The sequence below is a fragment of the Schistocerca piceifrons genome, chromosome X (genome assembly GCF_021461385.2).
Source record: "Schistocerca piceifrons isolate TAMUIC-IGC-003096 chromosome X, iqSchPice1.1, whole genome shotgun sequence".
In the NCBI taxonomy this organism is placed as follows: Eukaryota; Metazoa; Arthropoda; class Insecta; order Orthoptera; family Acrididae; genus Schistocerca; species Schistocerca piceifrons.
Genome location: NC_060149.1, coordinates 9,434,190 through 9,506,278, shown reverse-complemented (window position 1 = coordinate 9,506,278; position 72,089 = coordinate 9,434,190).

Sequence of the window (72,089 nt, the reverse complement as noted above, 5' to 3'; positions counted from 1 at the left end):
TAGACAAAAGTGTATCTAGCAACACCTAGTCCCACCAGTTGGTTTAATAGAAATGAGAGTTTAAAAAAAAACAAGGCTATGGCAACACTGTAACTGCATACAGCATGGTCAAAAACAGATAGCACGAGCTCCATGCTGTGCTAGAGCTGTGCCATTAGCTCAGTGAGGTGAGGCAATGTCATGGGCAACAGATATGCAGACGGGCCAAAGTTTGTGTTGTGTTTGCGCCAAACTTTTTTTTTCAGTTAAAACATCAAATTGTATCTCATTTACACCTCCAAAATACAGTATCATGTATATTTCTTTCTGTTACTGCTAGATTTATTTAAGAATGAAGACATAACATGAACTTATTACAGACATAAATGACCACTTTGTTTCGTTCGTGACACGCATAATGCCAGCAGAAATAATAGTCAATATAGTAGCATCATCTATGTCCAATGATGTACAAAAAATACAATACATAGGATACACTAGACTGCATATTATGCTACATACAATAATTCCAGTCTGTACATTTGACATCTGGTTTTATCTTCACAGAGCACTGTACAAGCAACATTCCAAAGTGTGGCAGTGCACCATCATGCTAAAATCATAGCTGTTGCTGAACAACAAGTGGAAGGTTTTCTAGTGCATCAGACAAAGTATTGCAAAGAAACAAATGAGCTGCTCCGGGGAACACAATGGTAAGCCCCATCGCCGTGTATTTTGCGGTAGATGGCTAATGATACCACCTGTGGGATGCACAATGCAGTAAACTTACTAGTAGTTCCAAATTCACTCAACAGATGTCAGGGCAGAGCTTAATGGTAAGTGCCACTGTCCGTTTGTTGCGGAAACATAATGGTAAGTGACAGAGAGAATGGTGGCAAGTAAAAACATCTCCGAGATTATGGCAACAGTGAAAATGGCAGAAGACGAGGAATATACTTCCAATGATACTAATATCTTCAAGAGGGATCCAGAATACATTCCTAATGATTCAGATGACTCAGTGGTATGTTATTTTGTAAATATACTGTCTTTAGTACGTTTCACAAACATAATGGTAAGTGCATGTACATACCATTATGTTCCTGAAGTGCATTAATTTTGAGGTTATTTTAGAATGGCTACAATTTTTTGGCTAAGTGGTGTGTGAATGCGCATTTCTCATATATATTGTTACATGTAATAATAATGATGGTAATGGTAATAGTAGTTTTTGTTGTTATACAGGTTAATAGCGAATCAGATCATATTGCCCAAAACAATGAACAGTGTATCGCTCCTGCAGAAACCATTCAGGAAGGGGCCCTCGAACAGACAATGAGGTCATCTCGGAAAAGGCTGAGAGTTGATTCTGAATGCAAAATTAAACAGAAGAGGCTTAATTTGGGTGAAGAGTGTGTTTCTTGTACAGGAGCAACTGTAAGTAAAACAACTGTGGGACCTAATTGCCAGTGCCCTCGTAAATGTTTCGAAAAAGTAGGAGATTTGAATGTGATGAAACTATTCAAAACATTTTGGGAAGTAGGTGATTTTAACATTCAAAATGCATACTTATTTGGTGCAATGAAATCTAATACCGTTGCATGTCGCCGAAAAGCAGCTGGAGAAAATTCCTGGAGAAACTGTACCATTTCCTACACTGTAAAAGTTAGTGGCAGTGATATAAAAGTATGCAAGAAAGCTTTTCTTGCCATTCATGGTCTACATAAGAATTGTGGTCGTGTCAAAAATATACAGAAGAAAATCGCATCCGGATCGACCACGCCACCCCAGGACAAATGGTGCAAGCATACCGTACGTCCGTATGCTTACTCTGAAACTAGTGTTAACCATATCAGGGAACACATCGACAAAATACCGAAATACGAGAGTCATTACAGACGCTCAAACAGTCGTGCCAGATTGTACCTGGGCACAGATGCAACAATCACCTCCTGTTATGAGCACTATAAGAATGTTTTCTGCAAGGAGATGTCCTATGAGCCTGTATCTGCAGACAAGTACAGGCGAATTTTCACTGAAGAGTATAACATAGGAGTAAAATCACCAAAGAATGATATGTGTAAGACTTGTGACATGCTCATAGTGCAAATTGAGAGCACTGATGCCCCCAACTGAAAGTACGTCTGGAGCATCAGTTGGAATTACACCAATGTCGGGCAGAAGCAGGGCAAGCTATTTCCATCCACACAAGATGAGCAGAAGCAGACAGTAATGTACATGTTGTGACTTTTGACTTGCAGCAGACTCTCCCAGTTCCTAAGTTAAGTTGTGTTCCAGCTTTTTACAAAAGGAAGATTTGGTTGTATAATCTCAATGTTCATGATTGTGTCAAGAAGAAAGGGCGCTGCTTTTTGTGAAATGAGACTACTACTGCCCGTGGATCAGAGGAAATTTTGAGCTGCCTTTTACGTTACTTTGCAAAATCTGATAACTGCTGTGGCCAAAATAAGAACTGGAGCATGGTACTGTTTTGGAAATGTCTAATTTCAACTGGTAGAGTTCATGTGATTGAACACCACTTCCCCGTGAGCGGGCACACAACGTTGCCGTTCGATAGAGATTTCGCGACAATTGAAAATTACGTTCGCCGACAAGGACAACATGTGTACAGTCCAGATCAGTGGTGCAAGATCATCAAGACATCAGCTAAGAAGAATCCATTGCTTGTATATAATATGAAAAGAGAGGATTTCTATCAAATATGACACTCTAAAGAAGCATTTGTCCTCAGAAAGAAGACAGTTGATGGTTGAGATGTCAACCTAAGGAAAGTATGTAGGTGGAAGGTGACCTCCGAATATCCATCATCTTTATTCATCAGTGAGACATTTTTCCATGACATTTGGCATGAAATAAGCTTCAGGAAACGTGGAAGGCAAGGACCAGTTCCTACGCGTCGGCTTAAATACAATGGGCCAAGGCTTATTGAAAAGAAGAAAGTTGCTGACGTCCTGTCGCTCCTAAATTACATACCTCCTGTCCACCGTGGATTTTTCCTGTCACTAAAGCCAACAGTTTTGGATGAAAAAGACATTAGTAATGAGAGTGAGGAATGATTTTGCAGTTTCAGTAAAGTGTTGAAGACTTACTGTAAAATTTAATATGTAATGTTCTATCACTATGTGTTGTTAATGGTGTATGGTAATGTAATAATTTTTGTATATTTCATTTGTTTTAGTCAGTTCTGAGTTTCATTTATGTCTGTATAGTAGAAGATATATGTTAGAATCACTACAGAATAAAAGGATTGTTCAAAAAAAAAAATTATTTAGATTTGCAGATCAATCGAAACTTTAGATGCACTGTATCTTGAAACTGTGATTTTGGTGCTTACCATTTTGTTCCCCCAAGCAGTTCAGATGATATTGGGGCACATTCAACTTGTCCAGCAATAGATAAGGGACCAAAAGCACCCCTCCCACGATTCCAGCCCACAGGTTTATGCCAAAGCTTGCCTGAAAGTCACATTCATGGGAGACATGTGGGTTGTGTTCTGGCCAACAATGGCTGTTGTGGAGGTTGAAAATACCTTCACAAGTGAAGCTGGATTTATCAGTCTATATCATATTATTTATAAAATGTTCATGATCTTCCACTTGGTGCAAAACACTGTAGTCATCAAATGCAATCTTCTGGCCATTAGTATTGAGTTAACATGTAATGACACGGATGCAGTTCTTCATCGTACAACTCTTCTACAGCCAGTATTTGAGGCATTTGGAACTGTCTTGCTGTATCATAGGTACTTTGCTGAGGTGATTGGTGATCAGTTCCAAAAATCACATCTTCTGTTTGTTGAGTATATATAGTCCTTGGATGATCTCTGCCCATTGCTTGTGCATGAACATTACTAGTTTCCCAAAGGCATTGCTCCATGTGACAAAGAAGATTCTCGTTGGGATGGCACCTTTGAGGGTACCGTGCAGCATGCACATGAGCAGCAGCAGTAGAATTGTTATCAGATGCACCCAGCTCCAAATGAGTATCAATGTATTCACAATTGTGCACTCATCTGGGAAGCTGCCCCACATGAACTTAACAGGCCCAGTTATAGTTGTGCACTGCACGGTTAGTTGACACACAGATGCAGTTTAATGAATCCCAATGTCGTGTTGTAGGTTTTTGTCATGTGACAAAATGACTTCCCACTTGTAGACAAAGAGAACTAGGGAACAGACACGACAATAGTAAAAAGGGAACCTAATGAGGATTCAAACCACAACTCAATGGTGGATGGGGGTTGGAGAAAATCACCAAGATCATGGAATGTGTCAGCACATGAAATTACAACATAAAAAGTAATAACAGATAAAATAAAATATTTATGAACCCAAAATAAGGCAAGTCATAAGTTTACGTAAACGCAATCAACTTAATTTTTCAAGGAACTCCTTGGCAGAATAGAAGGAATGACCCATGAGGAAGCAACCGTTGGTTGTGAAAGCTTGAATTTTGTGTGTATGTTTGTGTTTGTTTGTGTGTCTATCGACCTGCCAGCACTTTCATTTGGTAAGTCACATCATCTTTGTTTTTAGATGTATTTTTCCCACGTGGAATGTTATATATATATATATATATATATATATATATATATATATATATATATATATATAATATTCTTGAAGGATATTTTTGGTTCAGAAATGGGCAGTTTGGGCAATAAGTGGTGTAAGTGTGTGTGTGTGTGTGTGTGGTGTGTGTGTGTGTGTGTGTGTGTGTGTGTGTGTGTGTGTGTCTAGTGTGTGTGTGTGTATATATATATATATATATATATATATATATATATATATATATATATATATATATATATATATATACCTTAGGGGGTAAGTCTTTCCGCTCCCGGGATTGGAATGACTCCTTACCCTCTCCCTTAAAACCCACATCCTTTCGTCTTTCCCTCTCCTTCCCTCTTTCCTGATGAGGCAACAGTTTGTTGCGAAAGCTCGAATTTTGTGTGTATGTTTGTGTTTGTTTGTGTGTCTATCGACCTGCCAGCGCTTTCGTATATATATATATATATATATATATATATATATATATATATACACACACACACACCACTTATTGCCCAAACTGCCCATTTCTGAACCAAAAATATCCTTCAAGAATGGGAAGAGCTACTCCAAAATATAATAGCATACAACATAAGCAAATGAAAATAAGCAAAGTAAACTACTTTTCATGTCAAAATATCAGTTACTTCAAATACTGTTTCAATAGTAAAAATGATGGCAGTAAGACTCTGAAGACGATCCTGAACATGGGATTTCCACGACAGTTTACCATCTATCTGAACCACGGAAGCAGACCATAGAGGAAAACAAGTTCACACCAGCACCAATGATATATAAATCGCCCTATGCTTTTTAGATCATATAAAAATGATAATTTTACTGTTTTTTAATATTGACAAGTACATATTTTAATTAAGTATTTTTAATATGAAAGAAGATCTACTGAATACAGTATGTGCAAATGGAATGTAACAAATGTACCAGATGCCACCTGTCGGTAATAGTATTATAATTAATATAAATGATGCGCACTCTGCCAACCAATTTTATGTGACGTAGCATGTGAAAGTTGCTGGAATTGGACGGGTTACTCCTGTAACTGAAATATCAGTACGTTCTGGTACATTTGATGTTGATTAGATGGGATGAAAAAGATTTGCTTCCGAAAAATTTGCAATCAAGACGGATTTTAAGTAACATTATAAAATCACTGATTGCTGTTATCCCATAAGACAATATGTCTGTTTTTGCAAAATCTGTCTGAACACCTAGAAATTTGAATTGTTCAGTTTCACTAATCATATGCCCATTCTGTGAAATTAAAAGATCGGGTTTTGTTGAATTGTGTGTTAGAAACTGTAAAAACTGAGTCTTATTGTGATTTAGCTTTACTTTATTTTCTACAAGCCATGAACTTATGTCATGAACTGCACTATTTGAAACAAAGCCAATGTTGCATATAACAGCCTTTACTACCAAGCTAGTTTTTATATTCATATATATAAGACAAGGGATCATCAACATCCAGAAAAAAAAGAAAAGAAAACACTGAATCGAGGCTATAGAGTGCAAACTAAATTTTGGCAACATATGGATTTTTAGAAGACATTGTATGTGAATCGAGCCATTCTGCTCCAGGATGACTTAACTGTTGCCCACAGCTATGGAAATAGGAATTGGGTCCAAGGCACATGTACAGGGCATTACAGATGCCCTGATATGACTGAGGTCAAGTGGGCTGGGCATCGCAACAGTATCTTCATGTATACGAATTTTTCTTCAAATAACTCTACAATAACTTGCAAGAAATGGAGTGGTGCATAGCCTTGCTGAATGCACAAGTTAGCTGTAGAATACTGAAGTACAGATTAGTACAAATGGAAGTACATAACTATGCAGTAGGTTTCCCTATCACTGACTGGTGAGACACAATGGCAGACTTATGAGGGCTCATGTAAATGTATGTGCTTTTCAATATAAACCTACCCTGCAGCCAGCATTTATTACAACTCATTTGCCCTGGTAACCTCTTTCCATGTTTTGAGCAACCTATGGGTACTCCATAGAGAGGAGATATTTCTGGATGTTTTGGCTGGCCAATCAATCTACAATAGTCTTACATAAACACTGGTCAAACACACCAATCGAGCTCTTCAGTGGTTGTGGCACCAAAACAGAGAATAATACAGAGAAGGTAACGTTAGTGAATTCTGTTACCTTCCATTATTTCAATCATTGTACAAACACCAAATTGACAGATAAATAAAGGGATACACTATCAAAAGTCATCTAAAATCATTCAACAGAAAAAGGCATGTGGACTTAATGGGACACCTGTACAATTCTATGTCAGATATGCACAAGAAATTATTTCACTTTCAGCAGCTGTTTATCATAGGCCATTGGAGTAATGAACTGTTCCAAATTATTACGAAAATGTGCAGATCATTCATATTATACAGCAGGGTCATCAGACATATGTACATGGCTATAGGCCTGTATCACTGACCTCAGTCTGTTGTAAAAATATGGAGCAAGTTCCGGCATGATGTGAAATTTTAAATATTAAAATGCATTACATGACCGATCAGGGAAAACAACTTGCTTGTAAATGCCAATAAGACAATGTACATACAGTTACAAACAACTAAAACTACCAAGACTGACAATGTCTCCCTTGAGCTAGTTAATTCAGTTCTCGGCAAAGTAGGGAATTACAAATTCTTTCATATCATTGTTAATAAACTAGTCATACACATATTTATAATTACATAATATTTTGGTGATAATGTCATATGTTGCTAATAATCTACATCTATGTTAAATATTCTTTTACAGTATAACAACTTTTACTTACTAAAAAGGTTTTAAGCTTTTGCCTGAAAGTGAGGGGCTCATTTATTTCTTTAATTTCTTGTGGTAATTGTTGTACAGTTTTATCCCATTGTAAAATACACTTTTTTGCGTCTTTGCCTTGTTCTATCTAGATGGAGGTGGTGACAAGCTCTTGTTTCGTGGTCATGTATTAGGCTGTTTGTGTTGTACATGTTGAGAGTTTTCTTAATGAACAATATGTTCTGAAAGATATACTCACAAGAAACAGTTAGAATTCCTAGCTTTCTAAATAATTCTAGACAGTGGGCCCTGTTGTTGCTATTTGTTATTATCCTTATGGCTCTTTTTTGTACTTTGAACACAGTTTGTATGTTACTGGCACTTGTTCCCCAAAACATGATCCCATAGCTGAGGACTGAGTGTAGATATCTGTAATATGTCATTTTAAGACAGGTATTATTGCATACCGGTGCAAGGATTCTAAGAGCATAGCATGCTGTGGATAATTTCTTTGCCAAAATGTTGACATGGTTTGTCCATTTCAGTTGGCTGTCTACATTCATCCCTAAGAATTTGGTACTTGTTACACATTCTAATTCATTATTGTTAACTTTTATTCTAGTGGCATTGTGTTTTTTGTTCAATTGGAAGTTAATATAGTTAGTTTTCTTTACATTTAGGGTTACTTTATTTTTGAATGACCAGTTATGGACATCATTGAGAGCCTCGTTTGCTCTTTCTGACAGTTGTGTTGGATTTTCACCTGTTATTACTATGTTGCTGTCATCAGCAAAAAGTATTTTTTCGCCATGTCTGATACTTTGTGGGAAGTCGTTAATGTATATAAGAAACAATATTGGGCCTAATGCACTTCCCTGTGGGACGCCTATATTCACATTTTCTGGGTCAGACAGGTGTTTTATAAGGGAATTGTTTGAAACTTGTGATATCTCAACTCGTTGAACTCTGTTTTCCAAGTATGATTTGAACCACTTCTTTGTCACACCTCTCATTCCTATTTGCCCCAATTTATGAAGTAAGATTTTGTGGTCAACTGTATCAAAGGCCTTGGACAAGTCTAAAAAGATACCACTTACATTTTCACCTTTGTCCAGTGCTTCTATAATTACTTTAGTAAACTGTGCTATAGCATATTGTGTGCCTTTTCCGGGCCTAAAACCAAATTGGTCATTGGAAAGAAGATTATATTTACTCAGGTAATTTAGCAGTCTCTTTTTGACTAGTATTTCTATTATTTTAGAAATGATAGACAGTATAGAGATCGGCCTGTAGTTCTCTACATTTTCCACATCTCCGTTTTTAAGGATAGGTATAACTTTTGCTTGTTTTAGGTACTCCGGAAAGTATCCAGATTCGAAAGATTCATTAATTATGTCTGTTAATGGTCCCTTTATGGAGTCTATACAATCTTCAATTACGCAGACTGGAATTTCATCAAGTCCTACTGAAGTTTTATTTTTTAGTTGGTGTACTACTAGTGCCACTTCCCTTTCTGTAGTTGGCAAGAGCACCATTGAGTTTGTTGGCTGGTTCTGAGTAGGTAGATCATACGTATCTGGAAATTTCTGCTGTAATTTTTTTGTAATACTACTGAAATATGAGTTTACAAAATCAGCTAATTTTTTAGGGTTACCTACTGGTACATCTTTTTTTTAATATGTGAATTGAGGTCCTTATAGCAGAGTTAGATGTTTCCTGTTTGACGATGTTCCAGGCTGCTTTGCTCTTGTCTTCAGCTTCAAGTAATATTTTGTTGTTTGAAAGTTTTTTTGCAGCTAGCAACACCTTTCTGTAAATTTTACTGTACTTTTTGTAGGATTGCAGAACTTCTGGGTTAGATTGATTATTTTTTATGGAGTTGAGATATCTAAGAGTTTCTGAGGATTTTTTGTTACCTGTAGTCACCCACTGATTTCTCTTTGTAGTTTTAATTTGATAACGAGATTTGGGAAACATCTCTTCAAATCTGAGTTTAAAAATTGACATGAACTTGATAAATTTCTGATTTGCGTTGGTTTCTGCATAGACTTCCCTCCAATCTACATATTCTAGCTGGGAATTAAACTGATGCAGGGCTGATTTGGAAAACATTCTTTTGTATGTACAAAGTTTAGGAGGAGTTTCTACATGAATGTTAGTTTTTAAGATCTGGCAGAGGTGGTCTGCTAGGCCCAGGTTTTGGACAACAATATGACATTTTTTACTATCAATATCTGTAGTTACATGATCTATAGATGAGGAGGAGTCTTTCATTATTCTAGTTGGACAATTAACAAGGGAGGATATTCCATAACAGCTTAGAATATTCACATATATGTTGCTAGCCTTATCAGGTTTCATCATATTAATGTTTAAGTCACCACAGATAATTACATTTGCTTTTGGTCCAGAAACCTTGTCTAAGCTATGATTCAGTTTTGAGAAGAATACATCAATGTCTCCACTGGGAGAGCGGTACACACAAAATATGACTAATTTTTTTGCTATGCCAGGTCCTATTATTTCAGAACTGTTTCCCCAAGAAAGTAGTTAAATCTAATTATAAGAAACCATGAAAAAAACCTTGGCTTACTGAAGGAGTCAAAATATCTTGTAACCACAAAAGCGAACTGTATCTAACAACAAGAAAGGGTAATGACCCAGAAACAGCCAAATATTATAAAAACTACTGTGTTACATTAAGAAAGGTTATTAAAAAGTCTAGAAGCATGTGAATCATGTCTGAGATTAATACCTCTGATAACAAAATCAAAACAATTTGGCATATTATTACAAGGGAGACATGGCAACCGAGAGTACAGGATAACAGCATTACTATCAAAGAGAATGGATACTTGACAAACAACAAGCTGTAAGTCGAAAACATTTTGAATAATCATTTTTTAAATGTTGTAGAGAAAATAGGATCTAAATGTTCATTAGAAGAAGCAACACAGTTAATGGAAGAGGCCTTACCCACACAATTTGATACAATTGAAATTCCCACCCCTGCTTCTGAAATTAGGAAGATAATAAACTCTCTCAAGAATAAAAGCTCACATGGTATTGGTGGCACTTCCAGCAGAATAATAAAAGCTTGTTCCCAAGAAATAAGTGGGACTCTTAGCCACATATGTAATAGCTCTCTGAAGCAGGGTTTTTTTATTGCAGATAAACTGAAGTTGCCACTGTTAAACCATTGTATAAAAAAGAGGATATGTCTGATGTTAACAACTACAGCCCAATCTCTCTTCTGACTGCCTTATCCAAAATTCTTGAAAAAGTAATGTATTGTAGAGTAGCTTCACACCTTTGTAAAAATAAAGTTTTAACAAAATGTCAGTTTGGTTTCCAGAAGGGTTTTTCAATGGAAAATGCTATACATACTTTCAATAATGAAATATTAAATGCTCTGAGGCAAGAAATAATGAACATTTTGTTGGAATCCCGATCAATCCACAGAGCTATGAAAAATAGAAATGTCAACACACAGTGTGTCAATTATAATCTGAGGTGAGCTGAAGAGTCCTAGATCCACTTGGGAGAAACTGCTGTAGTTGATGCCTTATTTAACTGGTGCCAATCCTAGTGATCTATTGTTTGATTCAAACCACGGTTACTGAAATTCATTCAAGTAACTGCGGAGCAAAGTCCTGCAGATGAACTGTGTGTGTGTTGTTGCAGCCATTTTGTATCACATTTCGATATGAGCATCTTTTAAATGCACTTTCATGAGCTGTTGTAGTTCTGAGTGATATTTTTACCAGCGCACATGATCAGCATGGAAACTAAATTGTCAGTGCAGCACAAGATGCTGCCCTGAGAAAGCCATTTCCACCCAGAAATTAATGTGGTCTTTCTCCTCTCCCCACAAACCTCTCAAAGGTGAACTCTTGGATATGGTCTGAACAGGGCTTATTGACACTTGCCACTCTAGTCAGGTTTTTTAGGTGTTAGATAGGTTTGATGGACATTGTCACATCTTACCACTGCAAGTGTTTGTCAATTTGAACTGTTCAACAGGTTTAAATTAATTTCATAGTCATTACTACAAATAAGTAGCAAATCTGAATGTGAGAGTCTTTACAATGTTCTTCCACAAAACCTTGTCACTCCTGTGTGACATTTGTACCATAGCAGATGATTATCATGAAGCGTATGTTATCGGCTATGCTGCTACTGCTTCCTCCCGCAACTGTGGCCACCGAGCAAGACTTTGCAAAGTCCTGGGCTCGCGACCCACAGATTGAAAAGCACTGAGCTAGAGTACAAACAAACATACACGCGTGCGTGTGCACACATGTGCACGCGCACACACACACACACACACACACACACACACACACACACACACACACACACAAGCTTGCAGGCACAGCCACACATACCTATGCACTTACATTGTGCCAACTGGACACACAACCACAGTAACTGCTATCTTTGAATGCTTGCTGCTGACTGATTGCCACTTTGTGTGATGTCTCTTTAAAAATATGTGTAGGACAGATATTACAAAATGTTAAAATATAAAGCTATTACCTTTTAGATATTTATATGAAAGACAAAAAAAGTATACAATATATATTCACTTTAGGTAAAGACATTATTTTGGTTAACAATTACTGTATTTCCTCGAATCTAAGCCACACTTTTTTCCTGGTTTTTGTGAGTGAGTGCAACGTAAGCAGAAGTTCTGAAAAATGTTGGTAGGTGCCGCCACAACTAACTTCTGCCGTCGAATATGTGTAGCGCTACACAGGCATGCTGTGCAGGCATAAAGATAAATACTGGCGCCAAAACCTCTGCGTCAGTAAATAAATAAAAAACGAAAAAGGTAGAATAATCTAAACATTATGGTATATATTCTTTTGTGTTTGCTGCTATCTCATTTAAATGCTGTCTGCCTAATAAACTACAAAACTAGTGTGAGAGAGCAGCAAATGTGGAAGAACATACATACCATGTCATGTTTATATTAGTTTTACTCTTATGCTGAATAGTGACAGTCAGAAATTAAGAATGACAACTGACTAGATTTTTAAATCTAAGATGACTCTAATTTCTGTGCAGAATACAATGTACTAAAGAGGCATCTGCAAAGATTTTCAAACGGAGAAAAATTTTTGCTTAACTCTCATTCAGAACATCTTCTTTCATACGCAGTCAATTATTTGGTTCCTATTGATCATTGTCAAAGAAAGCAGCAGTGTAAGTAACAGCCAATAGCAGTCCCTTGCCATTGATTCGCTAATGAGACAATTCCTCTCTTCTTTTTATTGTAAGCAGCAGTAGAGTGCACAAAAGCAAGCCATGCCGCGAGCGGCAACAGATCGTATACACTCATTATCTGAATGCAACAAACAGTGCATGACAAGGTATGATCATGCATTTTCAGCTTAGAGTGACATAAACACCTATAACAAAGAGAACGGCACTTATCAGATCAAAGCAAAATAAGCAATCAATTTAAACCAGACGAAGCACGTGAAAAAGAAAGGGAACCCATATAAATACAGACAGAGCTCCTGACGCATAGCGATGGCTACCTGGTAAAGTTTAACTGCTAAGCTTGCGACTTGAACCAAACTACTGTAGCTGTATCTTCATCCATTCAACCTAAACTGTGTCTCATGTTACAATGGACGAACTTTGTTTTGATTTGGAGGTGCAGTCTAAAACTTTCCTCTCCCCTTGAAATTCGAGTCTCAAATTTCAGGTGCAGCTTAGATTTGGGAAAATTTTTTTTCCTTGATTTTGAGTCTCGTTTTTCAGGTGCGGCTTAGATTCGAGTGCGGCTTAGATTCGAGTAAATATGGTAGCTCAATGTCTTTAAACTAGTACCAGCAATTACATGTTGTCAGAAAAGATAACATGTTCTTTAGAAATATAGAAATATGAGCTCTCAGATGAGGTATGTCAGGCTATCTCAATTCTACGTTCCTACTTGATGTCTCACTTGAATTCATCCCATTTTTTCCCTACTGACATTCCTAGTGGCACATAAGACAAGCAGTTTGCACTGTGGGTGGTGGCACAGTTAACACAATATTTTAGGCCATTGCAAAGAGGGGAGACATGAAGAGGAAATACACTACCAGCACCAAAATGCACCAGAGAAATCTACTACCAGCATTGCCAGCACAACCTACAATGTTTAGCTTCACCATGCAGTTATAATACAACTACTGCTAGGTTGTGGCAGGAATGGAAAAAAATGCAAGTTAATGTGACGTGTTCTGGACTGAGCCAATATGTGACAAATAAGCCCAGCTGCCACCTTTTCTTGTGTCATTTACAACTTAGTTTCATCTTTTTGCATGTATTGCTGATGCACTGTATTCAACAACAATACTGATTGCCAATCTTTTAAATGGAAACACCGAGTCTCAAAGAATATGCTTGATCAGAATCAAGGAAACATTGCTTATTTCCAGCTAGTGAGATGTTATTGGTTGGTAACTTGTTACACCACACAACAGCCAGTGCAGCTACCACACCACACTGATACACATAAAATGAGCTTACTTGCTTGATGTGGAAGAGGGAGAGTGGCCCTTCAACAACGGGAGTGCAGGTAGGGGTGAAAGCATTCTGCGAAGTGCTGAAAATATACTTTTTGTGCAGATCATTTGCTATGGCAGGGATGTCACACAGAAATATAACAAGGTTTCCATGATAGCACATTTGAAAGACTTTCATGTTCAAATCTGGCACGATATAGTTGCAAAAACTACATACACTGTTGATCGTAAAAAATAGCATCAGTGATAGAAGGCATGAAGCAAAACTATAGAGCCTGAGCTTTCTTTTAAATTTATATTTTACACATTGTACAGAAATTCACTGAGCCAACTTCTAATAAGCTTCGCAATGATGTGGAATGTGTCAGGTTAATAAAAGGTGTATATACAAAATATTACATTACATGAAATATTACATGACTTTTTTTTGTTTGGGGGTGGGAAATTACCCACTTCCTACATCCAAAAATTAATCTAATTGGTAGGAGGAGTTGTCATTCAGAAATTCTTTTAATTTCCTTTTAAATGCCATATGGCTATCTGTCAGACTTTTGATGCTATTAGGCAAGTGACCAATTTTGCGGCAGCATAATTTACCGCCTTCTGAGCCTTACTTAGATTTAACCTTGAGTAGTGAAGATCATCCTTTCTCCTAGTGTTGTAGCCATGTACACTGATATTACTTTTGAATTGGGGAGCGACGTGTAGACAACCTCCAAGATGGTGCTCCCTGGGCAACGCTGCAGTAAAATGCAACGGCAAAAAGTCTACACAATTCCGGCGACCGGACGCTCAAATGCCTCCCGGCCCACAAGAAGGCAAACGATTCAGAAGCGGAATGACTCCACGAAGATGGTGAGAGTGCGCCACTTCAGTATAGAAGGCTACACAAGGACAAAAGGAGAAATCCTTGAAAAAATTGTAACAAGAGAAAGAGTAAGTGTTGTACTCTTGCAGGAGACACACCTGACGGATGAAAACATCAAACGATTATGCATACCAGGATTCACCAATGTGGGATACTCAGGACATGACAAACATGGTATGGCAACCCTGGTCAAAAATGAGTTTCTAGGAAACCTCGAGAACAATGTGGAATCGGTTCCACATGCAATGGGCATTAAACTGGGAGAGATGACAATCTACAATGTCTACAAACCACCTTCGCAGCAATGGCCTATAGGAATCTTACCACAGGCTAATCATCCAGCAATCTATGCCGGTGACTTTAATTCCCAGCACACCAGATGGGGATATCAGAGAACCACTCCGGAAGGCGTTGGACTAAGTGACTGGGCTGACAACCGGGACCTACACCTCCTGTTTGATCCCAAGGACAGAGCGTCCTTTAATTCAAAAGTATGGGGCACAAAGACGACACCTGACCTGACCTTTGTCACACGCGGCGCAACGGGCGTACCAATGCAAGTTACAAGAAGAGTCCTCGAAGCTTTCCCACTGAGCCAACACCTCCCGATTATTGTGGAGATCGGCCTTTCCATCCCAATCATAAAGAGCCCCCCGATTCCACGGTGGAATCTGAGAAAAGCAGACTGGGGGAAATATAAATCTTTGATTGACAAGACAATAAATCGAATACCACCAAGTCCAGAGAACTACCAAAGGTTTGTAAACCTGATATATAAAGGGGCCCTAAAGGCTATCCCCTGAGGGGCCCGGAGGGAATACATTCCTTGCTGGTCAGAGGAGTGTGAGTCATTGTTAGAGCAGTATGAGAGGAGTGGGGAGGACTAGACTGCAGAACGACTGATCAACACTATGAATGAGGAACGTAGGAACAGGTGGAAGATGGCAATGGAGAATCTGGACTTTACCCATTCTAGCAGGAAGAGCTGGGGTCTACTACGGAAACTGGGTGGTGCCACAACACCACGAAGATCGGCTGCGGGTGTGGGCCCATCCGAAATAGCGACTGCCATGAAACAGACCTCCAAAATACGCCTGAAGACTGAGGAGAAGGAAAGGATCTCCAGGAACCTAACCAAGGAATTAGCCAATAATCCAACTAATCTAGATATTGTCAAAGCAGTAGACGTCGAGGAGATCACCCATGCCCTAACACTAATGAAAACAGGGAAAGCAGCCGGACCCGACGAAATCCTCCCAGAATTTCTGAGGGAACTGGGACCCATTGGGAGGAAATGGATGGCCAAGCTCTTCACGGAATGCATTAAATCAGGTGCACTCCCAAAGTTATGGAAAGAAGCTAAGGTAATAGCGGTACTGAAACCAGTTAAGGATGGAGATAATCCAAAGAACTATAGACTGATCTCACTGCTTTGTACCTCTTACAAACTATTTGAGAGAATATTACTGGCCAGACTAGCACCATACATTGGGGCAAACCTCCCGGACTATCAAGCAGGGTTCCATGTGGGAAGGAACTGCTGTGAACAAGTTTTGTCCCTTACAACATATATAGAGAAATATCTGATATGCCAAGCACCAGGTCACGTAAATTTGCGTATGCGGATGATCTGGCCATTGCATACCAAAGCAAAAATTTCGAAGATCTTGAAAAAACATTGAATGCGGACCTTGAAGCACTGAACACCTACTACCTTAAGTGGCATTTGCATCCCAACCCCAATAAAACGACCAGTACCATAATGCACCTTAATAACAGAGCTTCAAGCAGGAAACTGCAGCTTTCCCTGAATGACTGGCATATCAGACATGAAGATAAGCCCAAATATCTGGGAGTAAAATTAGACCATACACTAACGTTTAGCTCCCATCTGGAAGACACCAAACAGAAATTAAAATCTCGAAATGCCATTATGTCTTAACTGGCTGGAACATCATGGGGGTGCGGAGCTAATACACTAAGGACATCAGCATTAGCCCTCGTGTACAGCGTGGCTGAATATTGTTCGTCAGTCTGGGCGAAAAGTGTGCATGTAAATTCAGACACCCAATTGAAAGAGTCGATGAGAATTATCTCAGGCACACTTAGGGCTACCCCATGTGACTGGCTCCCAGTCCTTGCCAACATAGAACCCCCTGATATAAGGCACTCCATGGCGACCTCAAGAATATATAGGAAGATCGTACACAATCCAGAACTCTCTATACACCAATACTTATCACCCATCAACAGGCTAAAATCTAGGTCCCCCTTTTGGAAGATTGGCAGGGAATTACAGGACTTCGACCCAAAGCTAGCCTGGGGGGAATCATGGTGCAAAGGGACACACAAGAACCAAAAGCTTATCGATGACCCCAGCAAGAAGATAAATGGTTTTGATCTCCCTCGGAAGCTCTGGGTTGCCTTAAATCGCCTTAGAACAAGCGTGGGAAGATGCAAACATCTAATGAATAAGTGGGGACTTGCGGAGAGTCCCGTGTGTGAATGTGGTGAAATCCAGACAATGGATCACCTACTGGTGTGTGAAGTGGTAGGATATAGTGGTGAACTGAAGGACATACATTACTTGCCTGACCTAGCCATAGATTGGCTCAAAACTGTAAGTAGCATTGTGTAGTGTTGTAATTTCCTGGTGGATTGTAATGACACTGTAATATTTGCCTTGTATATGCCGAACGAATAAATAAACTTTTGAATTTGTTCGGATTGTTAATAACAAATTTCATAAGTAAATATATATATTGTTAGGCTACAGTGAAGATCCCTAGCTCTTTAAATAAGTGTCTGCAGGATGATCTTGCATGAACTCCTGCAATTATTCTGATTACACATTTTTGTGCGATAAACACTCTTTTACTCAATGACGAGTTACTCCAGAATATGATGACATACGAAAGCAGGGAATGAAAATAGGCATGGTAGGCTAATTTACTGAGATGTATATCACCAAAATTAGAAATGACCCTAATAGCATAAGTAGCTGAACTCAAACATTTCAGCAGATCCTCAGTGTGATTTTTCCAGTTCAACCCCTCATCAATGAATACACCTAGAAATTTTGAATATTCCACCTTAGCTACTGATTTCTGATCAAAGTCTATGTTTATTAATGGTGTCATTCCATTTACTGTGTGGAACTGTATATACTGTGTTTTGTCAAAGTTTAATGAGAGCACATTTGCAGAGATCCACTTAATGATTTTCTGAAAAACATCCTTTTACAATTTCATCAGTTAATTCTTGTCTTTTGGGTGTGATAGCTATACTTGTATCATCAGCAAAAAGTACCAGCTTTGCATCTTTGTGAATATAGAATGGCAAGTCATTAATATATATTGAGAACAGCAGAGGACCCAAGACAGAACCTTGCGGCACCCCATTCTTGATTGTTTTCCAGTTTGAGAAATCACCAATTTTTTTTCATATTATATGAACTGCTTATTTCAACTTTCTGCGCTCTTCCAGTTAGGTATGATTTAAACCATTTGAGCGCTGTCCCATTCATACCACAGTACTTGAACTTATCTAGAAGTATTCAATGACTAACACAATCAAAAGACTTAGAGAGATCACAAAATATCCCAACGGGTGACTTCCGGTTACTCAGAGCATTTAATATTTCATTAATGAAAGTATATACGGCAGTTTCCGTTGAAAAACTCCTTCTGGAAACCAAACTGACATTTTGTTAAAACTTTATTTTTAGCTACTCTACAATACATTACTTTCTTCAAGAATTTTGGATAAGGCAGTCAGAAGAGAGATTGGGCAATAGTTGTTGACATCAGATGTATCCCCTTTTTTATGCAGTGGTTTAACAATGGGATACTACATTCTATCTGGGAAAATACCCTGCTCAGAGAGCTATTACATAAATGGCTAAGAATCCCACTTATCTCTTGGGAACAAGCTTTTATTATCCTGCTGGAAATGCCATCAATTCCATGTGAGCTTTTATTCTTGAGAGAGTTTATTATCTTCCTAATTTCTAAAGCAGAGGTGAAAATTTCAATTGTATCAAATTGTGTGGGTAAGGCCTCTTCCATTAACTGCGTTGCTTCTTCTAATGAACATTTAGATCCTATTTTCTCTACAACGTTTAAAAAATGACCATTCAAAACGTTTTTGACTTCCGGCTTGTTGTTTGTCAAGTTTCCATTCGCTTTGATGGTAATGCTGTCATCCTGTACTCTCGGTTGCCATGTCTCCCTTGTAATAATATGCCAAATTGTTTTGATTTTGTTATCAGAGGTATTAATCTCAGACATGATTCACATGCTTCTAGACTTTTTAATAACCTTTCTTAATGTAGCACAGTAGTTTTTATAATATTTGGCTGTTTCTGGGTCATTACCCTTTCTTGTTGTTAGATACAGTTCCCTTTTGTGGTTACAAGTTATTTTTACTATTTTAGTAAGCCAAGGTTTTTCGCATGGTTTCTTATAATTAGATTTAACTACTTTCTTGGGGAAACAGTTTTCAAATTATCTTACAAGTGTATCATGAAATAAGTTATATTTTAAATTAGCATTGGGTTCCTTGTACACCTCATCGCAGACTAGCTGCTGAAGATTTTCCCTGAAATTTCTAATTGTTGAGTCTTTAATTGAACGCACAACTTTGCAAGGTAGTTTTGAATTACTGAATGGAGCTATGTCATATACTGTAACTAGCTGAACACCATGATCAGAAGGGCCATTCTCAACACGACATGAATTTACGTTTTTAAACTTATCTCGGTCTACAAAAGTGTTATCTATCCATGTGCTGCTGTCTTTTACTACCCCATCAGGAAAATTAATGACAGATGTCAAATTGAAAGAACTGAGCAAGTCTTCCAGGTCATTCTTCCTATTACACTCTTTCAGTGAATCAACATTGAAGTCCCCACAAATAATAATTTGCTTACCACTATCTGACAGATAGCACAACAAGGCATCCAAGTTTTCCAGGAATAAACGAAAGTTTCCTGAAGAGGACCTATATACTGTTACCATTATAAAAGAGCCCTCCTTCAGTTTAAGTTGACAGGCAGGCGCTTCTATATGTTGCTCTAGACAACACTTTTTTGTATCCAAGCTTTTTACACAGTGACAACTTTTGACATATATGACAACTCCTCCTCTCTCTTTATTCTCTCTACTCATATGTGCAGCTAGTTTATAACCACTGATATTTACCTTTTCCATATCAGATACAATGTGATGCTCAGACAGGCATAGCATATCTATTACATTATCAGATTCAATGTCATCTCAACAAACCAGGAGCTCATCTACTTTATTCTTCAAACCCGGAATATTTTGGTGAAAAATGATAACATCATTTTTTACTTTACATTTGTGAGAATCTACTTTTTTTCTTTATTCGATCAATATTTTGGTTAAATATGGTAACATTATTATTTACTTTCCTGTTGTGAGAATCTTGTTGGTTTGAACCTCTTTAGCACCTGCCTGCCTGAACTTCTCATTGGACACTGATGTTAGTCTAAAAAAGAGGTACATCCATGAGTACTAGTGTCCCCCCTTATGGATTTTGCTAACAACCCTGCCAGTTTACCCTTCCCTTTCCTATTGAGTTGTAGGCCATTCCTTGTGAAATCCCCCGTATCAATAGCCTCGACAGGAACCAATCCAATGTCTGACAGAGTGGCCACCGCACGCAATTGATCCAACTCCATATTTACCCTCCTGACAGAGTGGTGCAACGGGGGCTGATCATGCCACATTAAAGCAGGCACCAGCCCAATGGTGGTATGGGTTGTTGCAAAGGCTATTTTCACCAGGTCACACTCAATACTGTAGCCCTGATCCCTGTCAGTACTGTTTCCCACTCCTCTCACTATCTTCACATGTTCCTGCTTTGAGAAACCCTTGCACAAGGAACCTGTATCCTATAACATGCACTTGGCTTGAAAAAGTTTGTGACCTGGTACCTGTCACCTAATGTTCCATGCCAAATCTGGCCCACACCTCTTCCATGGCTGCTACCTAGCAACAGAACTGTCCTCTTACTTTCTACTTTTTTGAAAGAGTTGGTTTCGTAGTGAGATTCTACTGCATCTTAACTACATCTATTTTATTGGCGCCTCTTGCTTACTTACTGTGGTAGCAAGACAAATCTATTGATTGTGACAACTGGGAAGCTGTCAGACACTGTTTCTGAAAGCTGTTGGGCACCAGAATTTCAAGATTTAAAACTGATACGTGGTTAATGTTTAGTAATTGTACCAGTTAACATTCCACATGAAATATGAATATTCTGTAGTATTATTTATTTTTATTCTGTGCATTGCATAAATTTTTAAATACTATGTCTGCATGCTTCCTTCATGGTTTTCAAATTATATAGTACACAATCAATGTTCATTGTCTGACCTCCTGTTGGTTACATTTTTTGATACTTATTTATGCACGGTATTAGTTGCCAATGTTGTTTTTCTCACCACTACTGGTCCCCATGTGCATTCAGATTGGCATTAAGTTTCATATATGTATGACTTGTTTTTGATACCTTATTTCCCCACTGCTGTGTGGTTAGTTCTTGTATTTATTTCTAAGTATTGATGTAACAGCTGACTATTTTTTGTACATAGTGGTGACAAAAGTTATGGGATACAGATATGCACATACACAGATGGCATTAGTAACACATACACAAGGTATAAAATGGCTGTGAATTGGCAGAGCTGTCATTTATAGTCAGATGATGCACTTGAAAAGGGTTCTGAAATGATTATGGCCACACGACAAGAATTAATGGGCTTTCATCTACATCTACATCTACATGATTACTCTGCAATTCACATTTAAGTGCTTGGCAGAGGATTCATCGAACCACAATCTTACTATCTCTCTACCATTCCACTCCCGAACAGCGTGCGGGAAAAACGAACACCTAAACCTTTCTGTTCGAGCTCTCGTTCCTCTTATTTTATTCCTACCTATGTAGGTTGGGCTCAACAAAATATTTTCACATTAGGAAGAGAAAGTTGGTGACTGAAATTTCGTAAATAGATCTCGCCGCGATGAAAAATGTCTTTGCTTTAATCACTTCCGTCCCAACTCGCGTATCATATCTGCCACATATCTGAACATGGAATGGTAGCTGGGGTAGATGCACTGGACATCCCATTTTGGGAATCATTAGAATACCAAATTTTGGGCATTATTTCTCACCACAGCCTTCACTTAATGAAGGAGACCAGCACTGTTTGTGTAGAGTTGTCAGTGCTACCAGACAAGCAATACTATGTGAGATAACCACAGAAATCGTTGTGGGACATATGATGAAGGTATCCACTAGTACAGTGTGGCAAAATCTGGCATTAATGGGCTATGGTAGCAGACAACTGACACAAGTGCCTTTGCTAACAGTATGACACCACCTGAAACTTCTCTCCTCGTCCATATTGCTTGGACTGTAGATGACTGGAAAACTGTGGCCTGGTCAGATGAGTCCTGCTTTCAGTTGGCAAGAGATGGTAGTAGGGTTCAAGTGTAGCACAGAGCCAAAGAAGCCACATACCCAAGTTGTTGATAGAGCACTGTGCAAGCTGGTGGTGGCTCCATAATAATGTGGGCTGTGTTCAATGGAATGGACTGAGACCTCTGGTCCAAGTGAACCAATCATTGACTGGAAATGGTTCTGTTTGGCTACTTGGAGACCATTTTCAGCCATTCATGGACTTCATGTTCCCAAACAGTGATAGAATTTTTATGGATAATCAAGAGGTCAGTTTGTGCACAAAATCCTGCACCAGCAACACTTTCACAATTATGGACAGCTAAAGAGGCAGCATGTTTCAATATTTCTGCAAGAAACTTCCAACGACTTGTTGGGTCCACGCCACATGGAGCTGCTGCACTAAGCTGGGCAAACGGAGGTGCAACACAGTAATAGGAGGTATTCTATGAATTTTTCACCTCAGAGTATAACTGTTCTGTGGTATTTCATGCCATAATTCCTTCTAACATGGCTATGACTTGATGATGTTGCACGGAATTGTGTCAACAAATTAAATTGTAACCAAGACTTTCCACAGACAATTAAGTGTCAATTCTGAATGATTGCCTACCTCATAGATGGAAGCATATATGTACCAAGTACCAAGTGAAGTACAAATTTTTTCATAGGAACACAGTTTTCTGTTCAGTCAATCTACAAAGATGATACTGCAAGAAACAGTGCAAGCAAGTAAGCAAGCAAATGTATAAAGGGCTATACTTCAGAAGAAAAATAAGTGATCATGGAAGAAAGTTTGATAGAATTGTGCACCAGTATATTGTAGCTCTAGAAAAAATATGCAAGAAATTACCTGTAGTCAACCACAGTTTGGGCAGCAAGTTCTTTGAGAGATGGTGGTTCGTACTTCTGAGGTCTATCTGGTATCACAAAATAGCGTGAAGTGAATGGATTATTTGACAAATCCAAAGCAAATTCATGTAATGGAAACAAATTGTATGGAAAAATTCGCATCATATTGTTGGAGGCCGTTAGAACACTGAAAAATAAGAACAAGAAGATATTATCAGTTAACAAAGTGACTAATTTCATATCATCAACAACAGTTTCTCTCCTGTTCTTATCTAATTAGGTATGATAAGAAATACATATAACAGTAACTTGGTGCCATATTTATGTCACCATCTCATCTGGTGCAACAGACTATGACAGTGAAATTGTAGACTGAAGAAAGGTCTAGTGATGTGGTAAGTACTAGGTTTTATTCTGCTCTGTGGGTAGAGAGTACATTTGCACATATGGTATCACCTCCTAAGTCTGCAAGAAGAGCTATGATCAATCAATCAATCAAATTTTATTGTCGTTCAGCTCATAAAGCAATAGACAACGTCAAGATAACTTACATTTTTAACATTAATTACTAAATACAATTTAGTTTGGATTACATAAGGCCATCCACTAGATACAGTGTTGAAAGACAGTATTTTCAGTTTCAAAAAATTCGTCTACTGTGTAGAAAGGATTATTTACTAGTATTCTGTACAACTTAGCTTTGAAGATATTGACAGGTAACTCTTTTAAATCTATACTTAACTTATTGTACAACTTAAGTCCAAGAACTAAATATGAATTCTGTGACTTGGATAGTCTTTGATATGGTACATCTAAACATGATTTGTTCCTGGTGTTATGGCTATGTACATCCCTTCTTAATGATATATTTGAAATATTGTTCCTAACATGCAATAGAACATTACAGATGTACAAGTTTATTATGGTCAGGCATTACAATTTAACAAACAAGGGTTTACAGTGTTCTAACTTATCTGAGTCGGTTATTATTCTTACTAATTTTTTTTGTAAAAGTAGAATGCTCTTTACGTGACTGCTATTGCCCCACAATAAGATTCCATATGATATGATACTCTGAAAGAAAGCAAAATATGCTGATTTTATATAACTATTAGGGACATGTCTTTTTAAGTTTCTAATTAAATAGATAACTCTTGAGAGTCTGGCAGATATAGGTTTGACGTGTGGTTCCCATGTCAACTTGTTGTCTACTATAACACCTAAAAATTTTATACTTTCTAACTCATGATTCTCTCTTAAGCTAGAGGAAAGTGCCTGGGTCTTACTTTCATTTAGTAGAAAACCGTTCGCTCTAAACCATAATGAAATCTTAGCAAGGGTATCTTTAACTTTATTTTTTAGTGTGTTTAAATCTGAGGTGTTTAAATCTGAGCTGCACACAGTGCAGAGCAGCAGCAGCTGTGTAAGGTAGAGAGAAATGCCTGTCAGCACTGTGATTTCCTTATGGAAATGGCCAAACTGACAATTTTGGACTCCTTTCCAAACAGAAGGGGCCTTTGCTAAGGTGGCTATTGCCAACACTCATATGTATTTCATATTAGAATTGTTAGAATGACACAGTACAGAATTTCATCACTTTGATCAGTCACCAAATTAATAAAATCTCAATTATGTTAAGCATCTCCCTGAAACTGCATGAAATAGCACATCTGAACACTGTAACACATTGCATTAGTCATATGCTGCAGAGAGGTGTCTCTCTGGGTTGTGGAAAGTAATACAGGGCGTATCAAAAAGAATCATCCAATTTGGCATGTCTGTATTTCTGAAACTAATAAACATATACAATGAGTTTTGTTTTATGATGAACAGGAAACTCAACAAGTTTTTTTTCATATCTTCTTATAGGTGTTCAATATGCCCCCTTGAGATGCACAGCATATGTCAATGTGGTATTCAAATTGTTCCCACACTGCAGCAAGCAGGTCTTGAGTTACAGCTTCCACAGGTGCTGTTATGCAATGTCTCAGTTCATTCAGTACTGTTGGTAATGGAGGCAGATAAACAGAGTCTTTTATAATAATCACATACAGTCAGGTCCGGTGACCTTGAAGGCCAGTAATGTAGGGTTGGATCATTCGGTCCAGTGCGATCGATCCATAGTTCAGTACTCTTTTGATTTAGAAATTCCCGCACTTCCAGATGCCAGTGTGGTAGTGCCCTAACCTGCTGGTAAATGAAGTCATTTGAATTAGTATCCAACTCTGGGAAAAGAAAATTGTGAAGCATATCGAGAGACATGCTTTCTGTAACAGTGTTCTCGGCAAATAAAAATGGACCATAAACCTTTTCCTTTGCACGAAACACATTAAATTTTGGAGAGTCCGTCTCATGTTGTACAACTTTGCGTGGTTGTTCTGTACCCCGTGTTCTCACATTATGACAGTTCAAATTTCCATTTAAAAGGAGTTTTGGCTTGTCACTGAACACTAAGCCTGGAAGAAAACTGTCATCCTCCATCTCACCAAGAATGAAATTACAGAACTCCACAAGTTGTTGTTTGTCACCTTCATGAAGAGCCTGCAGTAGCTGAATTTTGTATGATTTGATGGGTAAACATCGATGCAACACACACCAGATGGACATCAGGGGCATGTTGAGTTGTCGAGATGCACGAAGAATGGATTTCTACGGACTCCTTTGTAAACTATGGCACACGCTTTCAACGTCTGTGTCTGACAGTCAGAGATGGCCTGGTGATTTGCCTTTACACAAACAACCTCTTTCTCCACACCATACCTAGTACGAAAGTCACACTGAAGAGTTATTACTGACCTGCACTGTGAAAAACATAGAGCAAAATATGCTTTCTGTTGACCTGAGTCATTTTTACTAGAACTGAAGTGGGCACACACTGCTGCTACCTAGTGGGAGCCATGCAAAACTCCAGAGTTTCCTCTTTCCAACACACGTATAGCAAATAGTGTAACAGTTCTGATTTTTATGAATTGGATGATTCTTTTTTATACACCCTGTACAATGATAGCAATATAATGAAATGACTTGACATAATGACGTATTATTGCAACCAAGTGCTAACAATAATTAAAACTGATTTAAAATAAAAATTTTAAAAGATTCTGTTCAGATATTCTTCAGTTGCTTAGAATGTGTTGATCAAAAGGTACTTCCTTAATTCATGCTTAATCGTCACCAAATTATCCATACAACATCTAATACACTCTAGTTGGTTGTTATACACGTGTGTGCATGAGTCTTTTACGTATTAATGTTAATGTATTGAAGCTTTATAGATACTGGTATCAGATTTGTACTTTGCTCCACTTTCCTGAAACAACAATGGGCATTAATTAATTAATATGAGCTCACTGGAGAAATATTAGTGATGCCTTTAAAGGAGCACACTTGCCACTTTGGGGTGATGTATATGCTGCAGAACTGATACCAGGCAGTCACATGGCCCTCTCCCACTGACATAAGTCATGTCAGTCAAGTGAAGTGTACATGGAAGTCCATTGTATGGAATCAGTAAAGATGGGTCGACATGGTGACATACAGAGCGGAAAAAAGGAGCTATGATGTTTGTTCAGAGGCATCCATGATTACACCATGAATGTATGTGCTCAATTTATTGGTGTATTGACACAGACTGTCCGAGACATCTATAAGATAGGGTACACTCACAACCATGACATAAGAACAGTGGTCATAAAATGATTCTAAATGAAAGGGACCAGCGATGAATGTCACACTCTTTCAATGACAGCCAGTTTCACTAACTAACAGAAACTGATGCTGTCAATGAATGCAGTCCATCTCAACCAGAGTCCAAGTTAATATTATAAAGGTAACTGCATGCAATGGGTACCGGGAGTTGGGTACCTTACAAAACATCACTGAACACAGTGCTACATAAAGCTGTATGTCTTCAGTAGGTCAATCATCACAGTAATTGGACGGTAGTTAACTGGCAGGATTACAGTGCAGTTCACTTAGTCACATTTTTGCCTCTTTTCAAATGATGTGAGGCACTGAGTGCACTGATGGCCCAATGAGGCATTCAACCCACAGTGTGTATAGCTTGGTAAGTGATGTTTTGATGATGTTTTTCATTTCATGACTTGGATCTACTTACACATGAAATACACAATGCATTTCAACATTGTCATTGACCATTTGTTGCTTTGTCTTGCACATCTTCATTATGAGTATGCTGAAGATACTACCCTCTTTTCCAAGATGACAAAGTTCATGTTCACAGACCTGCATGCCTATACTCCCAGTTTAATGAACATTCAGCATTCAACCACGCCTCAGTTTATCCATGGAATCCCCCAATCTTAATTCCATACAAATATCTGGGCCTGTTTGGAACAGTGGATGAAATGCAGCAATAAGATGCATATGGCATAGCTGAAGAAACATCTGGCCTCTCTTCCTCACTCAAATGAGGTCATTATCAAAGCTAATGTGGTGTTAGACAGTATTAGCATGATATATCTTGGGATTAAAAAAAAAAAAAAAATATTTTTTATTTTTTTAATTTTTTTATTTTTATTTTAATTTTTTTTTGCCTAGTGTGCTTATCTAAGTTGTAATAGTTGTCAGGATGCCAGATTTTTTTTAAGATTTCTGCGACTACATGGAAAGATGCAGAATAAAGCACTTTCTTCATTTTTAAATTACTTATAGTACATACCAGGTGTACTGAAAATGTAGGTGAACTAAGGCTTCTCATTAAATACATGACAAGGGTTTTGTAATTAACGCTGTTATATATTTGTAGTTCCATAAAATTAACACTATTTATTTATTGTATTTCATGATCTTCGTGGTGACTAGGATTTCAAGATGAACTTCATAGTGCAATTTATTTAAAATTTATATTCCAGCCAAATGTTGAGTCTCATGCCCTATGTCAGTGGCACAACAGTTTAAAGCTATTTTTAATACATAAAGAGCTTAAAACACAAATTTAAATTGTTGTACCACAGAAAATAGTCATGAGGTTCGATAGTGGTCCAGTGTGATAAATTTTAAATAGTTCGTACTATGTAGCCAATGCAGGGATTTTAGTTAATATTAAATAGCTGAAATTTGAACAAGCAGCAACATACAGTGTGAATTTTATATGTCATTGTTTAAGTAGACTATTTTTATAGCTCGAAGGTCTCTATGAGAAGTGCAGTATGATTGGTGTTGTGATTTTCAATCTGAAGACTGGTTTGATGAAGCTCTCTACATTCCCTGTGTAATCCTCTTCATCTCTGAATAACTACTGCAACTTAAATCCTTCTGAATCTGCTTACTGTGTTCATCTCTTGATCTCCCTCTATGATTTTTACCCCCCACCCAATTCCCTCCTATACTACATTGGTGATCCCTTGATATCTCAGAATGAGTTCTATTAAACAATTCCTTTTTCTATTCAGGTTGTGCCATAAATGTCTCTTCTCCAAAATTCTGTTTCAGTATCTCCTCATTATTCACGTGATCTATCCATTTAATCTTCACTATTCTTCTGTAGTACTACATTTCAAAAGCTTCTCTTCTATTCTTGTCTAAACTCCTGAACTGCTGATCATCCATTTTCTGTTTCCATACACGACTACACTCGATACAAATGCTTCCAGAAAAGATTTCCTAACTCTTAAATCTATATATGGCGTGGACAAATATCTCTTCTTATTCTCAAACACATTTCTTGCTAAATCGCCAAGCAGCCGTGAAATTTGAGAAGCTATTTTACTGTATTTTCACAGCCAGTTTTGGCAGTTCAATATGCCATTCAGGCCCGACATGCACGTCATGTATGTACACTCGAACGAATTGATATTTGCATACTGAAGCCATCAGTTTCTGGATGTTGGAATTCATATTTCAAGTGCTTCCTTTGAAGACTTGATTTCAAAGGCTTCAAAGGGAGCATCTGAAATAAGAATTCATGGCATCCAGAAACTGTTGGCACCAGTATGTCAATATCGATACATTTGAGTGTCTATACGAGTACATGATGTGCACATGGGGCCTGAAGACGGCATACAAAATTTCCGAAACTGGTTGTGAAAATAAAGGAACTTCTCAAGTTGCTGTTTGCCAATTTTCCTTGTTAAAGACTAAAATATCTGTTGTGCCAGCAATAACTAGTTGTCATGCAAGGCAAAGCTGTTGCTGACAACTCTACAAAAAATCCACAATTTTTTATTTGTCTCACCGTATTTATCTGCTTTCTTCTGAGATGTCTATGCCCCCCCTCCCCTTACCCCCACACCCACCCAATAAACTCTCACGCCCCCCAGGGTGGTAACACTGGTCTTTTGGTAACACTGGTCTAGCTTACCTCTAAGTTACCACACCTAAAGCAACAAATTTGCATCGTCACCCTTGCATCTCGTACAGCACGTTTCAACTGCATCTCCTGCTTGGAGGTACCATGACAGCCACATGTGAGGTTCCCACCGGTCGGTCGGCTGCTCAGACGTCAGACAGAAATGAGCCTAATTCCACCGGCTGTGTACAAGCGGCAGCACTCTGCAGCACAGCATAGCACAGTGCGAATGCTGCCTGCCTGAAATTAGGCGTAGACTGTTTGAGCCGGTGCCAAGTTGGGGGTAGCTATTTCCTGAAGAACTGCCGCCTCTGCAGCTGAACACCTACTCTCTTCACAGGTGCCACTGTGGGGCGTCCCACTCACATACACCATCCCTGTCTGTATGTTTCTTGAATTTCCAATTTTATAGCGGAATTCTTCAACTTCGTAATACTGTATTATGTTAGTATGCTTCAAGATCAGGGTTAATTTTTACTTTCAGTGTACATTTTATATCCTATCTACTTCAGCCCTCATCAGTTAATTTGCTGTCCAAATAGCAAAGCTCATCTACTACTTTAACTTTACAAACCTAATCAGCATCATTTGATTTAATGTGACTACATTCCATTATCTTTGTTTTGGTTTTATTGGTGTTCATCATTATATCCTTTCCTCAAAACACTGTCCACTCCATTCAACTTCTTATTTATTTATTTATTTCTTACTCCATCTTAACTGTAATAAACTCACAAGGATATAGTGTGTGTCACTAAACAATCTATACATAGGTAATATACAAGGTTCGCAGAAGAGCTTCTGTAAAGTTTGGAAGGTATGAGACGAGATACTGGCAGAAGTAAAGCAGTGAGTACTGGGCGTGAGTCGTGCTTCGGTAGCTCAGATGGTAGAGCATTTGCCCGCGAAAGGCAAAGGTCCCGAGTTCGAGTCTCGGTCGGGCACACAGTTTTAATCTGCCAGAAAGTTTAATATAAAAGCAGTCAATCATACAAAAGTAATACTTCATGTTTGCATTACACATATTTGGTAAGAATGACAGATTACAGCAAACATTAGCCACAGAAAGTGAAAAACAAATACAACCAATGAAAATAACTATTAATATTACATGAGTATGGCAACTACATCATTAATCAAACTTACACTATGGTATATCACCCTTAAAATTTCTGGTCCAAAAATCTATTACGTTTTCTGATTGTGACTAAAAAACTCCTCCAAACAATAAAATTCACTCTCCAGTAGAAATTACTTCAGATACTTCCTAAAAGAGGAATGGTCATCAAAGTTGCTTTTAATATAAGGAGAGAGATCTTTAAAAAGTTTTGCACAAGAGAACTGCACACCCTTCTGCACCATAGTCAGATTTGTACAATCATTGAGCAAATCATACTTTCTCCTAATATCATATCTATGATATTCACTACTTCTTTTACAAAACACAGTGTTTTTGCTGATGAAACACAGAAGAGAAAATATGTACTGGGAAATAACAGAAAGAATTTTTAGTTTCCAGGAAAGGCTTCTACAACTGCTTCTACAATCTATGCCACTCATTAGTCTTACAACATGGTTTTGGGCCAAGAGTATTTTCTTTGCTAGTGTTTAGTTTCCCCTAAATATAATATGTTATAAGAGACTGGAAATATATGTAGTATGCTACATACATTGTGTATATATTTCCGCTCCTGGAGAGAACACGTAGAGCAAAATTTGATGTACTTGTGGCGTAGAGCGCCATAAAAATCGATATTTGTTCTGTGCGTAAGTGTGCTATCTTTGAGGAGAGGGCTTTGGAGAGCATGTTGGACGCTAGCGGCAGTTAGCATCCGGACTTGTATCTGTGTAGACGCTAAGTGTGAATAAATCTGTATATGAGAGAATTCTAGTTGTTTACCGACAACTATACCATATTCCCTCACTGGTGACCCCGTTTTTGTGTAATACACATCCGAGTTACCGCCTGAAGTTTATTTACGCGCCTACCGCGTCGGGTTTCTCCACGATCACGAGGGCCTTTGTTCAGCTCCAGACAATGGCCTTTCAGCATTCACCGCGGCCCGGATTCCAGCAACATCTCTCCAGCACTCCTGCCATCGTAGTGGACATGCGGCAAGACTCTTCAGAATCCTTCAGCCCAAACATGCAGTGGAATTCATCGAGTGCTGCCAGTTTCTTCCAACCGCCAACGGTCGTGGACTCTGGCTTTGTTAGCCAGGACCTTCCCACGTCTTCTCCACAGAGTGTTGGTCGGAACATTTCTACTCCTGTGTCGAACACACAATTCAATACAGTTCATGGCGTCGAGCGAGGTTTTGCTACATTGGAAAATCCAGCAGTAAATTCAAACTCGAATCAGTTCCACCACGTGTGTATCCTTCCGCGCCGGCTAGTCAACAGGTGTTCAATGATCGCCAAACAGCAAATATCACACCGAGTGTGCATCCTAGTGGACGTGTGTGGGATCCTTGTGTTGCTTCTAATCAGGTCAACAATTCTGTGCTGGATAGTAATTACTCTGACATCTACAACCAGCCCCACCACTCACGGTCGAGTGAATACTGTGGGCATAACGGACATTCACCGGTGTACTTAAGCACTTGTGGCTTCTCTCCGAGCTACCACGTCAATGAGAATGCACATTTTGACTACGATCCTCACACCGTTCGAGCGTCCGCCGCTTCTCAGCCGCCCCCCGGCGTCAAGTGAATTTTGCGATTCCCGCATTACGGGACGCCAATAGTCCGGACTCGCAATCTTCTGTATGCTCTACTTCCGTCCGAAGTAATAGGTGCACCTCCGCAGTGACTGCAGTGCCGAATCTGCCAAAATTACCAGACTTCAAACCTGCTCACCCGGAGTTCTGGTTTAACCTGATTGAGCAAACATTCAATGTCTGTGCTTTGGACGATGACACACGCTTCGCCTGCCTCATGAACCATCTTCACGACCGCGTCGATTTAATTTATGATCTGGTCAAAGCACCGCCCCTAGCAGGGAAGTATTCTGTGGCGAAACAAACGATACTGGAGCGTGTCTCTAAAACCAGGAGAGAAAATGTGCGACAGCTCATCTACGAAGAGCGTCTCGGCGACAGGTCACCGTCCCAGCTGTGGCGGTGCATCCGTCTTCTCGTCGATGAGCAAGTTATGCCTGATGACACGCTCGCAGAAATCTGGACTGAAAAGCTGCCTTTGCCTGTCCAGACTGCAATCTCTGCGTATGAAGATAGGCCAGTAAATGAACGTTTACAAGCCGCCGACAGGGCATACTCCGCCAGGCAACATGAGCTCCGTGCACTGCATTCTAGACGTGACTGCACAAAGATGCTTTCTGACGTCACGCCCCTGTCTGGTGCTGCTGATAACAAGTTTTTTAAACTAACCGCCCTGCCTGCTCCTTCAACTCCTCGCAACGACAGTGCATCGGCCTCTGTTGAAGACTATGGGGCACATACTCCGTCACCTAGCAACTACCCACAAGGGCACAGGCCCGCCCAACCTTACTGTTTCTTCCACGCGAGATTCGGGGAGCAAGCTCGCAAATGCCAGTCACCATGTTCTTACCCAAACTCCAACCACAGGTAGGCTACGGTGCCGCCTCCTGCGATGTAAACAACGGGCACCATCCCACGTTGCACTCCGTTTTGGACAATAATAGTAAGTGTGTTCGAGTCTATGTTCGCGATTTACGATCTGGCGTATGTTTTCTGGTAGACACTGGCGCAGACGTCTCTTTGCTGCCGGTTCGCCTAGCAACCAATAAAGTGCAACCACACAAAACAGTGCTTCGTGTAGTGAACTTGTCTACCCTACAGTGTTCGGGTTCCACTTTGTATACAGTGAAACTTTCGCCCAAGTGCAAGCTGGAGTGGACGTTTCTAGTGTCAACAATTGAAGAACCTATTCTCGGAATTGATTTCCTCAAGCACTATCAGTTGTCACTAGATTTTGTGCATAATACTGTGGTTTACCCCTCCCTTAACAAACATATTCCTTTCGCTTCGCCGAGTGACAGTTCGGCTAACACCAAACATGTGTGCTGTGCTAAGAAGTGTGTAAACCTATCCTTGGAGATGCAATCTTGGACAAACAAGTGGCTAGTGGAGTGCGCCAAGTCTTCTAAGTTGCGGATGGAACGTATGGAAATGCTGCTGCATCTCCGCGACATACACCACGAGTTGGCCTCCACACAACAACGCCTCACGGCACTACAAGCAGACGACTCGTCGGCTACAGACAAGGTCAGTCCGTGCCAATCTGGTGTTCCCGTGCCCGCGCACATTAACGACAATGTTGTGAACTCTGTAAACTGTGTCAGCACCCCCTTTTGTAATGATAGGGTATGCCCGAGTGTTCATGCTCCTTGCGTTCCGAATGGAAAATTAACTTGCCAAGCTTGTGGCAATGAACTACGGCCATCTGCTGTCCGGCCACGCCCACTCGTGCCTACAGCGATCGTAGCGGCACGGCCCACTACCAAGAACCAGTGTACCAACCTCGCCCATGTTAACACGTGTGCGGCCTTTACGCAGCCTACGAGCGGGTGGCACACCTGTACTTCCGTGCCCTCAGCGCCACAGCTTGGCCCGTCCGCCACTGCCTGCTCCGCTTCACGGACATCTGACTATCGTGGCACGCCACGTATTGCAGTAGTCACTAACGGCACAGTTCATCGGTTACATCTAACCGATTGGCCGCCCATATCGCAACGTCCACGCCGCCTCAAGCCGGAATTTATGAAAATTGCAAAAGAACAATTGGACGATCTGTTACAAAAGGGAATAATTGAACCTCCTTCCAGTTGCTGGGCTAGTCCTATCCTGTTTGACCAAAAGAAAGATGGTACTTGGCGTATGGTCGGAGACTATAGGCATTTAAATGCCCGCACCATCATTGATAAATATCCGGTCCCACACATCGCAGACTTCAATCATGCGCTCGCAGGTGCAAAGTACTTCTCTGTTTTGGACTGTAAGCACACATTTCATCAGATTCCTATGGCTCCGGAGGACATAGAAAAGACTGCCATAACCACTCCCTTCGGGCTGTTCCAATACAACTTTATGCCGTTTGGGTTGAAAAATGCACCCCAAATGTGGCAGCGTTTCATCAATCAAACTTTATCCCATCTAGACCTTTGTATCGTATATATGGACGACATATTGGTTTTTGCTTCTACTTTAGAACAGAGTGAGGAGCGTGTTCAAGTCGTGACAGATATTTTAGCAGCCGCTGGTATTGAACTGAACAATAAAAAGACTCAATTGCACCAGTGATCCGTCACATTCCTAAGTTATGTTGTGTCATCGGACGGTCTGACACAACCACAGGACAAGATCAAGTCTGTTCTCGAGATGCTACACCCACAGACCTACAGGGAATTACGCAGGTTCATCGGAACAGTTAATTATTACCGGAAACATTTGCCAGCCGCTTCTGCGGTGCAGGCTCCTCTCACAGATGCTCTCGCTGGCCCACAAACTTCTGGCACCCACCAGGTACCATGGACACCAGACATGGACAAGGCATTTAATGAGCTCAAACAGCTGTTGGCCTCCACTGCCACTATTGCTCACCCACGGGCGGATGCCACAATGTTTATCATTACTGACGCTAGTGACAATGCTATCGGCGCAGTACTGAGTCAGACATACAACGATGTTACGACACCCCTGCAGTTTTTCTCAAAAATGCTAAACAACGCGCAGAAGAAATACTCAGCATTCGACAGAGAATTACTTGCAGTTTACGAGGCCATAAGACACTTCAGAATTGATGTTGAGGGACGAGATTTCTATGTGCTCACTGATCACAAGCCGTTGGTTCCTGCCGTAAAAAATCCTGTGGCTGATCCGCCCCCACGACGCTTTCGTCACATCGATTACATCTTGCAATTTACAAATGACATTCGCTACATCCGAGGAGCGGGCAATGTGGTTGCTGATTTTCTCTCGCGTGTTGGTGCTGTCACAACCCTAATTGACTTAATGGACCTACCTCGGTTGCAATCGGCAGACCCAGATACCATGCAGTTAATTTCAGACCACAGCTCCTCTCTCCAACCAGTACGCTCTACTTTCCCTGGCATATCTGACTTAGTGTGGTGTGATGAATCGACTGGTACGTTGCGGCCATTCATTCCTAAGCCCCTTCAACGCCAAGTCTTTGACAAACTACACACATTAGCACACCCCGGTGTCAAAGCTTCCACCCGTCTGGTAGCTGAATGGTTTGCCTGGAGAGACATGCGCCGTGACTGTCAGTCTTGAGCAAAGGGCATGCATGGAGTGTCAACAGAACAAAGTTTCCAGGCACACTTCTCCACCCCTTGGTTGTTTTGCCCAACCGCCAGGCCGGTTTCACCGTGTTCATGTCGACCTCGTAGGCCCTTGGCCCCCTCCGAGGGTTTCCGTTACTTGTTTACAGCTATTGACAGGATGACTCGGTGGGCTGAGGCTGTGCCTATTCTGAACATTACCTCTGAGACAGTAAGTCAAGCATTCTTAGATTCGTGGATCTCTCGATTTGGCTCACCTGTTTACCTCACCACTGACCAGGGGCGACAATTCGAGTCTTCAGTTTTCTCTGACTTATGTAAAATGTGTGGTATTGTCAAAATTCATAGTTCTGCATACCACCCCCAAAGCAATGGGCTTGTCGAGCGATGGCATCGCACCTTAAAGTCTGCCCTGCGTTGCCATGACTCACTATGAACAGAGGCACTGCCCTTCATGCTTCTTGGCCTTTGTGCCACTTTCAAGGAAGACCTCAAGGGGTCCGTAGCTGAGATTGTATATGGCCAGCCTCTGGTTTTGCCTGGAGAATTAGTCACTCCGACCCCACTTCCATGGCCCTCTGAACTCCCTTCACTTCTCGAGCGGGTGCACTTGCACTGCAGCAAAATTCAGCCGCCACCTCCGGCTGCTCATACACCTCCGCGCGTGTACGTACTGCGCACGCTAGACTCTTGTGAGTACGTGTTTCTCAGAGACGACTCAGTCAAAGCCCCGCTTCAGTCGCCCTACACAGGTCCTTACAAGGTCGTCAAACGCTCTGAGAATAACATGGATCTCCTCATAAAAGACTCTGTAACCACGGTCTCACTCAACCGAGTGAAACCAGCTTTCATTGAGCCTCAGGTGAACCTCCCTGATTCTACCCCTATTTCTCCCACTCCTGCTTCGAGCGGCCATCCATCTTCCGACACCATGCATTTGGGTATTGATTTTCCACAGCGTGTTTCTCTGCCGAACACTGCTCCTTCTCCGCGTTCATCTAATTCGAGTGGCCAATCTTTTCGGGGCTTCACTCCTCACAGCCCTCGCAGTCGAACTGCCAACCACTCGGATTCTACCATTGTGTTACCATCTTCGTGTGACAGCTCTTTGTCACGCCGTTCAACCCACGCTGGCTCCTCGTTGCCTTCGGTCACGCTGCCTCGTCTGTCAGCTGATCGCCCGAGGTTGTCTCCTGCGCAGTCCAGTGCACCTGCCACCCCCCTCTTAGCAGATGCTTCCCCCTGCCATGGCTTTCCCATACCTCCCTGCCTCCCTACCATTGCTCGTACAGGTGCCATCCAAGAATTCACAACACATGTGCACCCTGATGACGTACATAAATTATCTGTTGTCGTAGATGGCGATACAGTGTGTGTGGTACTCGCGTGTGACAATATTGAGGGAGGAAGTGCAGAATCTCGTGTGGTGCGCCGCTTTAAATTGAGCAGAAGTGCTGCGCGTGGCAATTTGCGTGCCTTTGTTAGGCCTTCTGACAAGATGATTCTCCGCCTGCCAGCTGACAAAGTGCTACACCTTCACTCCAGGACGGGACGTCGTCTTCAGCTGCCGGCGTCGCTTGCTGACTTCACCGGCGACGTACCGGGCTTCACCCCCCGGTCTCCTACCAGTCGACCGCTTCCGCCTGACCCTGACGCAGAAGAACTGTGCGTTACCTTCCTAACTTCTCACCCCCCCCCCCCCATTCACAGGGATGTACTCCATACTGCGCGGGGGGGGGGGGGGGGGGGGCTATGTGGTGTAGAGCGCCATAAAAATCGATATTTGTTCTGTGCGTAAGTGTGCTATCTTTGAGGAGAGGGCTTTGGAGAGCATGTTGGACGCTAACGGTAGTTAGCTTCTGGACTTGTATCTTTGTAGACGCTAAGTGCGAATAAATCTGTATATGAGAGAATTCTAGTTGTTTACCTACAACTATACCATATTCCCTCATACTCTCTTCTGAAGATTTATTATATGATGAGACCAGTTTACTCTTGAATCAATTACAATTTCAGCTCTTTCTGTTGACTCTGTGCCACACTTCACAGTTAACTCATTATGTTCAATGAGAGTCCATTGACGTTGAACAATTCTATTAAATCAATAAGAATATTCTTAACAGATCCTTGAAGATCTTCAGATGCATGACCATCAATCATAATCCTGGTATCATCAACAAAGATGGTAAAAAAGCACTGTAGCTTTGTACATTGAGGAATGTCATTTTTAAATATGAGGAACAGTGAAGGATCAAGAATGAATCCTTGAGGCACTCCACAAGTCGTATATTGATGAGAGATGACCAAAGAGCATTTTGGAATAAAAATTCCACGTTATAAAGAAAGATTCTAATTTCACACAATGTCCCAACCAAATTCTACACAATTACAACCAAAACAAAATGAACAACAAAGTTGAGATACTTAGAAAAAATTTGAAAATTAAGGTAAACACAATTTTCTATTCCACTGAAAGAAAAACACAAAAAAATTTAAAAATATTATTCAAATGCAATACCATGAATGGGACAAAATTTATTTTGTTTTTTACATTGATAAATAAAATGTAATCCTACAATTTTATCCAATTTATCAACATCATTTGTAAAGATTTGTGTATAACATTGTGGAAGGGTAATTTTATATTTATCATCTAAAAGAAATAAGACTTTATCCCCAAATTTAGTTGGTAAAATTTTGACTTTTGAAATGGCGTAAGATTTACATTTTTTAAGTTCTGGTAATTCAGCGAACATTTCAGAAATACCATATTGTTAAGTTCAGCTAACAGATTTTCAATACAACCATTCACGTTCATTTGTATTTATACAGAAAAAATTTAAAGAATCAAATATTAAAATCTTTTTTCAAGTGTTTTGAAAACGTTTGGAAAAAGTTTTAATTTTTGAAAATGTAAAGTTTTCAGTTTTTATCTTCTCTATTTTTCTGAAAATATTTCAAAAGGAAATGAAGATAGGAAGTTAAAAGTTCTTTAATTTTTTTCTAATTTTTTCATTTAAGGAAATAAAAATTTCCAGTAAGCATTCTATGTTGTGAATCATCAGTCAAATTCTTTTTACCATATGCAATAACATATGCATTTGTATCATTTGGAATATTTTAATTAAATAATGCACATAGTTTCATTGTTGTCTTTTGAGTATTTACAACATTCATTCTTCTAGTTGTACTGATTACATAGATAGGATAATTTTGAATAAAGTTGAAAGGAGTTACATTTACATCATTATTTAATTGGTTCATCTTTTAACATCTTCAAAAGAATCATAAGCTTTTAAGAAGTTATTTGTTGGTTCAACATTCCATAGTTATTGAGGCAAAACATTTCTTCCATTTTTAAAGAAATTACTTTGTAATGTAACATTATCGAATAAAGAAGACTCATGTACAGATAACTCATTATTTTGTTGGGTAGTTTGGAGAACAACGAAAATAAAGTAAGGTGTATCAATTTTGGTCAGATTATGGTAATTAGCAATGTCTAATTCAAAATTTATTTTTCCTTGTAATCCAGCAAATTCAGTTGTTTGCAGTTTGAAGAAAGAAATTCTATTTTTTGGAATTTTAAGTCTTTCTAGTTCTAGTTCAAGTGAATATTCTGGCTCATATTTAACAAAAGGAACATGTATTTCCACTCTTTGACAACAATTTTACCTTCTTTTGGAAGTGTAGTATTATCATTTTTAGTAGTCCAACAAAGAATATAATCTTCTTCATCTTTTCTTGAACTCCAAGTAAAAATTATGGTAAAATCACCATTCCACATTATTTACTAATAAACTTTTACAAAAGCCACCAAATAATTCTAGGGGATAAAGACTTTCATTTTGTTTTTCATTAATTTTCCATTGTGAGAATATGTCCTTCCACATTTAATTCATTCAACAGAGAAGAAGTTAATCGAATAAGCACTGAAGAAGAAATAAAAGGATGTTCGATTCTAGATAAAATACTGTTTCCTTTTTTAATTGTAATTATTGAACACCTTTAAAACATAATTATCAATTAATTTAATATCTGATTTACCATCACGTGCAGAAAAATCAGTTCCATCTGTGCAAATAACATCAAATGTCATATACAGGTTGGTCAGAAAATGTGTGAAATGCTTGTAGGGATGTTACAGGGCAAGTTGTACAGAGACATAAATGTTGAGAAAGAAATTCAATACGTTGCGCTGTTTCCGAGTTATTTAGTATTGAAGTTAGCCAATCAGATAGTCAAGCGTGTAAATTCTAGTTTCAGCTAATGAGACAAAGCACTCATTGGGATACACTGCCCCTGGTAGGCCGCTTGAATGCGAGTGCGCAATACCCCGATTGGCTAACTTCAATGGTAAATAACTCGGAAGTGGCGCAACGTATCGAATTTCTTTCTTAACATTTGTATCTCAGTACAACCTGCCCTGTACAATCCCTACAAGCATTTCACACATTTTTGGCCCACCCTGTATAGTTTTGAACAATAGGATGAATGCAACAATCACCCATTTAATATAAATTTGTTACCTTGTTAGTATGATTTAAATTAATTTTAGTTTTCTCATTAATGGGATATGAGTGAAACTGGTAACTTTTGATATGGTTCATTATTTATTAAGAGAAAAATCTACTTACTCATTTCTAAAACAGATATTATAAAAGCACCTTTAAAGTCAATCAAATAATCAATATCATCAGTTATAGTTACACCTAAATTTTGAACAGTATCAAATACTGGAGTACATATTTATAGGGTGATTTCTTTCATAAATTATTGGACCACCAAATTCAGCATTTTGTTTAAATGAAGCAATAATAGTTCCTAGACGAAAATAATCATAATGTTTTTACACATTCATAATGCATAAAAACATTCTATCAGCCAAATTAAAAGTTACATTATATAATTCAAATGAAATAATTTTAGGAACAGCTTTAACAATAGTTTTTTATTACCTTTGGTAATTTGATTATCAAACCTTAAAACTTGACAAACAGCATATCCTTTATCCATCACTAATTTAACATCGCTTTCAATAACAATTCTATTTAAAATTTTATCTGCTTTAATATGAATTGTTGTATTTTTTGAATGAATACATTTTTCTCAATTCTTCAAACTATATTGACCAACAAGAATTACTAGTGATTCTCCAATACTGTAAAGTTTTAATATTTTTCAATACAATATTTGGAGTTAAGAATGTTCAGAAAAAACCAACTAATGAAAACATGTTTCACGTTTTTCTTATTGTAACAGTTAATCTTTTCTTCACAAAAGATGAATTATCACTCACTTGAAATAATCTACTCACTTACATATATAAAAAAAACTGTGCCAATAAATGGCGGATTGGGAACCAAAAATAAGAATTAAAGGAAAGAAACTAAAAAATAAACATGGTAAACTTTTCCCAAATTCCATTCGATGCAGTGTAACAGGACCAAGTGATTGTGGAAAAATATCATTGGTGATTGATAATTATATTTTAGCACCTGGATGGTTAAATAAGCAAAAATTAAGCATCTTTATGTTTATTTTAAAAGTTTTGATCAACCAAAATATGAAGAATTTATGAAAAGATGTGAAACAATTGAAGATAAAATTGATGAAAGACTTGCAACTTGTATTGACAGTAATCATGAAACTATTCCAGTAGGTGAATGTGAAAATAATTCAGTTGTAGTGTTTTATGATTGCACTCTCGAAAATCAAGATATAGTTAGAGAATATTTTACTATAGGAACACATAAAGGAGTATATTGTGTTTATTTAAAGCAAACATTTTCAGAAATACCAAAACAATTGTTGTTGTTGTTGTGGTCTTCAGTCCTGAGACTGGTTTGATGCAGCTCTCCATGCTACTCTATCCTGCGCAAGCTTCTTCATCTCCCAGTACCTACTGCAACCTACATCCTTCTGAATCTGCTTAGTGTATTCATCTCTTTGTCTCCCCCTATGATTTTTACCCTCCACGCTGCCCTCCAATACTAAGTTGGTGATCCCTTGATGCCTCAGAACATGTCCTACCAACCGATCCCTTCTTCTGGTCAAGTTGTGCCACAAACTTCTCTTCTCCCCAATCCTATTCAATACTTCCTCATTAGTTATGTGATCTACCCATCTAATCTTCAGCATTCTTCTGTAGCACCACATTTCAAAAGCTTCTATTCTCTTCTTGTCCAAACTATTTACCGTCCATGTTTCACTTCCATACATGGCTACACTCCATACAAATACTTTCAGAAATAACTTCCTGACACTTAAATCTATACTCGATGTTACCAAATTTCTCTTCTTCAGAAACGTTTTCCTTGCCATTGCCAGTCTACATTTTATATCCTCTCTACTTCGTCCATCATCAGTTATTTTGCTCCCCAAATAGCAAAACTCCTTTACTACTTTAAGTGTCTCATTTCCTAATCTAATACCCTCAGCATCACCCGACTTAACTCGACTACATTCCATTATTCTCGTTTTGCTTTTGTTGATGTTCATCTTATATCCTCCCTTCAAGACACCATCCATTCCGTTCAACTGCTCTTCCAAGTCCTTTGCTGTCTCTGACAGAATTACAATGTCATCGGCGAACCTCAAAGTTTTTATTTCTTCTCCATGGATTTTAATATCTACTCCAAATTTTGCTTTTGTTTCCTTTACTGCTCACTCAATATAGAGTTGTAAATAGCCTTTCGCTCCCTGTATTTTACCCCTGCCACCATTAGAATTTGAAAGAGAGTATTCCAGTCAACATTGTCAAAAGCTTTCTCTAAGTCTACAAATGCTAGAAACGTAGGTTTGCCTTTCCTTAATCTTTCTTCTAAGATAAGTCGTAAGGTCAGTATTGCCTCACGTGTTCCAGTATTTCTACGGAACTCCAACTGATCTTCCCCGAGGTCAGCTTCTACTAGTTTTTCCATTCGTCTGTAAAGAATTTGTGTTAGTACTTCGCAGCTGTGGCTTATTAAACTGATTGTTCGGTAATTTTCACATCTGTCAACACCTGCTTTCTTTACGATTGGAATTATTATATTCTTCTTGAAGTCTGAGGGTATTTCGCCTGTTTCATACATCTTGCTTTGTCAGGACTGGCTCTCCCAAGGCCGTCAGTAGTTCCAATGGAATGTTGTCTACTCCAGGGGCCTTGTTTCGACTCAGGTCCTTCAGTGCTCTGTCAAACTCTTCACGCAGTATCGTATCTCCCATTTCATCTACATCTACATTCTCTTCCATTTCCATAATATTGTCCTCAAGTGCATCGCCCTTGTATAGACCCTCTATATACTCCTTCCACCTTTCTGCTTTCCCTTCTTTGCTTAGAACTGGGTTTCCATCTGAGCTCTTGATGTTCATACATGTGGTTCTCTTATCTCCAAAGGTCTCTTTAATCTTCCTGTAGGCAGTATCTATCTTACCCCTAGTGAGATAAGCTTCTACATCCTTACATTTGTCCTCTAGCCATCCCTGCTTAGCCATTTTGCACTTCCTGTCGATCTCATTTTTGAGACGTTTGTATTCCTTTTTGCCTGCTTCATTTACTGCATTTTTATATTTTCTCCTTTCATCAATTACATTCAATATTTCTTCTGTTACCCAAGGATTTCTACTAACCCTCTTCTTTTTACCTACTTGATCATCTGCTGCCTTCACTTCTTCATCCCTCAGAGCTACCCATTCTTCTTCTACAGTATTTCTTTCCCCCATTCCTTTCAATTGTTCCCTTATGCTCTCCCTGAAACTCTGTACAACCTCTGGTTCTTTCAGTTTATACAGGTCCCATCTCCTTAAATTCCCACCTTTTTGCAGTTTCTTCAGTTTTAATCTACAGGTCATAACCAATAGATTGTGGTCAGAGTCCACATCTGCCACTGGAAATGTCTTACAATTTAAAACATGGTTCCTAAATCTCTGTCTTACCATTATATAATCTATCTGATACCTTTTAGTATCTCCAGGGTTCTTCCATGTATACAACCTTCTATCATGATTCTTAAACCAAGTGTTAGCTATGATTAAGTTGTGCTCTGTGCAAAATTCTATCAGGTGGCTTCCTCTTTCATTTCTTAGCCCCAATCCATATTCACCTACTACGTTTCCTTCTCTCCCTATTCCTACACTCGAATTCCAGTCACCCATGACTATTAAATATTCGTCTCCCTTCACTATCTGAATAATTTCTTTTATTTCATCATACATTTCTGCAATTTCTTCGTCATCTGCAGAGCTAGTTGGCATATAAACTTGTACTACTGTAGTAGGTGTGGGCTTTGTATCTATCTTGGCCACAATAATGCGTTCACTATGCTGTTTGTAGTAGCTTACCCGAATTCCTATTTTCCTATTCATTATTAAACCTACTCCTGCATTACCTCTTTTTGACTTTGTGTTTATAACCCTGTAGTCACCTGACCAGAAGTCTTGTTCCTCCTGCCACCGAACTTCACTAATTCCCACAATATCTAACTTTAACCTATCCATTTCCCTTTTTAAATTTTCTAACCTACCTGCCCGATTAAGGGATCTGACATTCCACGCTCCGATCCGTAGAACGCCAGTTTTCTTTCTCCTGATAACGACATCCTCTTGAGTAGTTCCCGCCCAGAGATCCGAATGGGGGACTATTTTACCTCCGGAATATTTTACCCAACAGGCCGCCATCATCATTTAATCATACAGTAAAGCTGCATGCCTTCGGGAAAAATTACGGCCGTAGTTTCCTCTTGCTTTCAGCCGTTCGCAGTACCAGCACAGCATGGCCGTTTTGGTTATTGTTACAAGGCCAGATCAGTCAATCATCCAGACTGTTGCCCTTGCAACTACTGAAAAGGCTGCTGCCCCTCTTCAGGAACCACACATTTGTCTGGCCTCTCAACAGATACCCCTCCGTTGTGGTTGTACCTACGGTACGGCTATCTGTATCGCTGAGGCATGCAAGCCTCCCCACCAACGGCAAGGTAAATGGTTCATGGGGATGGCCAAAACAATTAGTTACAGACAATTTAAATTTTTTAAATATTTTCTTAGACCATGATACAAATTTAAATCATATTTATCATGAAATAGTTGTTAGTGATTTAAAGTTTGATGAATTTAAACATATATGTAGTAAATGTTGGAATGAAGGTAAATTACAACTGATATGACACGAAACGTTAATAATGGTAACTATAGAGAAAAGATTATGAACTTTTTAAATGTTGAACATAAAAACCTTGAACTTAAACATAGAACACAAGAACACTGAACATAAAGGATAATAGTAGAATAAAAATGAATGGAAGAACTAAAGATGGATGGGAAAAGACCTAGACGGCACCTAAGAACACGGTGGAAAATGGGAGTGAGAATATCTGTAGAAAGGAGAGGTGTGACCTGGCAGGAAGTGGAGGAAGAAAAGTGGTGGGAGGACCGAACTAAATGGAGAGGACTCGTCAGCACGCAGACCTGGCAGTAGCTGGAGCGGGATTTGGATATAGATAGATAGATAGATAGATAGATAGAAAAATAATTAACATATTTTTATCCTTTATAAATAACTCAAATCTTAACAAACAAATTTAGCAATTTATTATTTATGAACCAAAAGGAATTTCTTATTTAATTAGAATTTTTTTAATTATTTGCCATACACCTTCTGGAAAAGTGAAAAATATGGAAAAGGATTACTTAATAGTTTAATTAATAAATTACCATTTGAAAAGCATTTACCAACATTTTGTGGCCCTGGACCAAAATTTGAAGGAAGATAAGCTAGAGGTGGTAACGGACTTATCTATTCGATGAAAAATGTAAAAACCTCGATATTACTTATAGAGCTAATTAAGAATTAGAAAAAAGACATGAAGCAGACAAAAACTTCAATTATTAGCAAAAGAAACAATGAATGCAAATGATTCCTCATTAGGAGAGAAAATTGTTGCAACTGGAAAAATAGAAAGTGTTGATGCTGATAAAAGTGGAGAGTGATAATAAAAAATTATTTATTAATTTTTAATCTATTAAAATTAATAACTTTCCGATTGATTATTCTGTGTTATCTAGTGACAAATTAAGCCAAAATCACTTAAAGTCAATAATGGACAATTAAATAGTAATGAGCAATTTTTGACCAATATATGAAAAAAAAACTTTAACACTGTTGGTGGAATATATTACCTGTGTCATTAAATTTTCTGAATCATTCAATGTCTTAGAAAAAAGAAAGAAACAAAACATGTAGGTGGAATTTTACCATTAATATTAGCTGTATTACCATACTTGGCAACTATTTTTTAACCTGCTGGTGGTTCTGCAGCAATTTCAAATGCAGTTATAAATAAGAAACTAGGCGATAAAGAATTAGAAGAACTAAAAAGTCATAATTTAGAAATGGAAAAAAAAAGAAAGTGGAAAAAAATAAATAATCGAAATGTTTAATAATTCCATATCTAATTTTCACAATAAGAATTAATTAAACAACTTAATCAGTTTTGTGGCATTTTTGTGACTGATGAGTGACCAGTACCCAGTTAAGCAAAAATTTAGAATGTTGAACAGTAAATTTTGATGCTTCTGATCATGTTGGTACTCATTTGCTTTCTTATTATAAAAATAAAGATATGAAATTAGTTTTTGATTAATATGGATGAAATATATGTAAACAACTATTTCAGTATCGAATCAATACGAAACTCCAATGAAGCAATGTGTGGAAATTTGTTTTTTTTTTTTTTTTTTTTTTGTATTAAAGCTATTATGCTCAGTTATTAGAAGCAAATATTAATAATGAATAAATTTTAAAATAAAAAATATTCAATCATCAGTAGACTCAAAATAGTTAATGTAATTAAACAACTTAAAAAATTAAAAGCTATTTTAAAAGTAACTAGAGGTTAGATTGGTTTTAATTGTAGAAGAATTGTGAATATAAGTTATCAAACAGATGCAAAAGATGTACTGAACAATGAATATTTACAAAATGAGTTATGAATTCTTGTTGCAAAATCTGAATGTACAAATATTGTAACACAACCCAGTAATTACATTACTAAACAAGAACTAAGTAATTACTTAAAAAAGGAATTTATAGAAGTTATCGCAGAACTATATTTAACTCCATACTCAAATAGGTTAAGAAAACTATTTATAAAGTATATGACAAATAAATTATTTAATTTACTTTTAAGGCTGGAGGTGAAGAGAAAATGCACAATTTCAATGAATATAATTTAATTCTTAAAAAAGTAATTGTTGTTTGTGAAAATATAAACAGAGAATTAACATTTAATGATTTTGATATTTGGGTGAGTGTTGATGTATTGAAACATTTAATCCTCTCAAATTAACAACTAAAGAATTGAAATCCTTGTTCAATTAGTAAAAGTAAAAATAGTAAATTAGTTAAAAATATTTGTTAGTGAATGTCTGAATATTCGTGAACAAATTATTAATAAATTACATAAACCAATTAGAAAGGATTTTAAAGGAAAAAATATAATTTCTTTTGGAACAGATGAATTATGGCAATCTGATTTAGTCGAAATGGATTCAAGTAATTTCATAAGTAAATAAATTATATAAATAAATTAAATGTCGCAGATTTTTCAAAATTTGCGTGGCTATTCCAGTTAAGGACAAAACAGGTAAAAATTTATATCATTCTTCCGAATAAATATCCTAGTCAAGATAACGAAAAAATGGTACAGAATTTTATAATGAAGAATATCAAGAAAAAATGAAAAATTATTCAGGTTTTAGTGATTTAAAATCAACTGCTGTTGAACGATTTAATACAACACTGAAAGATAATATGTGGAAGAAATTCGCTCTTCAAGGCAATTATAAATGAGTTGACTTAGATTCTAAGTTAATTGATGAATATAGTAACACAAGACATGCAATGATAAAAATGGTTCTGAAAGATGTAAATAGAGGAACTGAAAAAAATCTTATTGAATACATTTTATGTAACTGTTTTATTGGATACTCAACATGGATATAAAATTGGTGATAAAGTTAGAATAAGTTGGTAAACAAAAATTTTTGAAATTGAAGATGTTATTTGTTCTAATCCAATTACACATAATTTGAAAGATTTAAATGACAAACAAACAAAAGGGAATTTTTATGAACAAGAACTACTGAAAATTAATTTTGCAGATGTTTATCATGTCGAAAAAGTTTAAAATATGGAACGTATTAAATGGTATGTTAAATAGTTAGGTTTTGATAATTCACGCAATAGTTGGGTATTTAAAAGTAATGTAATTTTTTAAAAGGTTAGTAAATAAAGTTTATATATAAATGGGAAGTGTTGTTGTGAACTTGAACAAATTTTCATTGCATACAATATTCATTATGCTTTTTATTTCAATAAAGAATATAGAGTTTATTGTGGTTTTCAAATATATAACAAAACTGACTACTGACTGAATAATTTGAGAATATCAAATTTGAGTTAATGAAATTAAAATGTTTTAACGAATTTTGTATATTATATGTACAAAAAATTTATGACTGTTATTTAAATTTAAATATGAAAAAAGTAGTTAGAAATTTAATTTAAATTCTAGGAAACTTTTACTAGTTTAATTATATCTTAATAGAATTGTTTTTGTGAATAATCAGCCAAAGTATTAAAATAATTTCGATAACAAATAATTCTTCAATTTTTTTTCTAAATCTCTGTAACTCAATCCATACTTTATTTTACTATAATTTTCCAAGGTTTCAAATTACTCAACTTTCTTGTTAATTTTATTTAGGTTGTAAATATATAGAATGAAATTTTATATTTATCTTATTAAGACGATTACAGTTGTAATGTAGCTTTGAGTTTCTTAATCGAAATTTCGGTTGATGATACAGGTAGCTAAGATTTGATTGATGCTATTTATAAAGAGAAACATTTATTAGGTTGGTACTTTTTAAATAAAGTAGACTTTGTTTTTTTCAGTATAGGCTAATGAAGTTTGATGCTTCTTATTTATAACGAACAAAATTTATTACATTTGAAAATTTTTAAATGAATAATGAGAATTTAGTTTCTCAGGATAGGTAAATGATGTTTGATGTTTCTTTTTGTAAAGAAAAAAATTTATTATATTTGTAAATCTTTTAAATGAGCAAACGAGAATTCGTTTTTTTTCGATATAGATAAATAAGGTTTGATGATTGTTATTTAGATCACTAGGGAACGATTGACAAGAATGGGGGAAAGAAATACAGTAGAGGAGGAAGGGGTAGCTTCGAGATACAAAATAGTAAAGGTATGGTAGCAGAGGATCAAGTAGGTAAAAAGACGAGGGCTAATAGAAATCCATGGGTAACAGAAGAGATGTTGAATTTAATTGATGAAAGGAGAAAGTATAAATATGCATTAAATGAAGTAGACAAAAAGAAATAGAAACGTCTGAAAAATGAGATCCATAGGAAGTGCAAAATGACTAAGCAGAAATGGCTAGAGGACAAATGTAAGGATGCAGAGGCGCATATCACTAAGGGTAAGATACTGCCTACAGGAAAACTGAAGAGACCTTTCGAGAAAAAAGAATCACTTGCATGAATATCAAGAGCTCAGATGGAAACCCAGTTCTAAGCAAAGAAGGGAAATCAGAGAGGGGGAAGGAGTATATAGAGAGTCTATACAGGGGTGATGTTCTTTAGGACAATATTATAGAAATGGAAGAGAATGTAGATGAAGATGAAATAGGAGATATGATACTGTGTGAAGAGTTTGACAGAGCACTGAAAGACCTAAGTTGAAACGAGGTCCCAGGAGTAGACAACATTCCATTACAACTACTGACAACCTTGGGAGAGCCAGGCCTAACAAAACTCCACCATCTAGTGAGCAAGATGTATGAGACGGGCGAAATAGCTTCAGACTTCAAGAAGAATATAAGAATTCCAATCCCAAAGAAAGTACAAGTTGACAGATGTGAAAATTACCGAACTACCAGTTTAATAAACAGCGGCTGCGAAATACTAACACAAATTCTTTACAGACGAATGGAAAAACTGGTGGAAGCCGACTTCGGGGAATATCATTTTGGATTCTGTGGCAATGTTGCAACACGTGAGGTAATGCTGACCCTACGACTTATCTTAGAAAATAGATTAAGGAAAGGCAAACCTACGTTTCTAGCATTTGTAGACTTAGAGAAAGCTTTTGGCAATGTTGACTGGAATACTCTCTTTCAAATTCTGAAGGTGGCAGGGTAAAATACAGGGAGCAAAAGGTTATTAACAATTTGTACAGGAACCAGATGGCATTTATAAGAGGGGCATGAAAGGGAAGCTGTGGTCTGGAAAGGAGTTAGACAGAGTTGTAGCCTATTCCCGATATTATTCAATCTGTTTATTGAGCAAGCAGGAAAGGAAACAAAAGAAAAATCCGGGGTAGGAATTAAAATCCATGGAGAAGAAATAAAAACTTTGAGGCTTGGCGATGACATTGTTATTCTGTCAAAGATAGCAAAGGACTTGGAAGAGCAGTTGAATGGAATGGATAGTGTCTTGAAAGGAGGATATAAGATGAACATCAACAAAAGCAAAACAAGGATAATGGAATGTAGTCGAGTTATCTCAGGTGATGCTGAGGAAATTAGATTAGGAAATGAGACGTATAAAGTAGTAAATGAGGTTTGCTATTTGAGGACCAAAATAACTGATGATGGTTGAACTAGAGAGGATATAAAATGTAGACTGGCAAAGGTAAGGAAAGTGTTTTTGAAGAAGAGAAATTTGTTAACATTGAGTATAACTTTAAGTGTCCGGAAGTAGTTTCTGAAGGTATTTGTATGGAGTGTAGCCATGTATGGAAGTGAAACGTGGACAATAAATAGTTTACACAAGAAGAGAACAGAAGCTTTTGAAATGTGGTGCTACAGGAGAATGCTGAAGATTAGATGGGTAGATCACATAACTAATGAGGAGGTATTGAATAGAATTGGAGAGAAGAGAAATTTGTGGCACAACTTGACTAGAAGAAGGGATCGGTTGGTAGGGCATATTCTGAGGCATCAAGGGATCACCAATTTAGTAATGGAGGGCAGCATGGAGGGTAAAAATCGTAGAGGGAGAACAAGAGATGAATACACTAAACAGATTCCAAAGGATGTAGGTTGCATTAGGTACTGGGAGATGCAGAAACTTGCACAGGATAGAGTAGCATGGAGAGATGCATCAAACCAGTCCCTGGACTGAAGGCCACAACAACCACAACATTTATAAAAAATAAAATATGAGATTTGTAAATTTTTAAATGAGAATTTTGTTTTGTGGGCATGGATAAATTATTTGGTTGGTTTAAAAGGGGGTGGGGGGAATGGTCCAAACTGCTTGGTCATCAGTCCCTGATAAATTTTTTGGTTTGGAAATTCTGTGAAATTAGAACTTTGATTTATAACCTGGAATCTTTAATCCAAAATGTTCTTTGGTCCAGAACTCTCATCAATATACTACTTCCACATTTAATAGTTCTCCAATTAGATGAGAGCAGGACAGTATGGGTCTCACCAGTACTATCTACTACTAAATTCTGCCTTTGAGGTATGTTCCACAATTTTTGTATATATACGCTTTTCCAGAATCTTTGAAAAAGCAGTTAGAAGGGAAATTGGTTTTTAATTTGTGACTTCAGTTTTGTCACCTTTCTTATTTGCTACGCCAGTCATTCCTGATAGGTCTGCTTGCTGTAATGGGTTTTGGTGGTTCACAGTGTCAAAGGCTTTTGACAAGTCACAAAATAATTTTATTGTTACCATTTTGTCATTAATTGAATCCAGAACTTTATTTGCGAAAGCGCAGATTGCTTGTTCGGTTGACAGACCTTTTCGGAAACCAAATAGAATTTTACTGAGAATGTTACATTTATCTGGATGTTCCACAAGTCTCTTATATATATGCTTTTCCAGAATTTTTGAAAAACTAGGTAGAAGGGAAATTGATTTTTAATTTATGACTTCAGTTTTGTCACCTTTCTTGAAAAGGGGTTTTACAACAGCACATTTGAGTCGGTTAGGCTAAGTTCCTTGTTGTAAGGTTGCATTGAAAATGTGACTAAGTACATCACTTATACAAGCACAGCTCTGTTTCAGTAAATTATTAGAGATATTATCTAATCCAGTGGAATACGTATTCCTTAGAAAGATGATTGTTCTTTTCATTTCAGATGCTGTGCCAGGTGTAATATGAATTTTACCTGTATGTTTGGGTAGTCTTTTGCATATGACACAGAACTTCATTAACACAGCCCTTTCAGTCTATCTGTTCTGAATCTGTCAAGAAGTGGTTGTTGAAAATATTGACTATGTTTTCAGAATCATGTAATAGACTTCCTTCATGTTCAGATCTTCAAAAGTTCTAATGGACTTCCCTGTCTCCCTTCTAACAATATTCCAGATAGTCTTCATTTTGTTATGAGATTTATCAATTTATTTCTCATAATAACAATGCTTTTGATTATTGTATTACCTTCTTTAGTATCTTACAGTACATTTTATAATAGCCAGTTCATTGTGTCCTTAGTCATTCTAACTGCAATGTAATGTTCCCTCTTTGTTTTACATGATTGTTTAATTCCCATTGTGATCCAAGGTTTGTTTGGTAATGTACCAGTATTGCTTCTAACAAACATGTTTTGGGAATACCTCTTCAGAGATGGCTGAGAAATCATTTAAGAATATATTAAATTTAGCATTAACCTCAGCCACCCTGTATATTGGGTTCTAGCCCAACTGTTGCTGTTTTTGTGTAAAGATGTCAACTCTAGACATCGACCTAATGGATTTCCAGATGGGGATTAATTTCTTGAGAGGTGTACTGTCATACAGTGTGAGGAGTTGTCCATCATGGTTACACAACCCATTCAGGGGTGACAGTGAAGCTCTGGTACCTGTTTAATTCTATAAATACATTGTCTATCAAAGCCTGACTCTAAGGTGTGATACTAGTGGGAAAATCAACTGCAGTAAGATTATATGAATTCATCAGATGTTGGAGCTCTACTTTGCAGTTGGTTTCAGTTAAAAACTCTACATCAAAACCCTCAAATAATAATTTCACTATTTTTAGTAAATAAATCAGAGAACTATAATTCTATTTGAACAAAAAAAAAAAACCTAAAATTAGTTCCAGGTGCTCTGTAAATTAGCACGACTATTATTGGGGAGTTATCTACATTAATTTCTATTGCACATGCTCCAAATAGTTGTTCTAAACAGTTTTTCCTTACATTTATAGCTCTAAACATAATGTTATTTTCAACGAAAATAGCTACAACACCTCTTTCCTTGTTCTCCCTAGAACAGTAGCATGCAATATTGTAGTCAGACTCTAAATGTAATAAATTAATGCCAGTTGTGATACATTATTTAGGAAAATATAATATTTGAGCATTTTTTATACAATTTCTCTCATTTATATTAACTGCTAGCTGATCTGCTTTGCTGATAATCCTCTAATGCTTTTATGAAAGATAAACAGGTTAGACTTGATTGTAGAAGTGGCACTTGTCTTGGGTGCTTTTTGTTCTTTGTATCTGTAGTTTAGTTAAAAATTCTTTCACACGAGATGGGCGCACTACTTTCCATCTTCTAACTATTCCTTGTGCAGTCTGCTTTGCTGTTATGTTTACTTCTGTTGGTGCTGGAACTTCTTCTTCTTCTTCTGCAGGTGATGTTAAGGAGTTCTTGGTGTATTTTTAGGTGCTGCTTCATGGTGATCATCAAGTGGTGAAGCTATTTTTGAAGCTCGCAAAATCTGTCCTTCGTTCACCTCTGTTCTTATTGGCTTGAACCATTTCGTGACTTGCATCTGTTTTACTGTTGAATTGTTACTTTCTGACCTACTGGACTTAAACCACTTTGTAATTGGCAACTGATTGATGGCTTTACTGTTTGCTGCTCGCAAAACACTTTGTGGTTAGGCATATGATTGCCACTTGTCCTAATATCTTCACTGTCCCGTGAAATACAAATAAATATTTTATCAGCAAGTATCTCATTTCCTGCTGCATTTAAATGAAGTCCATGAGCTGTATAGAAACTCCATTCCAAAATGTCTATGTCTATAACACCGACATTCTGGAAATTAGTATATATTTTGGTGAAACTCTTTTTTGCAACACTCATTTCACGGTTCATGCATGACCAACCAGCCATTCAGTAAATCATGATGTTGTGGGTCATTCACAACGAGTACATTTGTATGAATTAAATTATTTAAGCATTTTATCAGTTCTGTGCTAGACTTGTAAATCTCACTTTGATAGAAGCCATTACAGCCTCCCAGCAATACAATGAAATTGTCCTAAGTCAAACTAGTTACATACTTCACTTAATTTTGTTAGAAACTTTAAACATTGTTATTGACTGATGTCCAGCAACCACACGTTTACTTAATTACAGAATGTATGTATAGCCACTTCGGCTGCACAAATTTGTCAAATTGGCCATGGTTTTGGCAGCACTAAAACGGTCTTCATCAGAATTAGTGGCTCTATCTTGAAAAAAGCTTTTGTTGCGTAATTGCAGCTGTTCATTAAGAATGAGACCACCCTTCATTCTGATTTAGACCACCATAGCGCTGTCAAAATGATGGTCAATCTGACAAGAATTTTATGCAGCCGAGGTAGCTATACATATAATTAAGTTAACCCATGGTTGCTGGACGTCAGCCAATATCAATGTTTAAAATTTCATGATTCCCACCTGCTGAGGTCTCTAAGGCTGTCACGATATACAAAGACTTGAAAATGAAAATTCTGAATTCTTCCGATAGGCTGAACATCGAAGAAGAGCTAGAGATTTTTAAACACCTATCTCATTCTTAACAAACGGTTGCAATTATGCAACAAACACTTTTATCAAAGTATAGAGCCGCTAATTCTAATGAACACTGCCTTAGTGTTGTTGAAACCATGGTCAATTTGACAACAATTTTATGCCACTGAGGTGGCTATACATACATTCTGTAATTAATTTTGTTAGATTTGCTAGTTCACACAATGGAGCTCCAGGCTTCAAGAATTCAGATCCCTTGAAATTGTATTTTTCCTTTACCACTGCGGATATTCCCAGTCATGAGTAGTCCAGACACACATGTTTTTTTGTATTTTATAATTTTCGCACTCAGGGGATTGCCTAGCAATGGCCTGTTTAGTTTTTGTGATTGATTTCCCAACTTTTCGACTTCAGCTGGTGTGATCATTGAATCTTTAGCAGTGAACACAGAAAAGTTTTTATGCACTCGAGTTTACTGTTTTTATGCACTTAAGTTTCAGTGTTTTTGCACACAGAAGTTTCGCTGTTATTTTGAGATTGTATTTCCTGCGCGCTGTTTTCTTCCTTCTTCCACTTGTCTGCTGAGGCAGAATTTTCTTGGTTCATCAGTGCCTCAGCTTTCCTGCACTGAAGTTTCTTCATGTGCAGTTTCAGGGCACCGACTATAAATTGTGAATTGGAAATACGTTCATTTAGCTTTGAAATTTCCTCCTATATATCCTCTTGAATTTCTATAACATTGCCTTCAAGTTTACCTCCCTTGTCCAGACCTTTTATACACTCCTTTCACCTTTCAACTTTCCCTTTTTTACTTAGTACTGGTTTTCCATCTGAGCTCTTGAAGTTCACATGGCTGCTTATCTTTTCTCCAAAGGTGTCTTTAATTTTCCTGTAGGTAGCATGTTTCTTTCCCCTAGCAAAACTGCTTCTAAATCCTTACATTTGTCCTCTCACCATTCCTGCGTAGCCATTTTACACAACCAGTCAGTCTCATGTTTTAGACATTTGTATTCCCTTTCACCTGCTTCATTTGCTGCATTTTTATATTTTTCCCTTTCATTACTTAAATTCAATATCTCCTGTTTTACACAAAGATTTATAGCTGGCCTTGTCTTTTTACTTATTTGATCCTCAGCTGCCTTCACTGTTTCATCTCTCAAAGCTACCCATTCATCTTCTGCTGTATTCCTTTCCCCTGTTCTAGTTTCCTAACGCTCCCTCTGAAAATCTCAAAAACCTCTGGTGATTTCTACTTTTCCATATCCTATCCCCTTAATTTCCTATCTTTTTGCAATTTCTTTAATCTACATTTCATAACCAATAAATTGTGGTCTGAATCTACATCTATCCCTTGAAATGTCTTACAATTTAAAATCTGGTTCCAAAATCTATGTCTTACTATTATACAAGATGCAAAAAAATGCCACATTTGGTGGTTGGCATGTGAGTCCTCATCCTAATTCAAGACAAAAGTGTATCTAGCAAAATCCAATTCCACCAATAGGTTTTATAGAAATGTGATTTAAAAATTGAGGCAAAGCTGTAACTAGATACAGCATGGCCAAGAACAGGTAGCATCAATTCTACACTGTGCCAAAGCTGTCCCATTAGCTTTGTAAGATGAGGCAATGCTGTGAGGAATGATATGCAGACTCACCAATGTTCGAGTTGCACTTATGCCAAACACTTTTTCCAGTTACAGCATAAATCTGCACCCACCGTGTGTTATCCTGTGTATTCCTTTCTGTTACTATTAAATTTATTTAAACATTAACACACACGATGACCTTCTTACAGACATAAACGACCAATTTGTTTTGTATGTGACACAAATATAGCCAATAGAAGTAACTGGATACAGTAACACTGTCTGTATCCAGTGTGGCACAAAAAATTACGTACACATACTACACTAGAGTGCACATTCTGTATGATTGATGCCCAGGATTATCTTCACACAGCCAGTATGTACATGTATGGGCAACTTTCACTTGAGAGAAGATGCTCAAAGTGACCATCTTGCATTTTCAAACACCTTGCCACATCCTGGATCATACTTTCTGGACCCTATGCAACACAACTGCATCCACCACTGCGAAAGTAGTATGTACACAAGCTGCTAGGTCATGTACATCCATGGATGGGACTACAAACTGGTTCCTGTAAATGTCGCCACACATAAAACTCTAGTGGATTAAGGTCCGGGGAACGTGGAGGCCAGAACACTGGACCTATACAACCAATTCATTTCTGTGGAAATACTTCATCTAAATATGTATGCACATTCATTCGAAACTGCAGCAGTGTACCATCATTCTGAGACAATGGCTGTCACTGAGCAGCAAGTGGACATTTTCTAATGCATCATACCAAGCACTGCAAAGAGATGGGTGATAATGGGGCACATTGAACTTGTCTAGAAATAGGTAAGAGCCCAAAAGCTCTCCCCCCATGGTTCCAGCCTACAGGTATATGCCAAAGTATGGCTGAAAGCTGTACTCATGTGGGACATGTGGGTTGTGTTTCAACAAATAATGGCTGTTGTGGAGGTTGAAAATAACCTTCACAAGCGAAGCTAGATTCATCAGTCTATATCACCTTATTTATAAAATGTTTATTATCTCCTACTTCGTGCAAAAGCCATTCACAAAAATTGTACTCACTGAACATGATCTTCTGACCACTGATGTTCTGTTAACGTGTAATGATATGGATGTAATTCTTTATTGTGCAACACTTCAACAATCAGTCTTTCAGATATTTTGAACTGCCTTGCAAAATCATGGGTACTTCACTGAGGTGAATGGTGAATGGTTTCAAGATTTGCTTCCTCTGTTTGTGGAAGATGTCTAGTCCTTGGATGCCCTCTGCCCTTTACTAGTGGATCAAGACTACCAGTTAGCCATAGGTGTTTCTCCTGGTGACAAACAACATTCTTATTGGGATGGCACCTTTGAGGGTATTGTGCAGAATACGCATGAGCAACAGCAGTAGCTTGGTTATCAGATGCACCCAGCACCAAAAGCACATTGACATATTCATTGTTTGCATAGTCTATCAGGAAGTTGCCCTACATGACCTTGATGGGACCAGTTAATGTTGAGCTCTGTGTGGTTAGTAGACATGTGCATACAGTTTAATGGAGCCCACTGTCATGACAAATGACAAAATGATGTCCTGCTTATAAACGAAGAGAACTAGGGAATGAGCAGGTAAAAATTAAAAAAGAAACCTGACATTTATTTGAATGTGGGTTTTGATGGAAGGGGATTTTCCCATATGACCATTTCATGAGTGTACTGTGAGTATCAGGAATCTGGTAAAACATCAAATCTCTGATACTGTTACAGCCGGAAAAAGATCCTGCAAGAACTGGACCAAGAATGATTGAAGAGAATCATTTAACATGACAGAAGTGTAATCCTTCTGCAAATTGCTGCAGGTTCCAATGCTGGGCGATCAATAAGCATCAGCATGCAAACCATTCAATGAAATATCATCGATATGGAATTTTGGAGTCAAAGACCCTCTCGTGTACCCTTGATGACAACATGACACAAAGCTTTAAGCCTCTCCTAGTTCCATCAACATCAACATTGTGTTGGTGGCTGGAAACATGCTGACTGGTCAGACGAGTTTCATTTCAAATTCTATTGAGCGTATGGATGTGCATATACAAGTATGGAAACAACCTCATGAATCCATGGACCCTACATGTCAGCAGGGGACTGTTCAAGCTCGTGGAGGCTCTGTAATGGTGTGGGGCATGTGCAGCTGGAGTGATGTGGGACCTCTGATACATGAAGATATGACTCTGACAGATGACACATACGTAAGCATTCTGTCTGATCACCTGCATCCATTCACGTCCATTGTGCATTCCGATGGGCTTGGGAAATTACAGTAGGACAATGGAACACCCCACATGTCCAGAATTGCTCCAGAGTGGCTCCAGGAATTCTATTCTGAGTTTAAACACTTCTGCTGGCCATCAAACTCCCCAGGCATGAACATTATTTAGCATATCCGGGATGCCTTGCAACGTGCTGTTCAGAAGAGATCCCCACCCCCTCGTACTCTTACATATTTATGGACATCCCCGCAGGATTCATGGTGTCAGTTCCCTCCAGAACTACTTCAGACATGACTTGAGTCCATGCCACATTGTGTTGTGGCAGTTCTGCGTGCTCTCAGAAGCTCTACATAACATTAGGCATGTGTACCAGCTCCTTAGGTCTTCAGTGTAAATATAGCCTGCTCAGTTGATACTCCTTTCTGAAATACAAACGTTTTGTAACTGATAATGTTTTCTGTGACAACTATTTATAAATTCTTTTGAACACGATTTTGTCAAAAATTTATGAAAACAGTGGCATTAATCATGGGTCTACAAATCTTTACCAATACTTTATCTTTTTATTTCCACTCTGAAGAGATTCATTAGATAAGCAACTTATGAGGATCAACCAAACAATATTTGATTATTTTACTACTAATTTTCCCAAAGCTTTTAAACATTTACTTTTAAGAGAGTTGGTTACGCTGAAAACTTGTTTTGGATATGCAAGATGCAGATGAATTTTATTAAACTTATTTTGAAATGCTGCTCGTAGAATTTGTAGGTGGTGACAACACTAAAGAACATTACTTAAGAGACAAATTTATAAAATGATGTTTAGTATTCCTGCCTATAGACATCGTGATGAGGCAGATGAGATGGTACAGGTGTCACAGCAAAATAGTGCAAAAACCTACCACGGAGGAGGCATGTAATGCGTAGTATGGGCAGACCCACTGCTGGAGGTGTTTACCTGCTGGCAGCAGAAGGCAAGGTGGGCCAGTGATTATCCAAAGTTCAACCACAGTGGACCTCGCCTTGTACTTCATGCTGTGTGCTGTTGCTGAGTGCTTAGCCATTAGCCATTATCCATTAGCCATCCACACCTGTCTACATGGCTTCATACTATCTGTTTCATGTATATTAAAGTGCATGGCAAATTTCTTTGCTTCTCAGGAGGTTCTGATCGCTGGCTATTATTGGGCCACTGCTAGCCTGTGAAGTATCCACGCTGACCCTGTCAAGTAACAGCATTTCATGCCTATGCAGATACTAAAGTGGCAATGAAGTATGTTCTTACACATGTGACACCCCTATTTTTATCCTTTGCCCATTTTCTTTTTGTTAACTTGGGCCACCATGGTCCTGTAACTTCTGAAATGCTGACAGGAACATTTGTGCCTACAGAAGGAGTGACAGCTGCAGCAGCAGCAACAGGAGCAGGAGTAGGTGCTGATAAACCAGAATGCAGACTGGCTTAGTGCTCTTACAGTTCCCTTGAAGTTTTCTACACTGCTCCTACCACCTGCTGTTTGTCAGTTTCATGGGTCGACAGAAAGCTGGAAGAGTTACCTGCACCAGTTCATACCACATTATCAGGTAACATGTATCATTGATCCCTTTGATAGGGCTGACTTGTTGTTGTCCAGCAGCACGGGTTTGTATCAAGTTGTCCAAAATTTAGAGCTCTTTGTTGAGCTCAAGAAACTTCCCTTTGATGAGTTCTGTCAGTTACCTACACAGTATTTGAGACATCAAACCTGTGTGGTGGTGGCACTGTTGCAGTTTAACCAGCACAACAAGCACCCTGGACAGTCATATGTGGTCTAGATAGCCGATCTGCAGGACATCTCACGTAAGTGTCATTCTCAATGCCCAAATGAGCTTTCTCTGATGCAGACTCACTAAATCAAGACATGATCATCTGGTTAGCTCCTGATCTAAAAGTTCAGACTAGGTCATTGACTATGTCCAACCCTTCTTTAGCCAATGTTGCCCAAATTGCAGAATCGCATGAGCATACAGAGGCAGTGAGGGACATCTTTTCTGATAATTAGCAGGTGGAGCAATTAGGTAGCATGGTAAACAGTTCCCAGTGACCTGTGTGACCTCCCAGGTGGCCTCACCTCTGACCAGGTCAGCACGTGTTGCTGCCATTGGTGATTCAGGTGCATTGGCATTGCTGCACTGTCGATCCTTGTCCTTGTGGGCTCAGCAGGTCTAGGCTGCTCACACTATCATAATTCCACATGCGGCATTTCTTGTGTCATCAGTGCCATTCTCCTTCTGCTTGTTGCGTGAGCCAGCAAGCCTGCCCCAATTGTCATTTGTTGCGTGTTCACCAAGACTGCTTGAACGTATATGGTCATCCATCAGATAGGCCATTTGGTATCTGTTTCTGACTGTAAGTGGGCCATGAGAGGCACTGGATGTCCCAGTGTTTTCACTGCACTCTGGGGATGCCTCCGGCACCCTGCACAGGTCACCCCTACATATTTTGCTGACATTGGTAGTGGACAGGTAACTGGTCAAATTTCAGACAAACACAGGAATGATGGTTAACCTCATTAATTTAGATACATAGAAGCTCTTGGTGTACCTGGAGTTGCAATAGCCTCTTTATCAGGTTGTGCCTTATAGTAAACAGTGCATTCCTTTGTGAGGGCTCTTCTCCATTTCTGAGAATCTGGAATGGTAACTCACATTGTTAGTTGTCTTTGGATTAGACACTTTTTCTATTTTTGGGTTCCAGATCACTGAAAAAGTAAGTATAGTGTCTCAATCTGTGACTTTTCAAGATCTGAACTCCTTACTGTAATCATACAGCCAGCTGTTTGAAAATACCTTGGGCCGGCAGAAAGTTTTGAGGTACAAATTTCTCTTAAGCTGTCAGTGGTACATAAATCCTGTCATTCCTTCTCACTTCCTTTTCCATGTATGACAAGATAAAGGCAGGGTTGGCAGGATCAAGGTGTCATTTCTCCTATTTAGTTGGGTCAGTGGGCCACCCCTTAGGTGGTGATTCATATTTGTAAGAGCACTTTGCATCTTTGCTGTGATTTTAAACTGATGATCAAAGCACAATGTGTCACTGATTTGTATCTCATTCTGTGACAGGCAGAATTATTGGCAAAGTTGTCACCAATATTTTCCCTGCATCAGCACGTAAGATGCCTACCTGCAGTTGCCATTGGACACATTTTCTTGGACTTTCCTGGTCCTGTACATACCCAACTGGCTTTTCCAGTTTATTTGCTTGCCTTTTGGAATCTCATCTGCACCTGGAGTTAATCAACACTATTTGGAACAACTGATTTAGGACATTCCCTGTTGCGTTAGTTACCTTGACTGATGATACCTGGGTAACATGCCCTACTTGGGAAGAACACCCACAAAACCTGCAATCAATTTTCCAGCGCCTCCTGGAGAATGGAATTTGTTGCAAACTGGAAAAGTGCTGATTTTCTTCCTAAATATGCTCTCTTTGAGTCATGTGCTTAGTAAAGATGGTGTCATTCCTATGGATGACCACATCAAAGTCATCATGAACCTGCCAGCAAACAAGCACCTGAAGGAGTTCCCATCTTTTTTGGGTAAGATTTTGTATTATTCTCAGGTCACTCCATGAGGTGTGCACATCTGCCAACCTCCTAACCAGCTTCACCAGAAAGGTGTTAAGTTTGTCTGGGCTGCAGATTGTCAATGGGATTTTCAGTCTCTCAAGCAGTTGTGGCGTAGAGCGCCATAAATATCAATATTTGTTTAGTATATAAGTGTGCTATCTTTGAGGAGAGGGCTTTGGGAAGATGTTGGCCGCTAACGGCAGTTAGCCTTCGGACTTGGTTCTGTGTAGAAGCGAAGTGCTAACAAATCTGTGTCTGAGAGAATTCAAGTTGTTTACCTACAACTATATCCTATACCCTCACTGGTGACCCCATTTTTTTGTGTAATATGCGTCCGAGTTACTGCCCGAAGGTTATTTATGCGCCTACCGCGTTGGGTTTCTTTGCAATCGCGAGGGCCTTTATTCAGCTTCAGACAATGGCCTTTCAGCACTCACCGCCACCCGGGTTTCAGCAACATCTCTCCAGCACTCCTGCCATCGTAGTGGACATGCCGCAAGACTCTTCGGAATCCTTCAGTCCAAACATGCAGTGGAATTCATCGAGTGCCGCCAGTTTCTTCCAACCGCCAACGGTCGTGGACTCTGGCTTAGTTAGCCTAGACCTTTCCAGGTGTTCTCCACAGAGTGTTGTTCGGAACATTCCTACTCCTGTGTCGAATGCACAATTCAATACAGTTCATGGCGTTGAGTGAAGTTTTACTACTTTGGAAAATCCGGTAGTAAATTCAAACTCGAATCAGTTCCTGCCATGTGTGTATCCTTCCGCGCTGGCTAGTCAACAGGTGCTCAATGCTCGCCAAAAAGCAAATATCACACCGAGTGTGCATCCTAGTGGACATGTGTGGGATCCTTGTGTTGCTTCTAATCAAGTCAACAATTCTGTGCTGGACAGTAATTACCCCGACATCTACAACCAGCCCCACCACTCATGGTTGAGTGAATACAGTGTGCATAACGGACATTCACCGGCGTACTTAAGCACTTGTGGCTTCTCTCCGAGCTACCACGTCAATGAGAATGCACATTTTGACTACGATCCTCACACTGTTCGAGCGTCCGTCGCTTTTCAGCCGTCCCCCCAGCGTCAAGTGAATTTCGTGATACCCGCGTTACGGGACGCCAATAATTCGGACTCGCTATCTTCTGCATGCTCTACTTCCGTCCGAAGAAATAGGTGCACCTCCGCAGTGACTGCAGTGCCGAATCTGCCAAAACTACCGACTTTAAACCCGCTCATCCGGAGTTCTGGTTTAACCTGGTTGAGCAAACATTCAATGTCTGTGCTTTGGACGACGACACACGCTTTGCCTGCCTCATGAACCACCTTCACGATCTCGTCGATTTAATTTACGATCTGGTCAAAGCACCCCCCCCCCCCCCCCCCCCCCAGCAGGGAAGTATGCTGTGGCGAAATAGATGATACTGATGATACTGGAGCTCGTCTCGAAAACCAGGAGCGAAAAAGTGGGACAGCTCATCTACGAAGAGCGTCTCGGCAACAGGTCTCCTTCCCAGCTGTGGCGGTGCATCCGTCTTCTCGTCGATGAGAGCCACTTTAAATTGAGCACAAGTGCTGTGTGTGGCAATTTACGTGCCTTTGTTAGGCCTTCTGGCAAGGTGATTCTCCGCCCGCCTGCTGCCGAAGTGCTATACCTCCACTCCAGGATGGGACGTTGTCTTCAACCACCGGCATATTGCTTGCTGACTTCGCCGTCGACCACTTCCGCCGCCTGACGCGGCCCCCATTCTTAGGGATGTACTCCATACTGTGCGGGGGGAGGGGGGGGCGGCTATGTGGCATATAGAGCGGCATAAATATTGATATTTGTTCAGTGTGTAAGTGTGCTATCTTTGAGAAGAGGGCTTTGGGAAGATGTTGGCCGCTAATGGCATTTAGCCTCCGGACTTGGTTCTGTGTAGAAGCAAAGTGCTAATAAATCTGTATCTGAGAGAATTCTAGTTGTTTACCTATTCCCTCATAGTGCTTGTCTCTGTATTTCTGCATGGCTTCCTTTACACCAGATAAACCTATTAACCCTGGCCTGTGACGTCTAACAGTGTGGTATTATCACGGAAAATAGTGGTGATGGCTTGCACTAGATTTTCTTCTAAAATCATTTTTGTCAATGTTACCGCTAATGCCCAAAAAACATGTGTATTAGTTAATGACAACAAATCAGAATTGTAGTTAATGAGTTGCAACATCATTGTGGAGGCTGCAGTATTAGTACCAGAAGCAACAATGGAGGCACAAGGTGCATCTTGACTAGTACATCTGAATATGGATTTGTCAGAGCTCGTCAGAGCTCCTATCATACAAAGCAGAGTGTGCAACACATTGTCCATTCGTGGCAAAGCTGATCTAGATCAGAAGGCAGTTTTTATATGGTTATTAAAAACAGTGAAAACACCAATGCAGACTCACTGTCCAAGATTTTGGTCATTAAGAGACTCAGTTTTCTACAATTTGTTCTGCTCATTATGAGAGGTGACTGCTGAGCAAAGTTTGTATTTACCATGACATTTTTTACCATTGCAGATGACGGTTCCAAAACACATGCACACAGGTTGACAGTACTGTCACAACTGTTCCCCCATCCAACTTTTCCATGGTCTTCAATTTGGTGATTGAGAGATGCCACTATTTTCAACAGGACAATGCTCATCCACATGTGGAACATTTCTGTATGAGTTGTCTGTGTGATATTGAGATACTCCCATGGTCAGCAAGGCCCCCAAATCTGTCTCCGAAACGACACGTGTAGGACCAGCTCGAATGTCAACTCTGCCCCAGTGCCAGTATCCAGAATATCGAGGACTAGTTACAACAGTTGTAGTCCAGGTTATCTTAGGAGAGGATACAAAGGTATTATGACAACATTCCCAATCAAATCAGTGCATGCCTAGAGGTCAGTAGGGGTGCAACATCATTCTGTTAAGGGGGCTCATACAGCCAAGTTCTTTGTAAATTTGATTTGATATTGCAGTCACTTAAATAACATCACATACCCTCTCAACCTGTAGAGTTTCATTTTATTTCTTTATTCCTTTCTGGATGTTTCACTTTTTTGATCAGGAAGTGTAAATAAAATAAATAATAAATAAATGAAATGTTCGTTTCCACGCATTAAAATGTCAAGATGCTCATTAAAGATATTTTTATGTGAAAATTTATGAAAATTAGATTCTTTTTAAATGAATGGGCATAGCTGTTACGTGTTATGTTGTATGTTTATTGTGAAAGAGAACAGAGGGGACGGAAGAGTCATCTTGCGAATGCAGCAAAAATCTGTACCAGGAACATTGCCCGATGTTGGCACAATTATGTGCTAGCTGCAAAAAATGAATTTGAGCTAGCTGCTAAAATTCAAGGTCATCATCGTAACAGCTGTAATACAGAACCAAAGCATTGTAACTTTGGCTGTTTTAGGACTTACGTGAGACTGTTCATTAGAATTTTGCCTGGGTCAGCACATCAGTCATAGTGGTAAATGAGGAGCTCTAATAGTATGTTACAATGTGGTAATGTATGTGATAGAACATATTCTGAATCTCTGAAGTTGATATGGGTGTTTAAGTCTAATTTCTAAAATATTTTGGAAAGTAATAGTGAGAGAGTTGGACAGTGATTGGTAATCAAAAACGTGGTGGAGCCATGTACGATTTGTCCCAATTTTTGTTTTGTTCCTGTTGAATAGGAAGTGTAGATTGGAAAACCTTAGACCATTAGTGAGATTTTAAGATTTTTTCTATGACTCAACACGATGCCAATCAGTGTACTATGCATTAATTGGTCCAGTATCATTGTGTGTTCATTTTACATGTAGTTAGAGAGATAACAATAATAATAGTAACTAATAACTGAATAGCAATAATCTAACAACAGAAGAAGAAACTAGCTCATGAAAAAATGTCCTTACCATCACTAAATATGAGAATGTTATTTTTACCATTTGTGCAGATTCAGTATCAAACTCTTTTTTTGAATGTGGCAAAGCTTTTACGCAAAATTTGATCAAGTGATATCAGTAATTCATAGCAGTCAGATGCAGGTAAGAGTTTAAATTAAATCAAATACTATATGATAGCACAGACACAAAAATATTTGTCAGGCACCTAGCAGAACATTAAGCATTATTATGATCCAAAGTCGTATAAAGTGAAATTCAAATTAAAAATATAAATCTTGTCTGTAATAATAATTGAATTTACCTGTGGTGATACACTTTTGAATACATTGGTTACTTTGAGAATGTATTACCTTTGGTATATATAATCAATAAAATAATAAAGAATGACTGATATAATCCACTGGTAGTCACCAGTTGTCACTCAATGGCTGTAAGTTTAATGAGTGTGGAATACGAGGTTCTTAGGAAACTATGATTTTAACTGATCATGATTATGTGAATCCCCATCGGCATATCAGATACCAACTTCTAAAATATACAAGGAAAAATATCACAATGGTTGGAGCAATATATTTAATATTAGCTGTCACTTTCATATTATGAAGCCTGCTTAGTATCAGAAAACCCAATATCTGATAATATGACGTGGTAACATCATTCATGAACTCTGAGGAAGTGATTTCTTCTAATATACACTAGTTATGAAAGAATTTTCCAATTCTTGGGACTCTAGCAGGCATCATACATCCTGAAGATAACCTACTTTATTTTTTCAGATGACACATGAATGATTTGGAAGACTAAAATAACATGCACTGTCACTTTAAAGGCAGCACTACATGGACCATTGGGCACAAATTTGCTGGATCTCATCAGAAACATATGCTTATGTGAGTGTATGCTTTCCCGGCGTATACAGCTGGCGAAGAGTTCTCGGGCTTCCAGCCGGGTGGCGGTGTCTTCAAACAGCGACGTTTCGACGAGTGACATACTCATCATCTTCTGGCGAAGTGCCGAGACTTTGCGGATGCCGGTCCCTTTATACCTGCGGTGTGCCCCCCACCACCTTGCCGCGGGAGGCTGGGTCCAGAGGAGCCGGCGGGCGAGGTGGAGGGGGAAGCGGGTGCGCCGTTCGTGTCTCCGTCAGAGCATTCTGATTGCGTCTCGTGAGCTGGACGGTTCTTGTTGCGTTCCTGGTGTATTGCGGCTAATGCTGGATTCCAGGCCGCGCTCAGTTGATAGCCTTCGTCCCTGTTCACAAGGTTCTCGTGGACCCGTATTTCTATTGATTCTTTAATGACGCTATCCCAATAGCTCCCGGCTCGGCATAGCACCCTGGTGTTTTCGAAGTCAAAGGTGTGGTTTTCTTTGATGCTATGTTCAGCTATAGCAGATTTCTCTATCTGTCCAAGTCGAACATGCCTGATGTGTTCCTCGCACCTTTTTGAGATGCAGCGCTGCGTTTGACCAATGTACTGCACACCACATTCGCAGGCAATGTTGTATATACCAGGTGTGTTTAGTTTGAGTGGGTCTTTAGCTGAGCCCAGCAGCTCTTTCGTCTTCGGCGGTGGTCGGAAGACGGTATTTATGTTAGATTTTCTTAATAGCCTCCCGATTTTGGCTGATGTGGGCCCCAAATATGGAAGAAAGGCGAGTCTCTTGTTAACTTCCTCTTCCTCTTCCTGAACTTTGTCAGCCTGTCTCCTCTTGAAGGCCCTGCCAATCTGTGTTTCACTGTACCCGTTTTTCCAAAATACCTCTCTTAGGTGGTGTAATTCGTCTGAGAGGCTTTCTTTGTCACAAATGACGTGCGCCCTATGCACCAAGGTGGTCAGTACTGACTGGCGTTGCGCCGGATGGTGGCAGCTGGTTGCATGGAGGTACAGGTCTGTGTGTGTCTTTTTGCTATATACTGAATGGTCCAGCGTGCCATCCGCTTTCTTCCTGATCAGTATGTCCAGGAATGGAATACAGCCATTCTCTTCTACTTCCATCGTGAAGGTTATATTCTCATGTATGCCGTTTAGGTGGTCCATAAACTCCTCCAGTGCCTGCCTGCCATGCTGCCAAATCACGAAAGTGTCGTCCACATAGCGGAAGAAGTGCCTGGGTTTACGGTGAGCAGTTTGTAGTGCCACCTCCTCAAAGTGTTCCATATAAAGATTCGCGATCCCTGGAGCAAGGGGAGATCCCATGGCCACTCCATCCACTTGTTCATAATGCTCTCCATTGCACTTGAAGCAGGTGGTCGTAAGTGCATATTCAAAGAGCTTCACTGTTTCAGGCTCGAAGTGCCGATTAAGGAGCGCCAAGGCGTCTTGTAGCGGTACTTTTGTGAACAAGGAGGTGACGTCGAAGCTCACGAGTAGGTCATCACTCTGTATTCGGATGTCCTTCAGTATTCTAACGAAATCCGCGGAGTTTTTCACGTGATGACTGCAGTGTCCCACCAGTGGTTTCAATAGTGTCGCCAGGTATTTGGTCAGTCCATAACTGTGCGAGTTGATAGTGTCCAGAATCGGCCGTAGAGGCACCCCATCTTTGTGAATCTTGGGCAGCCCATACAGGCGCGGTGTCGTTGGCGCTCTGGGATACAGCCGTTTCTGCACTGCCTCTGGTAGATCTGAGTCCTTCAGTAGCGCCACGGTTTTCCTGGTCATCGTCGATGTAGGGTCCTTGTTGAGCTTCCTGTAGGCTGGGTCTTGCAGCAGAGAGCAGATTTTCTGTTGGTAGTCGACTGTGCGAATCAGCACCGTCGCATTTCCCTTGTCTGCTGGGAGGACCATGATGTCAGCATCATCCCTCAGTGCGCGGATAGCCTCTCGCTCCTGCGCAGTAATGTTAGCTTTAGGGAGTCGTGACTTGTCGATGATCCTGCAGGTCTCCCTTCGGATCTGCTCAGCTTCCTCCTTGGGTAGGCCCCGGATTGCTTCCTCTACGCTGCTGATGATGTCCCGTTTCGGTATGGTCCTTGGTACAGGTGCAAAGTTCAACCCTTTCGTGAGGACAGAAGTTGTGGCTGCATCTAGCACCTTATCTGTCAAATTTACAATAGCTCTGGTGCTATTTGTCACCTTCTGGGTCGACTGAGCTCCAGAGAGTCTGCCGAATTTGTTGATCTGTTTTGCGGCAACATGTCGTTTCTGCACCTCACTGTCGGCGTGAGAGCTGCAGTCAACCCACTCCCAAGTGTGTGCCGGTAATGCTTCTGCCATTTTCAGGTGACATGCGATCAGGATGCGTGCATTCTTGTCCAGTTCTTGCCGTGTGTAGTGAATGCGTTCCCTGACAATGGCCATCCCTGCTCGCCGTAAAATACGTTCGGTTTTCTTCGTTTTCACAGGATGTCTTAATTCCGCAAATCGTGGCAAGATGTTCTTGTCTCGGCAACGTTGGAGGAAAGCCAGTGAGCTGAGCAATTTGGCTTTCCTGTTGCGTTCTTTCTGCAGCAGCTTGAAGCTACAGAGCATCTCCTCCCCGTAGAGGTGTCGTAAATGTGAGTGTATGCTTTCCCGGCGTATACAGCTGGCGAAGAGTTCTCGGGCTTCCAGCCGGGTGGCGGTGTCTTCAAACAGCGACGTTTCGACGAGTGACATACTCATCATCTTCTGGCGAAGTGCCGAGACTTTGCGGATGCCGGTCCCTTTATACCTGCGGTGTGCCCCCCACCACCTTGCCGCGGGAGGCTGGGTCCAGAGGAGCCGGCGGGCGAGGTGGAGGGGGAAGCGGGTGCGCCGTTCGTGTCTCCGTCAGAGCATTCTGATTGCGTCTCGTGAGCTGGACGGTTCTTGTTGCGTTCCTGGTGTATTGCGGCTAATGCTGGATTCCAGGCCGCGCTCAGTTGATAGCCTTCGTCCCTGTTCACAAGGTTCTCGTGGACCCGTATTTCTATTGATTCTTTAATGACGCTATCCCAATAGCTCCCGGCTCGGCATAGCACCCTGGTGTTTTCGAAGTCAAAGGTGTGGTTTTCTTTGATGCTATGTTCAGCTATAGCAGATTTCTCTATCTGTCCAAGTCGAACATGCCTGATGTGTTCCTCGCACCTTTTTGAGATGCAGCGCTGCGTTTGACCAATGTACTGCACACCACATTCGCAGGCAATGTTGTATATACCAGGTGTGTTTAGTTTGAGTGGGTCTTTAGCTGAGCCCAGCAGCTCTTTCGTCTTCGGCGGTGGTCGGAAGACGGTATTTATGTTAGATTTTCTTAATAGCCTCCCGATTTTGGCTGATGTGGGCCCCAAATATGGAAGAAAGGCGAGTCTCTTGTTAACTTCCTCTTCCTCTTCCTGAACTTTGTCAGCCTGTCTCCTCTTGAAGGCCCTGCCAATCTGTGTTTCACTGCATCTCAAAAAGGTGCGAGGAACACATCAGGCATGTTCGACTTGGACAGATAGAGAAATCTGCTATAGCTGAACATAGCATCAAAGAAAACCACACCTTTGACTTCGAAAACACCAGGGTGCTATGCCGAGCCGGGAGCTATTGGGATAGCGTCATTAAAGAATCAATAGAAATACGGGTCCACGAGAACCTTGTGAACAGGGACGAAGGCTATCAACTGAGCGCGGCCTGGAATCCAGCATTAGCCGCAATACGCCAGGAACGCAACAAGAACCGTCCAGCTCACGAGACGCAATCAGAATGCTCTGACGGAGACACGAACAGCGCACCCGCTTCCCCCTCCACCTCGCCCGCCGGCTCCTCTGGACCCAGCCTCCCGCGGCCAGGTGGTGGGGGGCACACCGCAGGTATAAAGGGACCGGCATCCGCAAAGTCTCGGCACTTCGCCAGAAGATGATGAGTATGTCACTCGTCGAAACGTCGCTGTTTGAAGACACCGCCACCCGGCTGGAAGCCCGAGAACTCTTCGCCATATGCTTATGTGTTTTCCCTGCGTAGCAATGATATACCAGAAGTAAGGCACCACAAATTGAAGCCACCACAAATAAATGACTAAAACTGTGAGCTACATAACACATCCCCAAAACTTTCTTGTGCAGAATGTCTTACATAGTGAAAGGTTAATGAGAATGTTTTACGCAGCAGAGCATTAGCTTGTACTCTTTCTGTTATAAGCATATAGTAGCAGAGAGAAGGTGTGGAAAGAAATAGTAAAATAAGTGCATCAAAGAGTCACACTATTTTGAACAGTGGTTATCACTTTTTTGGAAAAAATTATAATTACTAGTCTCATCAAATCGAAGTTGCAGCAATCTAAATATCAATAACATACCTTAAACCATCCATCTCTTTCAGAGCAGTTGGGAGGGTCACTAAAAATTTATCATCCAGCAGGCAGATTGCAAGGTCAAGTTCCACCAATTCTTGTGGTACATTCTGAAGCTGTCAAAACAAAATAAATACTTAAATTAAAATTTGTAAGATCACTAACACAGCATCATTTTAATGTTTTTGTAATTATTGTCACCTGCAGTGTTACTACTTGAAACATTACACTGCAAAATCCTACATGCAATACAAACAATGAAATGATTAATGACATCCACTCAAAATATAGTGGAGGACTTAAGCAGTGAATAAGTGTGTGATCAAAGGTTCAACAAAGTAGTTCAGATTAAAAACTTGTACTCTTCTTTGAGCACACATATACCCACAGCAACACTGTCCAGGTTCTGCAGCTTGAATGGGATGACTGGTTGTCTTTGGTGGAAGAATGAAGAAGAGATGAAGAGAAGGAGACTGAAATGGAAAAAGGGGAGGGGGGTTTGGATTGGAGGAGAACAGGACAGATGTGTGGCATCAGAGATAGTTCACTACAGTGTAGATTTGTGTTACACACAAATATAAGGACACAGGATTATAAAGGAGGTTCAGACAGGCCATTAAGAGAATGGTGTAGATTGATTAGATATAAAAACAATACTCTGAGGACAAAAATGAAGGAATTGCTAATGCAGTACATCTTTTTCCTGGTAATGAACACTTGAAGGCAAACTTACATTGACTATGGCATCCATCCCTCCCTCAAATGATTTTAAGTTTAAAAAACTGTTCCTTATATGTATTATGTATGGAGTGTTCAACAGTGCATATAATTTGTTTTTATATTTTAAATTTGCTCGAAGTGTAATGTTCTAGTTGCCCTATATCTCGAACAGCTGTTACACTGTTAGATGCACTGGCCAAATAAAGAAATAACGTAAATGTATTTTTTTTTTTGTGTCATATTCTATGACTGTATTAGCATGTATCATTTATATTTTTTAAATTGTTTTTTTTATATTTTTGTATATTGGCACAGCTGAT